This window comes from Pleurodeles waltl, chromosome 2_2, assembly GCF_031143425.1.
Source record: "Pleurodeles waltl isolate 20211129_DDA chromosome 2_2, aPleWal1.hap1.20221129, whole genome shotgun sequence".
NCBI lineage: Eukaryota > Metazoa > Chordata > Amphibia > Caudata > Salamandridae > Pleurodeles > Pleurodeles waltl.
In genome coordinates, this window is record NC_090439.1 from 1,185,438,320 (window position 1) to 1,185,510,408 (window position 72,089).

At 44.1% G+C, this 72,089-nt stretch overlaps 1 protein-coding gene across 1 annotated transcript; it reads left to right on the plus strand.

Annotated features, from left to right (window-relative positions):
* The first annotated feature begins 530 nt into the window (after nucleotides 1-530).
* LOC138283054 (phospholipase A2 inhibitor and Ly6/PLAUR domain-containing protein-like) lies at nucleotides 531-33,728 on the plus strand. The gene is made up of 5 exons (XM_069221196.1): nucleotides 531-666; nucleotides 13,542-13,658; nucleotides 14,213-14,368; nucleotides 28,355-28,504; nucleotides 32,739-33,728. The coding sequence occupies exons 1-5, from the start codon at nucleotides 615-617 to the stop codon at nucleotides 32,981-32,983; spliced, it is 720 nt and encodes a 239-aa protein (XP_069077297.1). The 5' UTR covers nucleotides 531-614; the 3' UTR covers nucleotides 32,984-33,728.
* Nucleotides 33,729-72,089: the final 38,361 nt, after the last annotated feature.

Below are 72,089 nucleotides of genomic sequence, written 5' to 3' on the forward strand. Positions count from 1 at the left end.
AATACCTCCTATTCTAGGCTTGGCCCTGGTAATGTGGAAAAAACAAGCAAAAGCATTCTTTAATACACCTAATTCATCATGTTTTGCTTTTTCTACAAGCATTTTCCCTGATAAATTTCCGCATCTTTGATAGACCAAAATATGGGAGAGGAAAACTGTCAGAGATGTGGCAATTATCCTATGAAGTAAATACCCCGGCTCTGGGTCAATATCCCAAGAAGGAAATACCTGGTATTCATAGTTATTGTTTTTGCACACATTTCCCTCTGTGATGTTGCTGTAATATAGCCCCTCACCTATAATTGTGCCTTCAGTACATTTTGGCATGCGCTAAATCTCCATTCTATCCTGCCATAAACATTATTTTAGTACATCCCTAAGTGCAATCAATCACTAAGCAGTCACAAAGGAAAAAGGTCAGCCACATCAAGTGTCCAGAGCTCAGGTATCATGTGCCCCACCTCTTCTGTGTCATGTGCCCCATCCCTTCCCTGCTCCACCCCTTCTGTGACAGCATAAAAGGTATGTCCTGAGCATGAGATGTACCAAAGACCCTAGGCAGGTGCTCCAGCTCAAAGACTCCATCACTACACTCCTACTGCTGTCTTACCACCATGAGGGCCATGCTTGCAGTTGTCGTCATACTCCAGGCACTGGTAACTGGAGGTAAGATTGTCATAACCTTCTATACCTTGAATTCTGACTAGTCTCACTCTCAAATAATTGCTATTTGTAAGGTGTCCCTCTATTTCCCTGTATTTGTCCTGCTGTAGCTCAGTTTTAAACATCCTTCAATTGTACTGGATGTCTTCCAAACTTAAAATTTAGCGCTGTCCGGCTACTCCCCTGTTGCACTCCAGGGTAGGTGATAACTTAACCTTGTCTCAATGTTTTGCGAACTTCAGAGGTTGCCCCTCATTAATACGGTTCCTCAAGCTTACACCCTGCTATGTTTTGAGCTGTAGTAACTGTATGCATGGACCATTCTCCTTGAAGCAATGCAGTCTTATGACCTCATAGAAACAGAGCATCTTTTTTTCATTAATGCAAATTTATCATAAACAATATCAGGATTGTGCTTTGAATATTGATCTCAAATATTGCACCACATTATACACACTTATATATGTTCATGGAAAAAGTAAGTCTATTTCATTTTTCATTTTCCTCTATGAGTAAAAGAAAAAAAGTCCAGATCCAACATTCCCTTGGTCTTCTTGAAGGAAGCATATGCTACCATTGTTCAATTTATATTCCATACTTCCAGATTTAGCAGAACATTTTTAAAGGATGTCTAGTTTCAACTGGTCCAGTGTTGTTTTTGTGGCTGGCCACAGTTTTCACCTTATCAAGGATCTTTTGCTATCTGCAGCCTGAAGTGACGAAGGTGTGAGCAGGCTTCCCCGGAAGAACATGGACACGTGTTTGAGTGTGAGCAAGCCCCAAGTGCAACTAGCCATTAGATAGGGCCTCTCTTCCTGTAGGGACAAGACACAGCTCAAAACAACTCTTTCCACTGTCCTCTGCCAGACAGCTAGGGCACTGTAACTTCTTCATCTGTCCCAGGTAGTTCCATGTTGGTTGGTAAGTTGTGTAACTAGTCAGTCTTTGCTGATGGTTTTGAACAGCGAAGAACTATAAATGTCAGGCTTTCCCTCACAGAACTTGCATCAGTATGACCCATTTATTTGGTGGTAAAACCTACTCTAATACCTCATTTACCCCAGTGGTGAGCTGGTGGAACTATTTTACTGTTTGAGCTCTTCAAGTACCAAGCCTCTTTGCAATGATGGCCCGATTACTGTCATGAATCATGAAACAAAATCTCTACAAATTGGTCTAATTTACACCTGGACATATTTGTTCTTAGGCTGCAATACATATGAGCCCTGTGTCCACACTCAACTTCAGAGTGCATGGAAAGGGCTTTCCAAAGCCAGACATAAGCCTGAGTCTCAGATAATTTTCATTCCTGGGCAAATTGTCTGCAATTAGTTGCAAAGCCAAACGTTGGCTGGACCAGGACCAGACATGAATGTGATGTATTACAGTTGAGCTTTGGCAGACTACCTTTAATGTATCAAAATGGTAGAATCTATTGGTAAAATCCTACTTTTCATTCATTTTTCCATATTGAATTACCTAAGAGCACTCCAACAGTTTACATAGAATGGAAGGATCACATTAAACTTTACTTGGCTCCTTGCCCTTTGAAGTACAGAATGTGCAACTGTTGCTGGGTCACAATATCTGACTCACAGATAGCTCTGAAGTTCTGTTCTGATCCTGCGTCTTCAGGGCTGGACAGGCTACTGGGTGCTTAAGTAGGCTGGCAGGGTGGGGCCCGGTTTGAGTGCGCGGGGGCACATTTTGTTGCTGTGGCCCTGCTGTCCAGGTTCCCACTTGCTGCACTTTATCATGAACAATGCAAAAACAAGAAGCTTTAAAGCATGCGTAAGCACACTGTGTTTTTACCATGTTTGTTTAGCCTGGACAGCCCGGGAGCCAGTCCACCTTTGTGTTTTCAAGTGCAGAGGCCCCCTTCGTTTCAGTATACAATGTGTTATAGAACATGCAACAAGTGAGGAACTGTAATTCCATCAATTGCATGTTATTACCATATTCTTCTGTCCTGAAAATGAAGTTATTCAAAATAGCTTACTCCGGCTTACCATATATGATTGTAGATAAGAGAGTTTGGGAAAAGTGTTTGTTGGGTTAATAAACCCAACAGGTGTATCCTTCTGACCTCAGACCAGACAGCTTTACTTGTAAGCTGATCCCTGTGGTTGGAAACAGGATGTCACCCTTGGAATTTAAGAATTGATTGTCATTAGGAATCCCAGATAAGGAAGATGAAGGCCCATTCATCCTTTGTGGACAGATCATCCTGCTTAGTTACTGGGGCAGAAGAAGCCCATCACAATGACAGATTAAGAGAGGTAAGTAAAATGCTAAAAGATCATGGTCTGACTGCAGAATAGGTGATGCATCAATCTACACTAGAAATACTGAGTCATCTAGGGCATTTCTTATCCATGATCGAAGCAAGCCCAAACCAGATTTATAAGGCGATTAAAATAAGCCCCTGTAACCGGGAATTAGGACAATTTGAGATCTTTCCTGGTGCTAATAGAATGTTATACAAAGGTTGTAAAGAACTTTTCAGAGCAAACTTTTTCTTTTAAACATTGTTGAAAAGCAACATCAAGTTCAGCTGGAGGCCTCAATGCTGAGATGAGTTTACTTGGATCACAGAAGATACCTGTACATTAAACACTGCACGTTATGATGCCATAGCTGGATATATTTTAACAACAGATGCAAGTTAAACCGAGATTGGAGACATACTACTCCAAAGGTGTAAAAATGGAAAGGAGGATACTATAGTATTCACCTCAGCAGCATTAGCTCAAGCAGAAGAAACCTATTCTATAATAAAAAATGCAAGCTAAGCCGTTTTAAAGGGGACCGATGTACTGACCAGTTTGTATTAAAAGTCTTTGATGAAGATGTTGACCACTGATTGGTTAATCAATATTAAACTAGGGCTTGCTTGGTGGGTAGTTCGATTTTCAGTATGTGTAAAGTGGAATGCTCAGCAGACTTTATGAAGGAGAATATTACCACAGTTCAGTACATGTATAGAAGCTATTATGACCAAAAAACACATTGAAATGAATGTGATTTAGTCAAAACTGATTTTGTAAGGGTGAAGTTTCCAGGGAATATAAGCAAGGGAAAAGAGAGGTTCTCCAAGCTTTAAAAGTAAATTCAGTGTTTATCAATTCTGCTAAATTGAGTGATGGCATTTAGAACGTTGGTCAAATATAAAGGTTGAATTGTTCTGGGTCTTGTGTAGAGGAAGTATCTTGACTGGCTAGGTGAGGAGGATATGGTTTCAGGAGACAGAGATTGTGGTGGTTCTGGCACCTCTGCTATATGCATTGGAAGAATGTGGTCTACCACAATCAGAGCTGCCTTGCCTAGGAGAGGGGACATACAGATTTTAATTACTGACGTTTAAAGCTAAACCCTGGTCTTTCACCACTCTCTGGCTCTGACATTCATTATGCCAATTCTTTGTATTGAAGCCTACGTCAGTATTTGCTTTAGACAGTATAGGTCCAATACTGGTGAAGGCTTCAACACAAAGAATTGGCATAATGAATTTAGAAGCCAACGAGCTATAAAGATGATAAATGTGCCATTTTTCTCAAGCGATGTAGTAAGTGCAGGTAAACACAGAGGACACCTGACTGGTTGGAGAAGCTCATCCTCTGTCTTCATCACTAGGCTCTTAATGGATTTCGAGGGAACAGGTCCTGTGCCCATCTTGTGAGACCAAAAGCAGTCAGTCCAAATATTACTTCAGTTTTGTCCACATGTACATTTCATTTATTGGTGCCCCTCCATTGTACATAAATCTAATGATTGATTGATTCCTGCATTGGAAGCTGGATTGTCATCTATGTGCACCAATATTGGGGAGTTATCTGCATATATAAATAATCTGACACCCATTTCAGAGAAGGCATTAGCCAACAATCATAATACAGATGTTGGCATGGAAAGTCCACTCCACTGATTGTACTGATATTTGGATCCCCGTTGCTGATTTTAGTTGTGATGGGCAAACATGAATCATGTTTGTGCACCATGACATGGACCTGTCTTGTGGATTGCAGTTTTGTTGAACTGGGAGGGGTGCCTAAAGTGCTATCCTCATAGTCATGGAATCAGGTGTTTAGCAGCACAAGTGTGGTGGTGCAGCACACCATGTAGTCATCAGTAGGAATGGACAAGTCCTTTTTAACATGTGTCACTGGAGTGAGGCGCAAATGCTCATCACTTATTTTTTATAGTTCCACTGCCGTATGCTTAAATCGCCCATGGCATACCTCAGGTTGGCGTGAAGTGGTGCACTGTGCATAATTAGTGTATCTGCGCTGGGTGTATGTGTGCCTGGGATGGGTATAATGCAAGGATAGTGCAGTATCGAGCAGTGAGTGCATGGCATATGCATGTGCTAGATGTACATATTCCTATGAGTGGTACAGTATCTTAAAGACGTAGTTCTGTACAGTGCATGAAGTATAAACGCATGTGATAGGTGGATGTGTACCTACATAAAGCATGGTGTGCTTTATGAATGCCTGTGCTGGATGGATGTGTGCCTCTGAATGGTACAATATATGGAGGGTACAGTACTGAGCAATGTATGTATGCGGTATACATGCCTTACATATATATTTGCCTGCAGTTGGTACAATACAGAGAAGGCCCTCCAGGTTCCAGGATGGGAGCCCCATGCCTGCATTGTGAAATGTGGAGAGGAGGTAGAGAAATCCCTCCTAGGCAGATTTGTGGTTTGCTGCATTTCTGTAAGCTGAGTGTGGCACATACAGGGAAGGGGAGGCCTCCACTGTATATTTCAAATGGAGCTCTTTGATTCAGTGAGAGGTCACAGGAAAGGGGTCTGAAGCATCTCAGGAAGGAGGGTCTGATAAGAAAATCATAATCAGTAGGTCTAATATTCTGATGCACAAACTGCAGACACTCTGGTGTGAACTCTAGTCACTCCTATGACTTGCACTCTGGGACTTTCAGCTTGGGAGGTTTCCCTGCCATGACAGGCTACGTTTCAAGAGCAATAGGGAGCAGAGGAGTGCGCATGCCCACAGAAGCCAAACCCCGGCCGAAAACTTCAAAGACTCAGGGCCTGATTTATACTTGTTTAGCGCTGCATTTGCATAATTTTTTAACACAAAAGCAGCACAAACTTACAAAATATAATTCAATTTTGTAAGTTTGCACCGCTTTTGCATCAACAAATGATGCAAATGCGGCACTAAAAAAGTGTAAATCAGGCCCTAAGACTCTAAGGCGGTCATTCCAACCGCGGTGGGCGGCGGCAGCCGTCCACCTGGCGGGAACCGCCGAATGACCGCACCGCGGTCAAAAGACCGCAGCGGCCATTCTGGCTTTCCCGCTGGGCCGGCGGGCGACCGCCAAAAGGCCGCCCGTCGGCCCAGCGGGAAAGACCCAGCAACGATGAAGCCGGCTCCGAATGGAGCCGGCGGAGTTGCTGGGGTGCGACGGGTGCAGTGGCACCCGTCGCGATTTTCAGTGTCTGCAAAGCAGACACTAAAAATCATTATGGGGCCCTGTTAGGGGGCCCCTGCACTGCCCATGCCTATGGCCCACGACACCCGTTCCTGCCATGCTATTCCTGGCGGTAAAAACCGCCAGGAACGGGATGGCGGGAAGGGGGTCGGAATCCCCATGGCGGCGCTGAAAGCAGCGCCGCCATGGAGGATTCCCTGGGCCAGGGGAAAACCGTCGGGAAACCGCCGGTTCCCCTTTTCTGACCGCGGCTTTACTGCTGCGGTCAGAATGGCCCAGGAAGCACCGCCAGCCTGTTGGCGGTGCTTCCGCGGTCCCCGGCCCTGGCGGTCATGGACCGCCAGCGTCGGAATGACCCCCTAAATCACAACTGATGCATGGAAATGGACCAGAATATGGAAAGGGTGAAATTATAAAACTACATGCCAGGCGGGGCCACCATGGTAAAGATTGGAGTTAGGAATAGTTGTATTCGTATGTATTTGATTTCTTTGATAGGGAACTAACAGTGGCAGTTTTAAAACAAGAAGGTACCATACCTTGGGACAAAGACAAATTAGGCAAATGTCATCTGTGCTCTTAAAGGTTTCTCATTCATGCAACTCTTGTTCTATTAAATGATATTTGCACCTCAGAGTGCTGTCAACCAAACATTCTATCATTCTGAGTCACACTTGTAAACCCACCATGCCATCTTCTCACCATATTTTCTCTCTGTTCTGAGTGATACCTGTGGGTGGTACATTGCAACTACACTATATTGAATCAGCTTTTCTAAGTCATATGCCTAAACACTTTTCATGAAATCTTGCCATGGTCATCAAATTCAAAACAAATACACCAAGGTATGAAACAGAGTCAGACTCACTGATACATAGAACAAGCCCTAAAACATCCTATTTCCCGCTGGCCTATCCAAGCCTTCACTCAAATGCAAAATACAGTGAGCTGTAAGGCCCAACCCACAGGCCTGATCATTGTAGAATAATCAGTTTGGAATCCTTTAAAACTGACCTGATCTTTTTTTTGCTTTTAGGTCAGGCTTAACAATAGCTTTGGCATCACGTATCCTCAAATAAAATAGATAATAATACCTAATCCTATATACACAAAAAAGGCTTTGGGTCAGACTTCTTTCTTCATTGCTTAGTTTAAATGCCAATTAAAAGTGTGCTCAACTTTAGATAGAATGTGACATGGACTATCCCTCATCAGCCACTGCCTTTCTTGGAGGTGCCAGCATTTTTTCTGTTTTATTATTACGATAGCCATTAGCAAATTCCCGTGATATTTAATCTGAAGGGCAGTACATATCTAAGTTATATTTCATTTGCTGGGAACAATTGATTCTTACATGTGGGGTCTGGGATGATCTTTCTATTGTTTTTTTCTGAATTTAAATTTTGCTTTCCACTTTTATATTTTGGATAAACAGTTACTAATAGAAGCATTTCTGAATGTTTGCTTATAATGTGTCACTCTGGTAAAACAGTGTGAATATTTTCCAGTAAATTATAGGAATAATTTTTACAGAGTATCTAAGCCTTGCTTGGTGCGTCAGCTGCTGGATATTTTGTTTCCATGTTGTAGGAGGCTGGCCTGGTTTGTAGTGGGTACTTATGGTTCTTGCATAACAGGTCCAGTTATCCCTTATTAGTGAAGTGTAGTCAGTGTCTAGAAGCCGGGCTCTCTAGAGAACGCTGTAACAGAGCATCCAAGGCTTATCTAGGAGACATGCAAAGTTCATGCAATACCACTGTAGTCACACAGAACTTACACACATGAAAGAAAACACTCAGTATTACAAAAATAAAGGTACTTTATTTTGGTGACTGTAGGAGGCTGGCCTGCTTTGTAGTGAGTACCAACAGTACTTACACCTTATACCAGGTCCAGTTATCCCTTATTAGTGAAATGTAGGCAGTGTCTAGAAGCCAGGCTCTCCAGGGGTAGTTTGGATGAGCAGCAAAGCTCATGCAACACCACTGTAGTCACACAGTACACACACACATGAAAGAAAATACTCAGTGTTACGAAACTGCCACAACTGCCACAAATACCTTCGAGACTATACTCCCTTAGGTGGTAAGTAATATACACAGTATATATACACTAGTAAGCAGAAATAGCTGTAAAAACAGATAGAACACAGTGCAAATAGTGAAAATCACATTACTTAGAAATGGGCCTGGGGGAACACTAACCATTTACTAAAATAGTGGGATGCGAAAGTCGGTTTTCCACCTAGGCAAGTGTAGTGTGCATAGGGGTGCTAGGAGTAGGTAAGTATTAGAACCCATGCCAGAGCTGAGGCGAGCAGGAATAAATCACAGTAACTTTCCTATAACACAGAGGAACATATGATAGAAGATATTGTAAGAACCAGAAGTGACTGCAAGACACCAATGATGGATTACTGGATCTGAAGACCTGTGGAATAAGGTGACCAAGTCCAAGAAGCACTGAAGAGTCCAGGGAGAACAGGAGCCCCTGCTAACCCGGAAGAAGGTCACACTGGCTGCAACGGTAGTCCCGCAGACACCTTTGCATAGGCTCCCTATGAGTGGTGAACGATATGCTGCAGCCCATAGGGATCCTCTGGAACCCCATGCCCTGGGTACCTGAATACCATATACTAGGGACCACTATGCCAAATTCGAAGGGTAAAATACTGGGTTACCAGAATGCAACAACCACATTTAGAGGAGAGAAAGCATAATCACTGGGCTCCTGGTTAGCAGGATCCCAGTGAACACAGTCAAGCACACTGACATCAGGCCAAAATTTGTGGTAACCAAGCTGGAAAGAGGCTACTTTCCTACCTATGTTTATTTATCTCTGTCTTTCTATCATTACCTGTGCCCCAATATGGCTGTCCCTAACTACCTCCCTTTGATGCAGGTTTGTGTTGTTGTTGCAAAGTGCTGCGCATATAATGGGTGCTGCATGTGTGATCCAATGGAAGCAGCTCTTGATTTTGATCCAAAGTCTATGTAAATAAAAAGGGCTATGTACCACAAATGTACACTTTGTTCAGGCAGGCGCAAATTTGGAGAAAAGTTTTATTTTCTCAAAAGCTTTTCAATTTTGTACGTCTGCTGTAATGGAGCCTTCCAGTGTATAACCACTTTTTTACAACTTATTGACTTATTTTCACTATGGTGCAAGAGTGTGTGTGGCACACGGCAGGCAAATGTGCTGCAGCACAAGGGATGGGGCAGAATCAGATCCTTAATAGAAATTACACTGGTTTGCCCTCTCCCTATGACACAACTATGGTAGATGCTCTTTGTTGAGCCAAATGTTAGTAATTCTAATCCTCGATCTTTACTTGTCTCTAAGTCTATCTGTCTTTATCTTTGTGTATTTGTCTCTGTATCTTTCTATCAGCCTCTGCCTACTCATTTCTCTGTGACTGGCTCTTTCATTCTCTTGTATTCTACATTCTGCCTTAGTTTTGACTCCAGTCTTCATCTCTTCCTCATGCCCCTTCTGGTGATGAGAGCGTGCAGGGGTGTGATTTACCATCTGTCATCTGATGGATCATTTTAACTTGACTGAGACGCCAAGGGAGTTCGCAATATTAAAACAATTCAATTTTTGAGAAATCCATTTGGCCACACAATAAGAATCAGGAATCGGTGATTGGAGTTGAGTAATTGTATCACCAATTAATAACCAGTCCAATATATATGCATGTCAGGAGAATATTAAAAAGATATGATTACAGCCGTCAAGCTGAAAAGTCGCAATATGTTCAGCCTCATTAGAATTAGATCCACAATAATCAAAGACACAACAATACAGAAATTGAAAGTTAGTAGTAGGAGATCTTTAAAGAAATTCGGATTCTCTCTTCTAAACATGAATACATTCTAAAGTCATGTAATCAAATTTATAAGTTTAGAATAAGGATGCTTTCTAGAGTGGACTCTCGTGGACATTACAAATGGAGGAGGTGTCAGCACAGGGAAGACTCAATAGAAGGGTTCCAGACTTGGAATAAGTGTTTAGCATGAATCTTGAAACTTGCAAGAATAAAGGAAGCAGAGGGGTATGCACCTCTCAAGGTCTAAGGGAATTTGTTCTAACTTCTGATGAAGTGAACTATTGGAAATGGCCCTCTGCACAGGGTCAACCCCAAAGTTTTTACCTTCCTCCTTCTGCTTTTGCTAGATATGTGCTTGTTGGTTTTAGGACTATGCACACTTTACCACTGCTAACCAGTGCTAAGGTGCTTGTGCTCACATCCCTAAACATGGTTTAATTGGCACATACCTGATTGGCATATTTAATTTACATACAACTCCGCTGTAGAGTGGTGCAATCTATACACAGGGCCTGTATATTAAATGCTGCTAGTGGGCCTGCAGCACTTATTGTGCCTCCCACTTAAGTAGCCCCTTAAAACTTCTCCCATGTTGCCTCTGTAGCCTGAAGGCAGTGTCTCACTGCTATGTTAACTTGACATTTAAAACTGCTTGCCAAGCCATAAACTCCACTTTTATTACACATACGTCATCCATAAGATAGGTCCTAGGAAGCCCATAGGGCAGGATGTTGTGTAATTAAAAGGCAGGACACATACATTAAATATTTCACGTCTTAGTGGTGAAAATCTCCTAAATGCATCTCATTCACTACTGTGAGGCCTCCCACCACCACACGATTACATTGGGGATTTCTTATAAAATTTTAATAAGTTGTCATTCTTATACCAGATGTGGTAAATATCTAATGTTTGGGTCTATGACCTATCATGATAATCACTCTCTAATGGTAAAGTAAAAGTTATCATTACAGGTTTGAAAATGCCACTTTTCGAAAGTTGGCATTTTCCTTCCCTTAGCCATCTGTGCCTGTAGCCTGCCATAGGACACATGACTCGGTGTAACTGACGTTTAGCATTTTGTGAGTTTACTGGAGCAGACAAACAATAGTGGGATTAGCAAAGTCTGAACAGGCCATTAGCTGACTTGATTTGGGCGGAGCTTACCACGCCCCACTTACACCTGAATAGGCTTGTCTCTGCCTCCATACAATAGGCTTACCAACTCTGTATTGTCAATGCAGCCAGCTAGGAGCCAGGGCAGGGAAGCCAGGAAACTCCTGGAACCTCAAAGATAACTTCTAGAAAAATCTCTCAACTTCTAGGAGCAGGGAACCGCGGTATACACATAGGGCTCTCAGACCCACTCTTTAGTTCACCATTGGACCTGCAGAAGGACCCTGAAAGGACTGCCTTCTACTGGGACCTCCTGTGTACTCTCCTAGACTGCTACTGCACCTAGAAGGACTATGTTGATGTCTGGAGCCTGCCTTTAATCTTCAAAGTACAGCCCTGCAGTGAAGCCCTGCATCTTCACCTGCACCCAGAGCTTCAGAAGTTACTCCAAGGGCTAGCTTAGCTGGCCTCCTCTTTTGAACCACTGGAACATAACAGGCCTCCATCATCTTGAAACCACACCTGGTCCAACCCCTGTTTGAGTCTTGAACCCCCAAAAGGTCTCCATCCACTTTTGGTCCCCAGGTTGTGGTGCTAAAGGTGCCCAGGTAGTCATTTCTAAGACTGACCTGCTATTTTGAACCTTAATCTTTCAAAATTACTAACTTCAGTTTTACTGATTGGATTTTGATGGTTTTGGTGTCAAGTTACTTATTACAATGTACTCTATTTTACTACAGTACTGTGTCATGTTTGTGTTGCTGTTTATGTACTGCATGAATATTAACACATTACCTCTAAGTTTCCCCTGACTGCTTTTTGTGCCAAGTTATGCACGGTTAAGCACAGGTTAAATCAGTGACTTTTTATGGTTCACCCTGCAAGGGGTTGTGGCTGTTGCTTGACTAGGGCTCCCACGCCATTCAACCAACAACCCAGGTTCTCACATGAACATTAACTAAACCAAACAGAACCCTCTCCAACAATCAAATCTCTTCCCACCCCACCAGGAAACAATCATCTCACTTCTCATAGTGCACAATTGAAACATCACCTGCGTTCCCCATCCAACAGAGCTTGGACAGTTACTGCAACCTTGAGCATCCCCAGTCCCTTGATGGCAATTAATAGGAGGCTTCATTTGCTCATTAGGTCTTCACATTTCCTGCCAAGATGTCTCTTCTTAGGCCTTATTATCTGTAAACTAATATAAACAACAATACTTGGTTCTCTAGCTAATTCAACCTTGAGAAAGCTCTTGCAAACGAAAGAACATGCTAACCAAGGAAAATATTTTTAAAAATTAAGCCTTTTACTTAGGCTAACTTTAACCAAATATTTAGGCCTATATTTAAGGAAAATGACACACAACTGCGCTAATACAGGTGTGCGTCATTCTTTTTGGCAGGAGCTAACGCCATTCCATAGTGCCATCTGTGAGCCAAATTTTACATATCACGCAGGAAGGCACTAAGGACTGGCTAGTGTAAAAAAAACAAATGACACTAGCCTGTGAGGAATGGCATTAGGGAAAATGGCGCTAGTGGATCAGAAATGACTTTAGGCTGGTTTGCGACAAAAATTCTGACTCTAATCAGCCTAGTGTAATTTTTTGAAGCACAAGCAGTCAAAACTCCTGTCCTTAGACAGGACTTCTCCCCACCACCCCAATGGCCACCACAGGGGACTATTGTCCCTTGGGCAAGCCCAATATACTCTGTTCCAGGCAGGGGGCCCAATGCAGGGGGCCCGAAGCGGCAATATTTTGACGCTAGGCGATCTGGTGTCAAAATATAAATATGGAGATAAGTTTGCACTGTTTTAGCATTAAACAAAATGCTGCTAAAATGGAGCAAAGCTTCCATAAATATGGGCATTTATGTGCATTTCAAGTATTTGATTATACATGCACACATATAACTTTCAAAATAAATGCAGAACATGAACAAAAGAAACATGTTACTTTGCAAATACAACCTAAAGTGTAAAAGTGATAATGAATACAGCAATTGGATTTAACATCAGTGCGCTCCTTTATAAAGCTTCAGTTTCTCAACAATTACATTTCCTTAATGCATTTAAATGTTCACACATGTTTATATTTACTGTGCGTTAAATAATATTTTGTCAAAAACAAATGCAAAATTACAGTGATGACATATGAAGGATGGAGTCTAAAATGTGTTGTCCCAGTTTTTACATTCTGTCACTCTGCTCCTCACCAAAGACTGCGAGTCCGCCACATTTAATCTCATCCATGGTTGCTGGTACATTTATTTTTTATTTATTTTTGCATTATACTTTGTATTGTAGAACATCAGAACTTTCTTATATTCTCTTTATGCCTAAAACATTTCAACTCAAGGTATGAAAGTCCCCCACTGTAAGCATCGTCACACCTGCATCACTCTTTTAAATGAAAAAACAAAATGATATGTTGGACTCCAGACTGAATTTCTTTTTCCTGCAGATTGTCTAACTTGTGAGCAGTGTTTCGCGATCCACGCCAGCACCTGCTCGGGTATCTTCACGCAGTGCCCTCCTGATGTCACTCACTGTTTTTCAGGCCTAGAGAACAACACGCTAGGTGAGTGCCGCGTGCCGTGAATCTGGTCATTTATGAATTGGCTGCAAGCTTCCTGTCTGACCTCCAGAAGGCCCCTCCCTTGTGTCCACATGGCCTTAACTTGTGATTGGTTAATATGAGCTGCTTGGTGTAATTTCCTTAACTTGCCAACCCATTTTCTCTTTCTTGGCTGGTTTCAAGTCATTATTTGCAAACAATCTATAGAAAAAAAACAACCATGGAAGGGCAAAGTTGTGAAAAAAGGAACAAAAGGAACAAGAAGTAAAAATCAATGGTAGAATACCATTGAGTAAGCAGTGTGGTGGGAGGGGCAAAGTGTGACACCCAATTCATAAAATGTTTAGAAGGAGTTTTTTCGCTACTTAAAGACGACATGTGATGACAAATATTGAAGTCATTTTTTCCCCAAACATAAACTCTTGCTCGGCCGCCCTAGTCACAGGCGCGACCTCACTGTACCTGTTTCACCAGACTTCTTCAATTACCACATCCACGTTGAAAAGCATCCGGACTTCTGTTTTTGTTGAATCAAAATATGCATTTTTTGCCAACAGGGAATGATATTATTCTAACTGCATTCAAGGGCTGCCTGAATCCTTCCCAAAACGTAGCCTGTGGCAGACAGTTCTCCTTCAGATCTTCTGAGGCATCTCTCTGGATGAGTCGATCGTGCTGTGACTCTGATAACTGTAACAGAGGGGATGTGCAGGGTACGTATAATCTGTGACTCCTACATCTATAGCTGAGTGAATATGCATGTATGTGTAGTAATGGAAATGAAGTGCAGGGAATATACAGCCTGTGATTCTGATGCCTGTAGCAGAGGGAGTGTGCAGGGTATGTGCAGTCTGTGACTCTGATATCTATAACAGAGGGGATGTGCAGGGTATGTACAGTCTGTGACTCTGATATCTGTAACAGAGGGGATGGTGCAGAGTATGTACAGTCTGTGACTCTGATATCTGTAGCAGAGGGAGTGTGCAGGGTATGTACAGTCTGCGACTCCTACATCTATAGCTGAGTGAATATGCACGTATGTGTAGTAATGGAAATGAAGTGCAGGGTATATACAGCCTGTGATTCTGATATCTGTCACAGAGGGGATGTGCAGGGTACGTACAGTCAGTGACTCTGATATCTGTAACAGAGGGCATGTGCAGGGAATATACAGCCTGTGATTCTGACACCTGTAACAGAGGGGATGTGCAGCGTATGTACAGTCTGTGACTCCTACATCTATAGCTGAGTGAATATGCATGTATGTGTAGTAATGGAAATGAAGTGCAGGGTATATACAGCCTGTGACTCTGATATCTGTAACAGAGGGGATGTGCAGGGTATATACAGCCTGTGATTCTGATACCTGTAACAGAGGGAATGTGCAGGATGCAACAGTCTGCACCCATAGCGGAGGAGATGTGCAGAGTGTGTGCTGTCTGGGACTCCAATATCTGTAACAGAGGAGATGTGTAGGGTGTTTGCAGTCTGTGATGCTCATATATTTAACAGAGGAGATATGCAGGATATGTGCAGTCTTTGACTCCAATATATGTAACAGAGGGGATGTGTAGGGTATGTGCAGTCTATAGTTCTGATATCTGTAACAGAGGGGATGTGCAGGGTACGTACAGTCTGTGACTCTGATATCTGTAACAGAGGAGATGGGTAGCATGCGTATAGTCCATCTGTAACAGAGGGCATGTGCAAGGTACATACAGTCTGTGACTGACATCTTTAGCAGAGAGAATGTGCAAACTAGGTACAGTAACGGGGGTATGTAAGGTACACACAGTCTGTAACTCCGAAATCGACAACAGAGGAGAGGTACTGGATCAGCAAATCTATTGAAGACTGCACAGCCTACAAAAATGCAGTCACCATGCACCACCAGAACATCAGAGCCGCCAAAAAACAGTTTCAAGGACGCCTCAACATTAGCACTCCCAACAGTAAAGAGCTCTTCGCTATCATCAAAGAGTGCACGAACCCCGGGGCAGACACCTCATCCATCCCTCCCTCCCAAGACCTCTGCAATGACCTTGCCACCTTCTTTCACTGTCAGATCCAGGACATCTACGAAGGCTTCAGGAACTAAAGCCCGCCAGCACCACTCTCGGCCACAGGCCTAGCACCTCACCAGAATCTCCTGGACCCCCATCACCATAGAGGACACTCAAAGGTTGACCAACTCCATCCCCTCGGGAGCACCCTCGGATCCATGCCATCATCATATCTTCAACCTGACCACTGCCATCATATCACTGGAGCTCTGCTGAACCATCAACCTATTCTTTGGGACCACCACATTCCCCTCAGATTGGAACCATGTTGAAATCAGCCCCCTATTCAAGAAACCCACCGCTGACCCTGGGAGCTGAAGAACTACAGCCCCATCTCTCTGCTCCCTTTTCAAGCCAAGGTATGAGAGAAAGCTGTACCGCGAGACACACCGTATTCTAGACACATACCAGTCCAAAACCAGAAGCAACCACAACACCTAAACCGCACTCTTAGCAGCCACCAACGACATATGCATCATACTGGACTGCAGAGGCATTGTCGCACTCATCCTCCTCAACCTCTCCACCGCATTTGACACCGTCTCCCAATCCACCCCCAGTGACAGACTGCACAATGTTGTTATCTGAGACAAGGCCCTGAACTGGATCATGTCCTTCCTCACCGGAAAAACACAGATGGTCAGACTGGCACTGTTCACATCAGAACCTAAAGACACTTTCTGTGGAAACATAATCTCCTATGCCGAAGACACCCAACTGATGTTCTCCCTGTTTGAGGACTGCTCAAGCTACAAGTAATTTCCACAATGGGATGAGAGCAGTCGCCACCTGGATGGAGGCCAGCTGCCTGAACTCAACTCGGAAAAGACAGAGATCCTCATGATCGGCTATACCCCTTCTGCTGGAATGACTCCTGGTGGCCCACCGCTCTGGGTAACGTCCCCACCCCAAATGACCATGCACGCAACCTGGGCAGCATCCTGTACTCCTCCCTTTTGATGACCCATCAAGCTTCCACACCCTCCGTCTCCTGTGGAAGATTTTCAAATGGATTCCCCCTGACACAAGGGAGACAGTCACCCGCGCACGCATCACCAGCAAACTGGACTACAGCAACTCACTCTATGTCGGCATCACCAAGAAAGTTCAATCAAGACTACAAATAGTCTAGAATACCGCAGCCAGACTCATTGTGGACTTCCCACAACACTGCCAAATCTCCTCCCACCTCAGAGACATACACTGGCTCACAGTCAACAAGCGCATCACATACAAACTCCTGAACCACACCTTCAATGCACTGCACAACATAGGACCTGCATACCTCAACCACCGCCTCAACTTCTAAGTACCCACCAGACATCTCCTTTCCTCCCAGCTCGCCCTTGCAGCCGTTGTACCGCAGGAGGAAGATCCTTCTCCTATTTAGCAACCCGGACATGGAACACACTACCCCTCAAGCTCTGGCAGACCGCTTCACTGAAGCAGTTCTGGAAGGAGCTTAAGACCTGGCTCTCTGACTGAGCAGCATGCCTACATTCAGTGCCTTGAGACCCTATGGGTGATTAGCCGTTCTTTACAAATCCATAACTGACTGATTGATACAGGATACTTTCAGTGTGTGACACCATCTGTAACAGAGGGCAAGTGAAGGTGTCGCGTAGGCTCTCATTATCTTAATGAGACTACTGGATTTTGAGCAGCAAGATCGTCCACAATGTGGGATACTGAGTCTGACCCACGGTGGATGACGCTTGTCACTCCAAATCTGGGTTTTGCTCCGGCTAACTAGCAGTGCCTCATCTCTCCCAAATGGCAGAGACAATTGGGCAGCCGAGCGCATGACATATCAGTACTTCTCAGGGAAGTCGTGGTCACTCAGGTCACAACCGGTTCTCTCATACACAATGCGGTCTCATATATAAATGACAATAAAGGCAGTTTTAAAGATTGGTTTAATAAAACAACTGCATTTGGGATAGCAAAGCGTGAGCTTCAATAACCAGAACTACACAACACAGTAATATTAAAATAGTGACTATGATAGTGAAACACAAGAATAAGGCTATCATGGTGCCACAATTTTATTCTCTCTCTAAGTTATATTTTGAGCACAGCATGTTAAGCTCTAAGCCTGCCTTTCAGGTTCCCCCGGGAGGACATCAACCCTCATACCTGAGCAAAGGCCTGTGATCTGCATCAGCATCTGCAATGGGGCATTCCACATACAGTTGTGGTCACTCTTGACGTGTACTAGGACTAGAAAGTGTTTTTATAACTACCACGCAGATGTTCTAAGAAAATGTCCCTACGTAAGGATGTGTATTTTCTACGAATGCTGGAGTCTAAACTTCTTCCACGTTTACTGGCAATGTACCAGACTGTAGCCTTGACTGAAGCACAGGGCGATCAAGAATGCATTATTTGAGAACACAGTGCTGAACTAAGCTAAACAGTGTGATAGAAGAAATTCGAACAAGACCGTAAAAACTGGTTATTGTAAAATAATAGTGCAAAGCTGAATGAAATACATCTAGGGCAAAGTGCACAGCGGCCTAGTATGTTAAACTAACGCGCATGGAGCTATACATAAAATGGCTACATAACACCCTCCCCTTGTCGGTAGAAAGTGTTTGAAGCCAAAGCTAAAATACCCTAACATAAAATAAGGTTAAAACCCTACTTAATTTTGACAAGTTAAGAGGACACACAAGCATATTACTTGAGAATTTAGCGAAATGAGCATGTGGTTCAGAGCAGAATTCAGACTGAAATGTCAATTTAGAACAGTTCAGAATCAACCACAATTCAAGGAAAGCAGGAGATCTTCCACTTTGGCAGATGACAGAACCGGTAAATCCGCGCCAAAAATGACTAAGGAGCAGGTGTGTTCCATAGCCCCAGTATCAATCAAGGTGGCATCCCGTGCAGTGCCCATTAACGAGTCGATGTTAACTTCCTCCAGGAAGGATAGCTCGTAATCAGCTTCTCTCAGCAAATGCAGCCGCAGTGCGCATGTCTGGTAATGAACCCTCAACGAGAACATCAACAAATCAGCCTCAATCACCAAGGGGCGTTGCTGTGAAAGACAAACTGCCAGTGCATGTTCAAAAGAGCACCAACGGCACCGAAACACGGGCTGCACTCCATCCAAAACCAGTCTGAATGACAAAGACCAGTCACAAACCATATGTTCCAGGAGTGTAGCTCCAAATTGCTGCATCATGCGTTCACGACACAGCTGCGCTGATGGGAGCGCCTTCATTTGTCCTTGTTGCGGCGGGACAGCCATTGCGGAAAAACAACAGCAATAGCAAAATGCCGGCTAATAACGCAAAAGGTATTGGAAATCCCCAAAAAATACTTCCAAAAATTGAGTGTATAGCTGAAGGTATCAAACCAAATATAGAGGAGAAGGTGTAAACAAAACCAATACCAACAGCTTTGAAAAAATTTGCTAATCCAGCCGTGCTGGACGCATTAAATATACGTCCCACAAGTTCACCAAAGTGTCTCGGAAGGTTTGTATTTAACAGGGACTGTATTTCTGCTGACGACCTTGCCACTTGAAGAGCGTAGGTCTCGCGTGCAGATGTAAGGGCCACATGCTTCTGAAACAATAAAGCCCTGAGTCTACTCAACTTGTCAAAATTCACCTTGGAAGTAGCAATATGAGGCCAGATGTCCGCTACCTCCCTTAATTTAGTAGGGGGAAACAACACATTCCCGCAGCATGTAATGACCTTAGAGACCGAAACAACGTAAACTATTCTGGCCCGCATGCCACAACAGTCTTCACTATTGAGAAGGACGTAGCTGCCGTTTGAAAGCACTTGGAATGTGCGTTTAATCAAGTGGACTGGAACTCCCTTCAGATAGCAAGCCAAGTTTGCAACCGAGGCATTACACGCCCCATGCAAGGACAGCTGCTTACAAATCATCGAATGGCTGACTGAAGTCTCTCATTCACTACAGCTAAGAAAGACCTCTTTTATGCCATTGAGGCATTTGTACGAGAAGGGAAGCTCCCACACCTCATGGATGTAATTATCTCCCAACTTTTCATATCTGCCTACCGGAACGTGTTTCAAACAAGCAGTGAATTGTAATCTTGAAATAGGCAGATTAATAACCCCGTGTATTAACCACTCTGCCGAAGGAATCTCGGCCACAGTAAAAGGCAGTCTTTCTATCTTTTCAATGTTAAGCATGACATAAGTCGCTTCTTTCTTAGCCATTAGTTGTTGTTGCTGCGTCAAATTAAAGGAAAAAAATATTTCCCTGGCACTGATGTGCTGCCACGGAACGTGACCCGCCTTCAATGTCTGAAGTGTCCAACCCAACTGCATAATGGACCTCGTATGACTCTGTCCATGGTATAAAGAAGACATATCAGATTGTATAATGTCTATAGCAGAAGAAACAATGTTGTTAATTGTATATATCCGGTCGGACAAGGTGTGAATCCCACTATCCACAACAGCTAATGCCTTTTTCAAATTTTCCTGGTCTATTTGCCTTAACCGGGCTGCAGCCTCTTGTTGGGAAAGTTTCCATATTTCATTGTAAACTTCATACAAGAAACTCTTCCTACGTGGTATCTTGGGGCCTGGCGGCAAGAAATCTTGTAAGTCAATGTTGTTAGACAAGAGATTGAGGTGCGCTTTAACCGCATCAAGTGAGGATGATTTTAGCCACTGTTGGCACAATTTTCCTACACTATGGGGGTCATTACAACCTTGGCGTTCTTTTAAAAAGACCGCTGAGGCTGCGGGAGCCAGAATACCGCCATTGCCGGCGGTATTCCAGGCTCCCTTTTATGACTTTTCCGCTGGGCCAGCGGACGGTAACAGTGTTACCGTTCGCTGGCCCAGCGGAAAAGTCACGTCAACATTGCTGCCAGCTCGTAATAGAGCCGGCGGCAATGCTGATGTGCAGCGGGTGCAGTAGCACCCATCGCACATTTCTCGACGGGGCTATGCCTGGAGGCCCCTGCACTGCCCATGCCAAGTGCATGGGCAGTGCAGGGGCCCCCAGGGGCACCCCAAGTCTCCTTACCGCCAGCCTTTCCATGGCGGTGTTTACCGCTACGGACAGGCTGGTGGTCGGGGACTTATAATACCCAGGGCAGCGGTGCTTGCGGTATAGCGGGGCCGGCGGTATGGCCGTGGCTATTGCGCCACGGTCATAATAGCTGGCGGAACACCGCCAGCCTGTTGGCGGTCTTACCGCCAACTTACCGCCGGCGGACAGGGTCGTAATGACCCCCTATATGTTGTAATTATGTCAGCATGTTCTTGTGATATATAGCGAGGGTCTGGCCTACTGGTCCGAAACCCCAGAGGAGGTGACAAAACGTTGATGACACCCGTTGGTATCTATGGGCCACAATAACCACCCACCTGGACATGTCAGTGAAGCATTAATCGTACCATTCTGGACCCACTCATTAAGCTTCTGTTTGGTTGCATTTGTGTATTTTTGGCAATTGCCAAATTTTGCAGGGGCGGGTATACTGGGCATGTTTAATTCTCTAATTGTTGCTAAGCCTAAACAACTTGTTTGTTGCACTGTTTCATTTAAAAAGATCATTTGAACAGGGATGGCACATGCTCTAAACAATGTTTCTGTACCCTTAGTCTGCCAATTTTTTGTTCCTCAATAACATGTATGTCCTGAGTTGGAGTTAATTTAAAATAATAAGACTCAGCATTTTTTGGATGATGCCCAGAAAAATACGCAAACTTTTCAGTATAAGTTTTTGAACTCCCTTGTGGTGGAGTTGGACAACGTTCCCATTGCGTGCAATTAAATATTGTTTTGGGACTACTCACTCTATGTATAAAGTGGTGCCCATAATAATTACAGCAAAACATATCACCATAATTTTCTTTAAACTGGTAAACATCTTCATTTTCATAGACAGTATAATATTGCAATTCTGTCATCATAGAATCAACTGTTTTCACTTCCCAATCATCAGACACAATGTCTGGTATTACTACATCATTCATAGATAATTTTAATACTTACGGTATTTGAATGATTTCCGTGGGACCAAATATATCAAACATCACTTTGTCCCAAACAATCCCATCAGGAATTGGCACTGCGGAAATGTTCACAAAGGATAAGTCTCTTCGAACCTTATGTGATAAAAAATGTGGTTTCAAAACCTCCTCCAACTGTTCAACCGCTGATCTCTCGGGAAGAAAATGACCATGTATCAACAAGAAAAAGGTAATAACAAAACCAATCCAAAGCAGAAAGGCTAGGACAGTCAAAGAAAGCCATACATAGTTCCATGGAAAAACAAAATATGTGTCTTTAAGCCAATGTATTAGCTTACGTGCACCTGACAGGTCAGCTGTCGAGGCAAACGAGTCCAATAGACCGTCGTTGAAGTCAGCAAAGTAACAAGAGGCAGTTTGTGCAAATGGAGTAGCCGTGGTCAATGGTGGAGTTGGTGTTTCCTGTGGTGGTACACTGTAAACAGCACCATCCGTCTGGCTAGTAGTCGTGGTGACTTGATCAAACGTTTCTAAATTGCTTGTTGTTAGTGGAACTAATGCAAGATCATCATCCACCCTCCCCAAGCTCAGAGAGGTGTCAGTGTTGGTATAAACAACTTGACGCAAAAGTTCTTCTCCAGTAGTGAGAGGGATTCGGGAACTACTGGATGCTCCTCTTGGTTGGCTGTGCAGAATCGGCCACATGTTGTAGTTTGACATTGTCAATTGAAACAAAACGATTTTCTTTGGCACCTGGCAACGGTGGTAGAATAACAGTTCTGGTACCGTGTATCCCCAGTACAGGGACTGGTGCCCGATAAGAAGGGCCAAATTCATTTTTACTGCGACCTTTTCACGTACAAGATCCCCAACCCTGGGAATCCAGCCGGTAGATGTTACAGCCATATCCTTAATTCCTGAAGAGGCAGCACTTTTAGAAGAGTTTTCCTCACGGAACTGTTGTAATTCCTGTAAAACAGTGACACGATCATTTATGTCAAAAGGTGTTTCTGCTGCCTCCACGCCAGGACCATCAAGACCCGGAACAAACATTTGAGTTCCGAACAGGCACTCATGTGAAGTACGACCCCCCAGGTACATTCTAGGCAGGTTATTTAGTGCTCTCTGAACTCCGTACAGGTGGGTTAGCCAACTATGACCCGTACCTAAGACTCTGGCTGTTAAGGATTGCTTTAAATTGTGGTTTAATCGCTCCACTACACTATTTCCCTCGGGATGGAATGGAGACGAGTACTGCAGTTGGACCCCCAATGAAGCCATGGTGTCCCTGAATGCCCTTGAGGTGAAAGCAGGGCCCTGGTCCGAATGGAACGCCGCAACTGCATATGTACCGATAAAGACTCACAAATCTTTAATAACAGTCTGAGCGTCAGCTGAGCGTTGTGGCCACACCCACACAAATCTGGAGCATGAATCAACAGCGACTAATATGTATTTGTATGCGCTATCAGGTGTTGGTGGACCACAATGGTCCAAGTACACACACTGTAATGGTCTATTGGAAATTAAGAGGGGTGTCTGCGGCGGGTGCTTGGCCGTAGAAACTTTAATTTGTTGACAGATGTCACAACAAAGGACATACTGCTTAGTCTCTTTGTAGAGACCGGGCCACCAATAACGGCCCTGTAAGAGTGAAATTGTAGCCGCCACACCAGCATGTGCAGATGCCACCCCCTCATGTGCTGCTTTAATCAATTGTGGTCTTATATCTTTGTTGGGGATGTAACGTATGCCTACGCCTGGAATTTTAACTTCGGCGTTCAGCATACCTCCCATATAGTATTAATATTTGTTAGGGAATCCTTTAGGATAAGGCATACCATCAACCGTAGCTTTTATGGCAGCCAAAGTGTCTGTGTCTGGTTTGGAACTTGAACGAGTCACTGCAGCTACAGTGGCTACTGCCACTGCCAACTTTGCAGCTTCATCTGCCAAAGTATCTCCAGCAACGTGTATTCCAAAGCGCTGGTGTCCAAGTGTATGCACAACATGGACTTTTGGTAGCATCTCTTTCAGGTCTGCTACCTTCCCCCACAGGAGTCTGTGTTTTATGGTGTTGCCTTTGGAATCTCTGAACTCATTCTGATGCCAGTAATGCAGATATTCATTAAAGGACTGGACACCGTAATATGAATCACAAACAATCAGTGTGGACTGCGCTGGATACGTATGTTCTAGTGCCATCAGCAGAGCTTTTAGCTCAGCCAATTGTGCTGTACAATCCCCTAAGGTCTGTGTATAGGTATGTAGGGGACAGAATTTCTCCCCCTCTATATAGCCGCTTGCGACTGCGCAAGCAGCAGAATATTGATGTTTAGTTCCAATCGCTGGTTGCGCTGAGCCATCGGTGTACATGACTCTATTGATCAATAGGTAAGTTATTCGCTGGAACTGGATATTCTAATTCATATTGTAGAAATTCTTGAGTTTGTAACTTTGGATCGAAAATGTAGTCTACATCAGTGGCTGTTAAAGACGCAGCCTATTGTATCAAATGTGGATGAAGTGCTTTTGCATTCGGAACGCTAGCTTTTGTAACAGCCTCTAGGGCTGGAATTGGAGAAACAACAATAACACGTGTACCTTGGGCAAGAGGTCTTTCTTTGAAAACAGCCATCTGCACAGCAGTGAGAATTTTCTCCGTCGGTGCAAAGCGTTGTTCAGCAGCTGAATACAAATGTGATTTGTATGTAATTGAGACTGTCTCACCTTCATTAAATGTTACATAGGTGAAACAGATGGCCCCAGCTATTACCCTGATGACCAAATGTGTTTTGTTGTCCCTTGTGTGTAAATGTTTTGCTGCGAGCATGTCTGTCTGCAATTTTCGAAGAGTGCGTGTATGTTCAACTATCCAGAATTTACTTGAAAAATCGGGACGTATTAAGTCATATAAAGGTTTTATGCATGTTGCATAATCAGGAATGTATGTTCTGCCAAAATTTAGAAAACACAACGACGATTGAAGTTTTTTAATCGTATTCGGTGGCGGTAATTGTGCACATTTTTCTCAAAATTGTGGCGCTAGGCTCTTCCCTTCACTCGACAGCTCATATCCCAGGAACAGGACGCTGAGGAAGGCAATTTTTGATTTATAAAGTTAAATTTGTAGCAAGGTTCGGCAAACCCTACAACAATGCGGGCTACCTGTCTTAAATGTTGTAGTAACTCGTCATCCGTGAGATATATATCATCCACATATGACAATGCTTCAGGGTCTATCTCATGTAAAATAGCAGTGACATGAGCCGCAAACAGTCCTGGGCTGTTCTTATACCCCTGAGGCAAATTACAGATTTTTTTTCGGAGAGCCTAATGCGCTAAAGCTTGTTAAGTCCCTGCTTTCAGGTGCTATATTCTGGCAGAAGAACCCATTTGAGATGTCTAAAGTTGTTTTGCATTTTTTCTGCACTATGTTGCTCATTAGTGCAGTGTTATGTGAGTTTTGTATAGCATATGTACGTGTATGTCCGTTCAAATGTCTGTAGTCTAAGACTATTCTGTATGAATGGCCTGGCTTAGCTACAGGGAATAAATGGTTATTCATTGGTGAGACACAGGGTTCAATCAGACCCTGGTATTCTAATTGTGTAAGTATTTCTCTCACCAGTGCCCTTGCTTCATGTTTTATGGGATACTGAGGTTGTGGCTGAGGTTCACTTTTAATAGGAATGACATGGTAGGGAGACTCCCCGTCCCACCCCACGTGATTTCTATATAACGCGGGTGCTTGTGCTACAGCCCATTCTATAGAATAGGACTCTGCAAGTTCCTCCGGAACAAGTGGTGAGATAGAAGGTTTAATGACCTCTTCTCCATATGGGCAGGTGCGGACGAATTCAGGTGGCCAATCTTGTTCAGCCAACAAGATATCATATACTTTAACTACACGGTCCCAAAAGATTGTGTGTATCGTGCGTTCAATGTCTCCTTCTAAAATGTAGTGTTACTTTGTACACCCTATCAGGCTCGGAGACACACATGTCCGCTGTTTCTACTTGTATAAAGTCATCAGTTGCTTTCACCTCCAGATGCTATAGAAGATTCCGGCGAACTATTGTGACCTCTGCCGCGCTGTCCAGAAGTGCTAGAGCCCAATTCTTGTTCTTCAAGAGGACCCTCTTCCTGTGTGGCATGTCGAACTGAGACAGCTGCCACCTTTTTCTTTTTAAATTGTTGTTTTTGTTGTACTGTTTTCTCTTCCTTTTTAACAGAAACCTCTGAAGAGCGTTTTGATTCCTGTCTCGGTTTCACGTACTCTGTTCTTCGCTCTGATCGCCCACCTCTCTCATTTCTTTTTTCCGAGGAGTCCTGAAAGGAACGTGATTGGCGTGTATCAGTATATTGATATCTATCAGGCGTTTTTATATTCTCTCTATTCCTGAGATTATATCTATTCTGTGGGGTCTCCATTCGCGGAGATTCTCCCCTTTCCTTTTTAGGTGTTTGTTGCTTTTTATCCCAGCGTTTCTTATTACCCTCGGTTGTTGTTTAGTATTATCGTTATTCATTTTACCCTGAAATTTAGGTTTTTGTGGTCTAGTCCCTAGGCTATCTCGACCGATACTTGAATATGTTTGCGCTATTATTTTAGGGAGGTTCCCTGGCTGGAATCTCCCTCTTGACGTGTACTAGGACTAGAAAGTGTTTTTATAACTAACATGCAGATGTTCTAAGAAAATGTCCCTACGTAAGGATGTGTATTTTCTACGAATGCTGGAGACTAAACTTCTACCACGTTTACTGGCAATGTACCAGACTGTAGCCTTGACTGAAGCACAGGGCGATCAAGAATGCATTTTTTGAGAACACAGTGCTGAACTAAGCTAAACAGTGTGATAGAAGAAATTAAAACAAGACCGTAAAAACTGGTTATTGTAAAATAACAGTGCAAAGCTGAATAAAATATATCTAGGGCAAAGTGCACAGTGGCCTAGTATGTTAAACTAACGTGCATGGAGCTATACATAAAATGGCTACACAACAAAGGGTTAGTGGACTTTGCTACTCTGACTTCTGTAGTAGAGGGAATATCAGAGTAGATATAGTAGCAGATAGGATGTGCAGGGTAAGAACAGTCTGTAAAGGTGAGTGAGGGTTTGTTCTGAAGGGTGCTGGACAGGGGAGTGATGGGGTGGTGTGATTGTGGTTGAGTGTGTGGTGTTTGCTATTAATGTTGTGTGTTTTGTGTGGTGCATGCAGAAGGTGTCAGATGGTAATAAAGGGAGCACAAGAAGGTACAAGAGCACAGGAGAAAGCCCTTTAGTGTGGTATGTTGAGACTCAGCTATAATACAGGGATGAACAGCTGGGACTGAGGTGCAGAGGTAAGCAGATGAGTAGCAACAGTGGGTGAGTCGTTGACAATAGGTTCTGGTGCTAGGTGCAGGAAGGGAACAGACTGAAACAGTTGGGCTTACCTTTGATGTGCCAGAGGTGCCCAGCTGCATGCTTCGGCTTCACTCTGCATTGCAACCACCATTAAGGAGTGATGAGTGTGTGTTTTGGGGTGGTGAGTACGCCCTAGATGATTGGGAGAAGTGGGAGAGGAGTTGGGTAAAGCAGAGGGTGGCAAATCCCAGTCAGTCTCACTCACATTTAATATTGAAACCACAGGGACCATGAGAAGGGGGGCTTCAAACAGCATTGGAGGTGGACCCAAAAGGCCTATGCCTGGCTGGAGGACCCTTCACAGGTAAGGACCCAGGGGCTAGCCCAGGTGCTAGCAGGCAGGGATCAGACAACATCTGCTCAATGGCTGGTTTGTGGCTGCTGTTAGGTAGAAGTGGGGGGGCTTCAGGCAGCGGAGACTACCCCAGGGGTGGGAGTTAGGCACAATGGGGAGCAAAGAAGGAGAAAGGAGGAGAGGGGGTAAGGGGACAAAGAAGGAAGAAAAATAAAGAAATGTCAATGAAAGAGGAATATTCGTTGGGCAAGTCTCCTGTGGGTTGTGTTCACAAAGGTAAATCATATTTTTACTAACTTTCCTACTTTTGGCTGCTCACCAGCTCTGAGTGTGAGTTACTATTAGTAAGTGCAGCTCCACAAAGGTCCAGCCACTGGTACTGTGAAACCCTCCCAGAGAAAACAATGGAGCTGGGGAATCAAGATAAAACCCATAGGTAAAAGAAGGTGTATTGAAACTATTAATTATCAAATAGTTAACAATGCAAATAAATATAAATCAAGGTTATTGTTACCTTACTTTTCAAGTTTAAAATAGGGCATTGACATATATCATGGTTAAATAATAAATATCCACTATCTGTATGTTTGTTAACATTAATTTATATATTTTAATATTTTAACCATTTTGATTTAATAGTTTAAAATGCAAATGAGCATTGCATCCTTTCTCATGGTTGATATTTTAGTATTTCTTGGAGAATACAATCTATCAGGTGTAGTGAGCTGCTCAGACCACACATAACTCTACAACACTCAATGGTAGCAAATGTGTTTATAGACAAAACTAAAATAAAAAAAGAGATGGGCCTCAAGAGACGGATCTAACATTTCTGTAATTTCAGATAAAGTGGGGTGTCTACTGCTATGTCTGTGATAATGTGGGGATTTAGCCATGACTTAGAATACCTTTCATGAACAGAATTAGGCTTCTCAATTCCTGTCCTGGGCTGTTTCAGTTCCTGTTGCAGACAACACTCCCAATGGATATACATGTGAGGATTGCTTCACTGACCAGTCTGCGAATGGATGCACATCAGCTAGAAGGATTCAGTGCACTGGGAAGGAGAACACTTGCAGCAGCTTCTATGGCATAAGCTCCAGGCCTGGTGAGCTATACAGACGTTTGTAATTATGAGTAATATGTCTCACTGAACCAAACTACTTGGTTTCCAACTATTTATTTCAAATGAAATGCTATTCATTCTAATTATTATTATTAATTATTTGCATCTCTGAAATATCTTCTGCTTGCATCATTCTCCCAAGTGCAAATCATGTCCCATTGGCAAAATGTAACCTGATATTTCATTAGACGCTCCTCATATGGTCCCTCTGGTCTTTAATTTTGGGTGGTCACCCAAGTGGTCTTCCACACTGGTGAGTATGCAAAAAAGTGGGCCCAGCTTCAATATTTTTATGTATGTTTAATGTATACGGACCACGCTCGTCAGGATGAGAGGGGACCCGGAGGACCGTAAGTATGTAGAATTTGTTTAAGAAAAACCTACACAAAAGGACGGACAGACTGTATAGGATCAATGGCAAACTAAACCATGGCTAAACTTTGTCATAACCATACAGTAGTGTTTGGGAAACTGAGGTGCACATTCTATAAGCGTTACTTTTGTAATGCCTAAACAACACTAAACTTTTTTGGGGGGATTCACAAACCAACAAAAATCAATATTTGCGTTGGTTTGTGTGTCAAAGTAACACAAAGAAGCAGAAAACGCTGCTTTGCAGTACTTTGTGTCAGGGAGACAGTAAATGGGTGGTACATGGGTGCACCTGTGCTCTCATTCATGTTTTTTGGCGCTAAACCCTGGTCTAAAAAATCAGTAGAAAGGGTTTAGCACCAAAAATAAACACAGCTGTAAATCAGATTTTAAAGAGAGAAATGCTTTCGTATCTCCATGCTTTTCTGACTTTGCATGCGTGCTGCATTTTCACTTGTCTAGGCATCTTATTTTGTACAGGAAGGATCCCCGTCCAGTACAAAACCTATGCTGGACACTCACACCCAAGCACCTTAGCGCTAAGGTGTGTGTGCGGCGGACGGCAGCTGAAATCAGCATCTGCACTATGGAGAGGGAAGGACAGTGCAATTTCCATGTGAATATGGCGCTCTCCTGCTCTCTCCTTGCCATTAAACTCAGCTCTTGTGACTGCTGCGCTGCGTTGGGTGACAGCTTTCAGAATCTAGGCCTGAGTCTAAGACACCTGCAATGTGTGTGCCTTATTAAATGCATTCTGATCCCATGAAGCTGCTGCAGTGTAGCAGAAGAGGGCCCTCATGCTCCTTTATTAGCTTGGTCTTCATTGCCTTGGTTGGTCCTTATCCATAGATCCAAATGAAAACTATGTGTATGGCTGATAAAACAATACTTTCCTTTGACAAAAGTGTATCTTTACATCACAACCTTCAGCTTTGTCCCTCTAACATTTGTGCTGCAGTTCTAAATCTAAGTAAGCCTCATGTTGTATTGTGAAAGCTCAGTTCTTAATGCCGGAAGTCCACCTATTGTAACAGTCACATCTTAATAACATTCCATGGCATGGCATACCATACCATGACATGGAGGCATGACACAGCACAACAGCACAATGAGGTGCGAGATATGTACAACAATGACATTTTATGGATAATTAAACCAGAGCCTTGAAAGTGTCTTTAATTTGATTAAGCACATGCACAGCCAAGTAAGCTCATTGCAAATCAAATCTAGCTTGTGCATTGTTCTTGCCACACTGTCCAGGACATACATTGTGCTAGATTAGGACCATGATTAAAGTGTGTTCAGTGCAACCGATGCTTGCAAAGAAACATTGTTGTCTACAACAACATCTCAAGCAGGGTTTGATCTCCACTTTGCTATCCAATGAAATGTGACAATGATTGTATGAGTAATCACAACAAGGGCTTCCATTTCAGATGAAGATCAATGTAAATATGGTGCGAAAGAAGGTTGTGGTGGCCCTCATAATATCAAGAATTGACTTTTGCAATCCCTTGCATTTGGGCTTGAACAAGAGGGCATTAGTTAAACTGCCATCTCTACAGAATGCTGCCATCTGACTACTTTGTAACATCCCTAACTTGAGTCCTGTCTCAGACAAGATCAAGGATCTGCACTGGTTGCCTGTCTCTGCTAGAATTAAGTTCAGAGCCTTGTGCACTACACACTGAGCCTTGTATGGCAGCGGACCTTGGTACCTAAAAAATGCCTTTAAGTGGCAAATACCACAACGTAATTTGAAATCTTCAGATAGTAAATTGGCAGTTGTAGCTCTGATCAGCAAAGTAAGATGGGGAGGGGCAAAGGTTTCCCGTCCCTCACGGGTAAACTTTCGAATTCATTGTCAATTGATAGTCGCTTGCAATCCAGCCTCATCCTTTTTAGGAAAGGGTTAAAGACTTGGCTTTTTATTGCTTCTTTTTAAATAGCTGTTATCCAATGTGGCCCTTAGGTCGCAACTTCAAAGACACTTCTGTAGTCGCGCGCTGTACAAAAAATATTTTCCTTTCCTCTCATAAAAGGGTGGTTCCTCTTCATGAAGCTAGCTGGCAAACTTTCAAATATAATAAAGATGATGACCCATGTAAAAGCTTTAAATAATATAACTCAGCAGATCCATGCATTTAACATTAAAGTGTAGTAAGACAAGGTAATGTTCATGATTTCATCAGTAGTGCTCCAAAAGCCAAGTGTATCATTCGCGGTAGAGTGTCAACTGGACGTGGAACTATTATTGACAGGGACTATCATAAGTAGAGCTCAGTAAAACATTTGAGCACATTTTAAAAAGGCAAAACTTGCCTGAATCAGAAATCACTCCACAGGTGATTTTCAGAGTGGGGTGCATTGACCAATACGTACATTGGGTCATGAGTAGCATTATAAAAAAGTATTGACATTCCACTGATTGGAAAGGTAAGTTCCCCTAACTACTCATAATGTATCTGTCAAATCCCATCATCTGCAGAGTGTGAGGTGACTGAAAGGTTGAATGCAATAGGCATAGCTGCCAAATCCTGTTTAGAACCAAGAGAGATGCACAGTTTTCAGGGTGAAATGATGTGAAATTCATTCTCAATTTAGGACTGTAGCTGAACTCTTCATCAGATGAAGAGGTGTTCAGCTCTGGCTTTGATATGACTTATTTTCTCTAAATAATCCAAAATGCCAGTTAATACCCAGCCTAAAAACAACACCCCTTAAGGACGATAAATCCATAAGAGTGCTTTCCAGATTATTTTTGGCTCACCTGCCTACTGGGAGAAGAGATGATAGGATAGCTAAGTAGACGCCACACACTATCATTCCCTCATTCCCTTCAATTCTTAACTTTCTGCTATGGCTCCTTAACCATCCTACACTACATCCCAAGGGAACACATCCCACAAGGACAATGAGCAGGAAGGTGATGATCCAGCTTTACCAGCAGTGGTGGCGCTCTTCAAGGCAGTGTGCACAACTGTGTCCAATAGTCACCATGGACAGTTCAGTAATTCACTGCTGGTGGCAGTTCCAGTAATGACACACCTGGCACTCTGGCATCTTGTCCCATCACATAAAGGCAGAGCAAGACAGAGTAACTCCTCTAGAATGGCAAAGCCCAGTCTGTACAATTTCATGGTGGAGCCACCAGCAGCATGGTGGTTGCTGGTGCTGCTGGAGCCTCTGGAAAAAAGAGAGATGGGTCATATCTATACTGAATTCACAGCATTGGTAGAGGATGATGGTTTAAGAGTCACACAAATGGATTATTTCCTATTAACACTCATGAACACACCACGGAGGTGTTGTGGTATTTTAAAATTAATGCTAGATTTTCTAAGGCCACCATCAAAGATTGCACAAAGATAAAGAATAAAAGTAAAACATTGGATTTTCTGTAATGAACCAGTTACAGGTCATGACTGCATTTGTGTTCAACATTCTTTGTAAAAGAATAAAAATTCAAGCAAGGAATCCAAAAACAGTTACAACAGTAAAAAATGATTTCTTAGATTATCTATATCAAATAATATGATGATTATTGTTAACAATAAAAGCTGCGTGTTTCACGCAAGGCAGGTCTATAATGTCTTTGTACCATGCACAGCTCCTAATTCCCACAAGAAGGAGATGTATGCACCTGCTATAACACACACATCTCAGCATTAAATCTCGGGCCCTGTAACCTTGGCCAAGTAGCCCACAACAATTACTACTGTGTGGCAGTGGCCAATCTGAGAAGTCAGGGACCGGGATGGGAATGATTTTTTTTTCCCCAAATGCAACAAACATTTGAGTAACAGCAATGTTAATACGAGTATTTTGTGTGTTTTTTCAACAGGTGAACGTGAAAAACGGTATAGCAGCAAAGGGTGCGCTACCTCAGATGTCTGCAAAATTGGAGTTTTCAACCTCGCCGGAACACAAGCCTTAGATCAGTGTTCCCCAACCCCCGGGCCGCGGACCGGTGCCGGTCCGCGGATCAATCGGCACCGGGCCACCCGAGGTCTTCTAATCTTGAAGGCATTTTTAAATACAATTAAATTAAAATTATTAAATCAAAACAAGCGGGCCACGGAAAAATGATCAAACATTTACCGGTCCCCGGCGACAAAAAGGTTGGGATTCACTGCCTTAGATTACCAGATCAAATGCTTACCTGCCCTTAAAGTTTGAGACCCATCTTCATGCCTTCCATGCATTCCTATTTCAACTTAGTAATTATTGGTAGAAATATTCTGAAAATTCTGTAGGTAGGTGGAAAGCAGTGTCTGGTCTTGTAAGAATGAAGCAGATGGACTCATGTCAGCCTCCCTGGGACACAGAAGACAAGTTGGCAACGTGCGTAGTTCTGATTAGGCTGCCATGCAGTTTATGGAGCACCAGCCTCTATATTCAACCATCTTAATTACCTGGGCTTCTCAGAGGTTTCACTACCTGATGCATTGAGTGATCCAAGCGCAGGCCCTGCAGTCACCTAACGGTGCTGGCTTATGGTTGGAGAAGGAGCTACCCCTGATGTGCTACTAATGCCTACTTCATCAGTGACCATGCACACCCATTCCTGCTTTGTTTTTGCTTCTTGGTTTTAAAGCTGAGTACCTCTTCAGACATAAAACCATGGAAAATATCTGTCACAATTGTGATAATTGTGTCAAAAGACAATAACAGAGGGTTATTGGGTTATATCTCCAATTTTAAATGTCGTGCCCTGAAATCCAGAAAATAGCATGTTTTGCGCTATAGCCACTGTCCATAATAGGAAGAAAATATAGACCTGCTTTATACTGCACATTGAAAAAATGAATAAAAATTATCTCACATTGAAGAATTACTATGCATGTGTGTGTTTTAAGACTAACTGGGGCTTGGGTGTGAAAGGAATGAAAGTAAATATACGGCAACATAGAACAGTGTACGACAAAGTGAGGATGGAGCTTCAAAGAAAGGTCTTCAGTGGAATGCATGCAGTGGGATGAAGACCTAGAGTTTTATATTACCAGTTACACCCTATTCAGGCTGAAGACCGGTGAAGTCCAATGGAGGACAGGTTGGACCAAAGAGAAGTAAATGGTGGACTTTAGGTTTCCCATGAATTTGACTCCATGAAAGTCTAAGCAATCATTCAGGTTTGTGACCCGTAAGTCTCAGTTCAGAAATCTGGGTCACTGTAAGCTGATTAACCAATAACATTTTGTTGATAGCCCTAAAATTAAGTGTTTCAGGCACATCTTAAAATCCCTTACTATAACTGAGGATAAAACAGAATTCAGTATGTGTAATGACAACTTACATATCTGAAAACCTCTGACAATGTTCTCAGTTTACCTATTTATATATTTCCCTTAAATTCCAAATATTCAAAAAGCACGAAGGAAAGAAGATAATACAGAAAACACAAAAATAAATGTGGCATCAGAATGCCTGTGACTGTAAGAGAGTTTGGGCTTTGTCATGTGTTTAAATTACAAGCGCCAATTAGTAGTTTTAACTTGCTCTTCCAACCTGCAATGGCAACCTGGAAGCAAAGATTTACATGTTCTTTCTCAGGGTGGAACACCAAGTGCTGCAGTCCCTGAGGGTACACCAACGTACAGACCCTGAGTACTGCAGATACTATAAACTAGGCACTCTGAAGTAAGGTAGCAAATTGGGTGTAGATCAATCAAACATACATGTTTAATGTCAGGGCACTGGCACTGAGCTCTGGTTAGCAGATCTCCGTGCTCTCTCAAAGTTAAAACAACAGCAGTATCTGACAAAAAACTTTAGGGGTAAGCATTCAAAAATAGGCATTTGTTGACAGTGACCCCTGTATGGAATGCCTCCAAGTTCTCTAGTTGGCCATTGACACTGGTGGTCATCAGGACCTATTGGACACCTCTTCACACACACAAAGCTCCAAAGACATCAAGATCCTGGCCTGCATACTCGCAGCACATCTTAAGCAGGTTATCTCTATGCTCATCCAATCCACACAAGTGGGTTTTAACCGGGGATGGACGTCCTACATGCAGCGACATATACTGTGCTGTGAGGGGCCCCTCTGCAGCACAGGGGCTGTGGGGGCCTTTGTTATGCCACTGACCATATCACCTCTGTATTTTGGCCCATGTACAGTGGCTTGTCAAGAACATGCCAGAGGCAGTACTTGCTTTATTACTTGACACCGAAAAAGCTTGTTGACAGCATTGAATGGTGGCATCTCTTGGCAACTCTCCCCAAATTTAGACTTGATGATGTTAACATCACCAAGGTCAGGTGCAATTCGAGGCATCACATGGGTGTTAACATTTACTGTAATTCTTTTTCATTGCCCTTGAGCCCTTATCCATAACTATACAACAATCTGTGGCCTTTGTGGGTTGTATTCGTTCCGGAAGGCCATAATCTGTGCTCCTCTTCACAGACGACATCCTGTTGACAATTAGTTACTGCCCCACCTCATCTCTACATTTGCAGTGATAACTGAAAATAAGGTCAACTGGGACAGGAGCGAAGCCCTGTCCACATCAAAGACCATAACAAAGGCACCTTACTGGACTATCAGTTCTTATGGAAGCTACCCCATCTGAAATACCTAGTGGTCTACATTAACGGGAGGCTGGAAACACATAATACTGGATAACTTGAACCCCTCATGGTGCGTGGCAAGGTGGACTATGCTAAGTAGTCACACCTCAGTCTATTGCTATAAACCATGATGTGTACCTTCAAAATGGCATTCTTTTTCTATTGACCCCAAAATTACTCTGACATTCCATAAACAAAGACATCAAATGCTTTATACAGGGTGCCACGAAAGTACGATTAGCAACGTCCACAGGGATTGCCGTGATCTAATCCTCCCTTCGATGGAACACTACATTCTTGCGCTACCCCTTGCACAACTCACACCAGACTCCTTCTTTTGGTCTTGATCAAAAGGAGACTCTCCCATAGTCATCCTTGATAGCATTCCCTCTATAAACATGCAGCCCTCATGATGGAACCCCTAATCCTATGCTCCAGGCAAAGGTCTACTCCTCGAAGCGTGGCCATGAGCTTCTCACAACCAATACTGACAGTACCCTCAAATCCTTTGTAGAACTGGGAGAGGAATTCTACCTTCCTCCAAATCAGAAGTGGAGGTACCAAGAACTCAGCCATTGCCTTTTTAGCAAACAAAGTACACCACCAAGGATGTCCCTCCTGTAGTCTCTTCACTCCTCTGCTGGTCATCCATGACTTGTTGGTCGCAGTGGGAGCCCCATTAGGCAGATCCGTTCAAATCCCTTTACCAATTCTCTAGCACATGATAATGCTTCATTACACTGCTGACAACCCTACACTGACCATTCACAAATGCTGACTTCTTCCTACAGCTTTAAAAATGGCAAAACTTTGCTCTGTCCATCACTGGTGCACACCACAAACCCACACATGCAGAATGTTTGAATTACATGTTTAAAACAGCCTCATATGGGAAAACGGCAGCAAATGAGAAGCTCACATGTAAGATGTTAGACAAACTTGAGTCTCACCTACAAATCTGGATCATATTACTTAATGATGATGGCTGACCATGTTTAGTCCTGTTGAATACTGTAGGAGGCTGGCCTGGTTTGCAGTGGGTACCTTGGGTACTTACACCTTAAACCAGGTCCAGATATCCCTTATTACTGAAATGTAGTCAGTGTCTGGGGTAGTGTGGATGAGTAGTCAAAGCCTAACTAGGAGACATGCAAAACTCATGCAATACCTCTGTAGTCACACATTGATAGCGATGAGTCCAGGATGAACCCCAGGTTGCGTGCGTGTCCAGTGGGTGTCAGTGCGGTTCCCAGTGTGGCAGGCCACCAGGAGTCGTCCCAGGCTGGGGGGTGGAGCCGAGGATGAGGCCCACAGTCTTGTCAGAGTTCAGTTTCAGGCAGCTGTTCTTCATCTATTCGACGATGGCCTTCATTCCTTTGTGGAGGTCGGTTTTGGCGGTGGCAGGGTCCTTAGTGAGGGAAAGAATGAGCTGGGTGTCATTGTGTATGAGAAGATGAGGAGGTCGTGTGATCGGGCAATGTTTCCGAGCGGAGCCATGTAAACGTTAAAGAGGGTCGGGCTGAGGGATGACCCATGGGGTACGCTTAGATGATCTTGGTGGCTTCAGAGTGGATTGGAGGGAGGCGGACTCTCTGGGTTCTGCCGGTGAGGAAGGAGATGATCCAGTCCAGGGCTCTGTTGCGGATCCCAATGTCATTGAGACATGTGCGTAAGGTGTGGTGGCAGACGGTGTCGAAGGTGGCCGAGAGGTCCAGGAGGATGAGGGGCGCAGTTTTGCCATCGTCAAGTAGGGTCCTGATGTCGTCGATGGCAGCGATTAGGGCGGTTTTGGTGCTGTGGTTGTTGCAGAATCTATATTGGGATGAGTCCAGAGTGTTGTTCTCCTCAAGGAAGTTCTTGAGGTCCTTTGGGTCCCCGTTGAGTTTCTTGAGGAGGGTGTTGATCTCAGCGTGTTTCCAGCTCTCTGGGAAGGTGGCAGTCTTGAAGGAGCTGTTGATGCTCTTCCAGAGTTGGGATGCGATGACGGAGCTTGCTTTGTTGAAGATGTGGTGAAGGCAGGGGTCGGCTGGTGAGCCGAAGTGGCTGGTGTTCATGATTTTGATGGTGTCATCGTTGATGTGGGTCCAGGAGAGCAGGAGGTTGGTGTGGTTGGGGGCGGTGAGTCTGTGGTGTCAGTGGTTGATGGAAGGTCTGGGTATTGAAGCTGTCATGGATGTCTGTGATCTTGCGGTAAAAGAAGGTGGCTATGGAGTCGCACAGGTCTTGCGATGGCGGGATGTCGTTGACGTTGGAACCGGGGTTGGAGAGTTCCTTCACAATGTTGAAAAGCTCCTTATAGCTGTGTGTGTTGTTGTTGATGTGTTCTTTGAAGTAGGTTCTTTTGGCGGTTCAGATGAGTTGGTCGTGTTTGCGGATGGAGTTCTTAATGAGATGGACAGGTTCTCCTTACCTGTCCATGGTAAGTGGAATGTTCCATGACTGCTGACATTTGTACAGATCTCTGTCTGTACTATAGGGTATGGTAATTGGTGAGGTCTGATATGGGTATTTGATAAGGAGTTCGCTGAAGGTACAGTAAACCACTTTGTTTGACCATTCGGATAGTGAAAGACTGACATGTCTCTAACTTCTGTTGTCTGTGTGGTGATAGTTATTCACACCTATGCTGAGTCATTAAAGTGAGCAGCACTACATTACTGTGTGATTGTTTGAATTTAACCAACCTATATGTAGGAAAGTGCAATGAACGGGATAACAAGTTTCTTCCTCTGTATCATCAACTACAAAATGTACTCTGATTAAAAAATACATGTGAGATGGGACTTTAAACAGTTTGTGCATTTGTGCATACATATTATGTGCAAGAGGTATGACAGTTAACAGTTATATATAGCAGAGAAAATGACCGTCACACATGATCTGTGGTTTAGTTATGTTTAATAAGGAGTGCACATTCATATGTGGTAATTGGATCTAATCAAATATTTATAAACAGTGAAGGGCTCAATCATGGTGGATGAAATCATCAGGGTAGCTGCAACAACATTTGGAGTCTAAAGTCCAGTGTTCTTATTCCATTGAAAATGGAGATTGGTTTGTAGAACAGTCAACAGTGTCAATTAGTGACAAATAAGGGGAACCAATCAGTAGAGATTCACTTCCTGGCAGTGGTAGAAGTATTGGCACCTGCTCCTCCTGGATGTTTAGGTGGATGTCCACGTTTGCAGGGGGATTTGTCAGCTACAAGGCAGGAGTACCTGAGGCACATCCATCCCCTGGCAGGGGATCCATTCCACTAGCTGCTACAGGTGTTGAAGGGGCAGATCATTGCTAGAGGAAGGGTCCAACTGTTGTGGACATAACCTACTCATTTGTGTTTCTCAGCACCCCACAATGGCAGAAAAATGGGCATTTGAGGTCTCCACTGCTGCATCACTTCCTGGAGGTTGTCCCTCTGCAGCTGCTTGATCTCCCCCATCATGGTGAGTACCTGGCCCATCACGCCTTGGGACTGTTGGTATGCTCTCAAGACTTGGCAGATGGTGTCCTGGCCAGTTGTTTCCCTAGAAGCCTTCATCCTCCCACGCGTCCTACCTCAATGTGCCTGTGCCCCTGATGCCTACTCCCACTGGAGTCAGGTCCATCTTTGTCTGGGTTTATGACTAGTGACTCAGGTAGCTGTACTGGGGGGCACACAATGGTTGACAGGAACACAGGATTGGGGGTGAATGGTTGCCTGAGATGTTGTAGCAACAGTGCTGGGAGGAGTAGATGTAGGCAGGGTGAGGCTCACAGTTGTTGACTGAACAGGTGTCCTAGATGGGCCAGATGGGCCAGAGTCATCCTCAATGTTCACACACCCAAGACTGATTTCCTCACTGCTGGTTTCAGCCAGAGGGGAAGTGGCTATCTCTGGTGTCCTTTCTGTTGTCACAATGGCAAACTTAACTGTAGGAGAAGTGGAACATGCTGTTACTGGAAATTAGACAACAAGTGACATCTAACTTTGACCGGTAGACATGCTATGTGCCATGCACGCAAAGTGTTTACTTGATCTTCTGATATGACATTGACACCTGCTTCCAAATCTGGGTTAGAGCTAAATGGGAAACAGATGTTTAATATATCATACACCTTGCTACAAGATGCTGGAGTATCTTGGTGGGTAGATGTTTTTGGAGGCTGGCCTGGTTTGTAGTGGATACCTAACGTACTTACACCTTATACCAGGTCCAGTTATCCCTTATTAGTGAAATGTAGTCAATGTCTAGAAGCCAAGCTCTCCAGGGGTAGTGTGGATGAGCAGCCAAGGCCTAACTAGGAGACATGCAAAGCTCATGCAATACCACTGTAGTCACACAGTACTCACACACATGAAAGGAAATACACAGTGTTGCAAAAATAAAGGTACTTTATTTTGGTGCCACAAATGCCAAAAATACCATGGAGACTATACTCCCTTAGGAGGTAATTAATGTACACAGTATACACACTAGAATGCAAAAAATAGCTGTAAAGGCAGATAGAAAACAGTGCAAATAATGAAAATCGCAATAGTTAGAAATGGACCTAGGGCGAACACAAACCATATACTTAAATAGTGGAATGCGAAAGTCGATTTCCCACCTAGGCAAGGGTAGTGTGTAGAGGGGCACTGGGCATGTTAGAAAACACCAAAGGTAAATAATAGAACCTTCACCGGAACCCAAGAAAGCAGGAGTAAATCACAGTAACTTTCCTAGAACACAAAGGAACACATGCACATTTTTTAAGAACAAGAAGAGACTGCAAGACGCCAATGATGGATTCCTGGACATGAAGGCCAGTGGAAGAAGGGTACCAAGTCCAAGAAGCACTGAAGAGTCCAGAGAGAACAGGAACCCTTGCTAAACTAGATGAAGGTGCAAAAGAAGAATCACTGGTGAAGATGTACAGTCAGTACTGCACCCAAGAAGATGGATGTGGTTTCCCAGTTGATACAGGTAATGTCCCACGCCGGATGAATGACTGCAGTCTGGTTTGCATTGATGGATTCCACCAACAAGCCTTGGCACATGAAAAGCTAGCAGTTAGCAGAAAAAGGAGCTGCCTGTGACCAGGAGGGGTCTGTGGGCCTCTACTGAAGAGGGAAAGACAGAGGGGGCTCTCAGCAACTCAGAGAGCCCTCAGAAGAACAGGCAGCGTTCAAAGGAGTCCCACAGAATGGGGACAAAGAAGGTGCAAAGGGGGCCATGCAGCAATACGACAATGGATCCCACGCTGCCGGAGAACCACGCAGGAGGCTGTGCATTGCAGGAAGGAATGTTGGGGGCCGGAGCTGCACGCGGACAAAGAACTTCGTGGAAGGATGACAGCAACCCTTGGCAACTGCAAAACACGTGATGCATGGGGGTACTGTCCTACATCGGGAGGCAAGCTCCTCCCTCCACCAAAGTTGGACAGCTGGACTTCAGGACCATAGAGACCACTTCAGTCCACCACCGTATTGCTGAATCCATGCACTTCCTCAGGAGAGGGGACCCAAGTCACCGGTCATCACTTCAGAGGGGTGCCTGCTGTAGTAGGGAAGTGACTCCTTCATTTCATGGGAGATTCCTTTGTTCTTCTTGTGCAGGCTGAAGACAGGCAGTCCTCAGAGGATGCACAACCTGGAAACAGTTGCAGTTGCTGGCAGGAGCTGAAGATACAATGTTGCAGAAGTCATCTTTGCTTCTTTGTTGCAGTTTGTAGAGTTCCTAGAGGGTCCAGATACAGTGAAGTAAAGGATGCAGAGGATTCCTGCTGGAGTCTTGCAATCCAAATCTGAGGAAACACCTAGAGGAGAGACCCTACATAGCCCTGAAAGAGGGATTGGTCAGCTACACAGGTAAGCAACTATAAGGGGAGGGCTCTGACGTCACCTACTAGCACTGGCCACTCATATGCACCCAGAGTGCCCTGCCAACTTGGATTCCAAGATGGCAAAATCCAGGACACTCTGGAGGAGTTGAGAGCACCACCCCTGGGGTGGTGATGGACAGAGGAGGGAGTGGTCACTCCCCTTTCCTTTGTCCAGTTTGACATCCGAGCAGGAACTGGGGATCAATGAACCAGTGTAGACTGGATTATGCAAGGAGGGCACCATCTGTGCCCTTCAAAACATTTCCGGAGGCTCTGGGAGGCTACTCCTCCCATGCCTGTAACTTCTATTTCCAAAGGGAGAGGGTGCAACATCCCTCTCCCAAAAGAAATCCTTTGTTCTGCCTTCCTGGGCTTGAGCTGCTAAAGCAACAGGAGGGTAGAAACCTGTCTGTGAGGTGGCAGCAGCTGGGGCTGCCTGGAAAACCTCAGACGGCTGTTATGGCAGTACTGGGGGTCCTCTAAGGAGCACTGAGAGTTCAAGGAATCATACAACCAATGCTTGTATGATTCCAACATGTTTGATACCAAACATGCCCATATTCAGAGTTACCATTGTGAAGCTGTATATAGGTAGTGACCTACGTATGGTGCACATGCAAAATGGCGTCCCCTCACTCATGAAGTTCGGGAAAATGGTCCTGGATGAGGGAGAGGCACCTCTGCTAGAGCAGGGGTGCTCTCACACATAGGTACTCTGCACCCAGCCTTTAGGGTTGGAAAACCTGGTATATGGGTAACTTATAAGTGACCTGGTGCAGTGTAAAAGGCTGCGAAAGGGTGCATGCACCATTTCACACAGGCTGCAATTGCAGTCCTGTAGAAGCCTTTGTGTGGGCCCCCTATGGGTGGCAAAAGTAATGCTGCAACCCATAGGGACCCCCTGGAACCCCTAGGCCCTGGGTACCTAAGTACCATATACTAGGGAGTTATTAGGGGTGACCAGTATGCCAATTTGGAATGAAATACTGGGTGTAGTGACAACATTTAGAGGAAAGAGAGCATAGGCACTGGGGTCCTTGTTAGCAGGATCCCAGTTACACATTCAAACACACTGACATCAGGCAGAAATTGGGCGTATCATGCCAAAAAGAGGGTACTTTCCTATAGATGTATGTCTATGGACTCATATCTTGTCTGCTAAATAGTTTTACATTTTAAAGTTATCTCCCAATTAGGTGTATGGCATCACTGACTCAACTAACAGAGCCCTGGACTAAATCATCTCCTTCCTCACCGGCAGAACCCAGAGAGTCCGCCTCCCTCCAATCCACTCTGAAGCCACCAAGATCATCTGATGCTTACCACAGGGGTCATCCCTCGGCCCGACCCTCTTTAACGTTTAAATGGCTCCGCTGTACAATGTACAATGGAAACAGAGCTGGCCAACAGTATGGGAGTAAGCATTATACTTGGGCCTCTATATGGGTGTACTCCAGGTACTTTCGGCTTTCTATATGTGTGTTCCCCCAAGGTGAGTACATTACATTCTTTGAATGGAGAGTGAAATACCAGTTTAGCAGGGAACACAGCTGTAGCTGTGGGTTGGAGGGTATTGCACTGCAGATGCCCATAGAACTGCTGTCATTGCCATACAGTGTACAATTGTGGAACATTCAGGTGTGTTGAATTGTTTGTTAGGTTGTACATGCAGGTCAATTTTATTTTGTGTACACTGTTCTGGTTTTCTTAATGGAGGAACAGTGTATGCTGTGAATTGTAGAGCTATTAGTCCCTGTACCACCCATGCCATACACAGACACTGGGGCCCCAGGTGAGGTCAGTTGACATGTGGAATAGCAGAGATGGATAATTAGACAGTTGGGCACAGGGGTGGTGAGTGGTTTGGCAGTTAAGATGTCAAAAGGTGATCAGTGATCATACAAGACACAAGTTTACATTGACATTATAGGTGTTGTGATTTACCCGGCTCCTCTCCCCCAGGTATCCCTGTCAAGCCCTCAGGATGCAGGATGCCCAAGACCTTTCCTTCACATGATTCAAACTGTGGGTGAGAAGGTGGGGGGGCACTCCCAGTGTTGCTGACCACCAGCTGGAGCCTGGTGGCCATGGAATTCACCTCTCCCATGAGGTGCTCCATCTCTTTCTTAGGTCCTCCTTTGTGAGTGGATAGTTGCTTGCTAGACCCTGTTGACTATTCTTTGCTACTTTTCTCCATTTCCCTGGCAATAGATGTTTACTGGACTTGTGCTTCAAATAGTTGTGGCTCTACTGTGAAGATTTCATCCACCATGACCCTCAATTAATCATCTGTGAAACGGGGATGTTTTTGTGGGGACATGGTAGTGGTGGACGAAACAGTAAGGATGTAACAAAATTGTGAAATTGAATTAGTGATGAAGTGTGGGTGTTGTGATGTGAGTAGTTGACCGACGCGGTCTTACCGTCAGACCGCCAAACTTGTAATGAGGCCCCTAGGCTTCTCTTCCTAAACTCTCAATGTGCCCATCTTTACTAGCAGCTTGTAGAGATTACTAATGCACTAGACTAACTCCACAGCTGTATGAATTTCACTGTTCATTGAGTTTTTATTGAATTCTTAACAGGGAATATATATATATATGTATATATATATATATTAGCCTTAAAAAAGCCCCAGACCTGAGCACTGAAGAAGGGGAAAACACGTGTTGGCTGTCTACCCCTCAGTCTGTTTTTGAAGTTGATGATGTGGACCAGAAACAAGATGACAATGAATAGTGAACAGAAAATAGAAAGGGAATGCATTTCATAATTGTGATACAAGTCTGTCCTAAGCATTATATCTGTATCTTCATTATAGGTGTTGAATGAATTAGCAAGCTTTTGCCTCACGAATCAAGTGACTGCATTCCTTTTTACACATTTATTTAACAAGGTATCAACTATGAATGAGATAAGGCACACAAATCAATTAACATATGCAACATATCTGGTAACAATTAAAACACATAGTAAGACAGAGGGGTATTTAGCACATCCGTTAAACCACGCCCAGGTGTGGTACTTTCTGTGTTTTGTAAATGCCTTTTATTCTAGGTTTGGCTTTTGGTAATATGGAAACCCCCATTTGTTTGTACATATATTTCACTTATTTGTTATTTAGGGCAATTCGTAAATATAAAATCAGTAAATGATATGTTTGAAACACTCATTTTCATAAATAGCATTTTCTTCCCATTCACAATCCTACATAGTGATTCTTCAATTGCAATTCTGAAATAGCCGCAAATAAAGAATTGCTAATTTCAAATGTTGAACAGATTTGATCTCACAGTCAGGAACCAGGAAGTGAGTTACCGGCCTCTCGTTGCTTGGTTTGCCTTTTCAAGATACACATCGATTTGAATCAGGATAGCATTCCTCTGTGTTGCTGCGGGACAGCCATTGCACATAAAAAATAGCAACAGCAAAATGCCAACAATTATAGCCAAAGTTATTGGAAATCCCACAAAAATACTGGAGAATACTGAGTGGGTGGCTGATGGTATGAAACCCAATATGGAGGAGGAGTTGTTAATGAAATCCGAACCAACAGCCTTAAAGAAATTCGCGATTCCAATAGTACTGGACGCACTAAATATTCGTCCCACAAGTTCAACAAAGTATCTTGGAAAGTTGGTACTTAAAAGGGACTGTATCTCTGCTGATGACCTTGCCACCTGAAGTGCGTAGGTCTCACGTGCAGATGTGAGAGCCACTTGTTTTTGAAATAATAAAATCTTGAGTCTACTCAACTTGTCAAAATTCACATTAGAAGTAGGAATATGGGACCAAATGTCAGCTACCTCTTTCATTCTAGTGGGAGGAAAAAGTATGTTCCCGCAGCATGTACCAATCTTAGTGATCGCAACAACATAAACTATTCCGGCTTGCATCCCACAACAGTCTTCACCATTGAGGAGAACATAGCTGCTGTTTGAAAGCACCTGGAATGTAGGTCTAATAAAGGGGACTGGAACTCCTTTCAGATAAACTTTTCAGAATATGTTTTCGAACTCCCTTGCAGTGGAGTCGGACAGTGTTCCCATTGTGTGTAATTAAAATCAGTCTTTGGGGTACTTGCTATGTGGATGATATGGTGCACATAATAATTATAGCAAAACATATCACCATAATTCTCTTTAGACTGGTAAACATCTTCGTTTTCAAATACAGTATAATACTGCAATTCAGTCATCATAGAATCAACTGTTTTCACATCCCAATCATCAGAAACAACTCCTGGTATTATTATATAGTTCATAGAAAGTTTAAACACATATGGTGTTTGAATTACCTCTGTGGAGCCGTATATATCAAATGTTACTTTATTCGAAACAATCCCATCAGGAATTTTTTATGGCAGAAATGTTCATAAAAGACAAGTAACACAAAAGGATGATGGACGGAGTGCTGACAATGCAAACACTCACCCCAGTCACAGATCTGGGTTTAATCCATTGTTCTTTTGCTCACCATGCCACCTCCGTTCGGACCCAACCATATGCAAATCAGTCTTGGCCCTGTTCCTCATGGGAACAGTCCAGCCTGAACTGCCAGGCCAGGTCCTCCCTAGACCGGAAACAAGCATCCTGGGACCGGTTTCAGGGTATCACCCTTCTTCAGCCAGGCTAGCTTGATTCCAGTGGCACAGTGAGCAAGGGACCCACGTCTGGGCATACCCTTCCCACTTAGGGCAATATTAGTAACACAAAAGGATGATGGACGGAGTGATGACAATGCAAACACTCACCCCCAGTCACAGATCTGGGTTTAATCCATCGTTCTTTTGCTCACCATGCCACCCCAGTTCAGACCCAGCCATATGCAAATCAGTCTTGACCCTGGGCCAGATGTAGCAAACCATTTGCTACTCGCAAACGGCGACAATCGCCGTTTGCGAGTCGCAAACGTGGGTTTGCTATGCAGAAATGCATATTGCGAGTCGTTACCGACTCGCAATATGCATTTCCAACTCGCAAATAGGAAGGGGTGTTCCCTTCCTATTTGCGAGTCGCAGTGGGATGCAATACCATTTGCGACCGCGTACGCGGTCGCAAATGGCATCGCAGTTACCATCCACTTCAAGTGGATGGTAACCCACTCGCAAATTGGAAGGGGTCCCCATGGGACCCCTTCCAGTTTGTGACTGGACCCAAAAATATTTTTTCAGGGCAGGGAGTGGTCCAACGGACCACTCCCTGCCCTGAAAAAATACCGAAACTAAAGGTTTCGGTTTTTTTTTAAAGTGCAGCTCGTTTTCCTGTAAGGAAAACGGGCTACACTTAAAAAAAAAAAAAAACTGCTTTATTTAAAAGCAGGTCACGAACATGGAGGTCTGCTGACGTCAGCAGGCCTCCATGTTAGCGAGTGCCTATACTCGCTATGGGGCCGCAATTTGCGACCCACCTCATGAATATTCATGAGGTGGGTCATTGCGACCCCATAGCGAGTTGCAGTCGGTGTCTGAGACACCGTACTGCATACGAATTTGCGAGTTGCAAATTGCGAGTCGCATGGACTCGCACTTTGCAACTCGCAAATTCGTCAGTTGCTACATCTGGCCCCCTGTTCGTCATGGGAACAGTCCAGCCCAAACTGCCAGGCCAGGTCCTTCCTGGACCGGAAACAAGCATCCTGGGACCGGTTTCAGGGTATCACCCTTCTTCAGTCAGGCTAGCTTGATTCCAGTGGCACAGTGAGCAAGGGACCCACGTCTGGGCATACCCTTCCCACTTAGGGCAACATTAGTAACACAAAAGGATGATGGACGGAGTGCTGACAATGCAAACACTCACCCCCAGTCACAGATCTGGGTTTAATCCATCGTCGCCCTAAGTGGGAAGGGTATGCCCAGACGTGGGTCCCGTGCTTCCCATGCCACTGGATTCAAGCTAGCCTGGCTGATGAGGGGTGAAACCCCGAAACCGGTCCCAGGATGCTTGTTTCCAGTACAGGGAAGACCTGGCCTAGCAGTTTGGGCTGGACTATTCCCATGGGGAACAGGGTCAAGACTGATTTGCATATGGCTGGGTCCAAACTGGAATGGCATGGGCAGCAAAAAAACGATGGATTTAGGCCCAGATCACTGTACTGGGGTGAATGTTTGACAGTGTTCAGAATTCCGTCCATCACTTGTTGTTTTTGCATTTGTCGCCCTAAGTGGGAAGGGTATGCCCAGACGTGGGTCCCGTGCTTCCTATGCCACTGGATTCAAGCTATCCTGGCTGATGAGGGGTGAAACCCCGAAACCGGTCCCAGGATGCTTGTTTCCAGTCCAGGGAAGACCTGGGTTAGCAGTTTGGGCTGGACTGTTCCCATGGGGGAACAGGGTCAAGACTGATTTGCATATGGCTGGGTCCAAACTGGAATGGCATAGGCAGCAAAAAAATGATGGATTTAAGCCCAGATCACTGTACTGGGGGGTGAATGTTTGACAGTGTTCAGCATTCCGTCCATCACTTGTTTTTTTTGCATTTGTCACCCTAAGTGGGAAGGGTATGCCCTAACGTGGCTCCCGTGCTTCCCATGCCACTGGATTCAAGCTAGCCTGGCTGATGAGGGGTGAAACCCTGAAACCGTTCCCAGGATGCTTGTTTCCAGGCCAGGGAAGACCTGGCCTAGCAGTTTGAGCTGGACTGTTCCCATGGGGAACAGGGTCAAGACTGATTTGCATATGGCTGGATCAAAACTGGAATGGCATGGGCAGCAAAAAAATGATGGATTTAGGCCCAGATCACTGTACTGGGGGTGAATGTTTGACAGTGTTCAGCATTCCGTCCATCACATGTTGTTTTTGCATTTGTCGCCCTAAGTGGGAAGGGTATGCCCAGACGTGGGTCCCGTGCTTCCCATGCCACTGGATTCAAGCTAGCCTGGCTGATGAGGGGTGAAACCCCGAAACCGGTCCCAGGATGCTTGTTTCCAGTCCAGGGAAGACCTGGCTTAGCAGTTTGGGCTGGACTGTTCCCATGGGGAACAGGGTCAAGACTGATTTGCATATGGCTGGGTCCAAACTGGAATGGCATGGGCAGCAAAAAAACGATGGATTTAGGCCCAGATCACTGTAGTGGGGGTGAATGTTTGACAGTGTTCAGCATTCCGTCCATCACTTGTTTTTTTTGCATTTGTCGCCCTAAGTGGGAAGGGTATGCCCAGACGTGGGTCCCGTGCTTCCCATGCCACTGGATTCAAGCTAGCCTGGCTGATGAGAGGTGAAACCCCGAAACCGGTCCCAGGATGCTTGTTTCCAGTCCAGGGAAGACTTGGCCTAGCAGTTCGGGCTGGACTGTTCCCATGGGGAATAGGGTCAAGACTGATTTGCATATGGCTGGGTCCAAACTGGAATGGCATGGGCAGCAAAAAAACAATGGATTTAGGCCCAGATCATTATACTGGGGGTGAATGTTTGACAGTGTTCAGCATTCCGTCCATCACTTGTTGTTTTTGCATAAAAGACAAGTCTCTGCGGAAAAATGTGGTTTTAGGACCTCATCCCCCAGTTCAACGGTGGATTTGTCAGGAAGAAAATGACCATGCATTAATAAAAAGAATGTTATAACAAACTCAATCCAAAGCAGGAAAGCCAGTACAGTCAAATAAAGCACAGATAGTTAGTTCCATGAAAGAATAAAGTAAGTCATTTTAAGCAAATTCATCAGCTTACATGTTTTTGACCGCTCTGGTGTCAAAGAGGCGAATGAGTCCGAAACATTGTCGTTGATGTCAGCAAAGTGACCTGAAGCAGTTTGTGCAAAGGTTGGAGCCATGTTTGTAGGTGGAGTGGGTGTTTCCCGCGGTGGCTCAGAATAAATCATGCCATCCGTCTGTGTTGAAGCTGTGTCAAATCCATCAGTTATTTCTGTATTATATGATGTGAGTGGAACCAATGTAAGATCATTTTTCACCCTCCCCAAGCTCAGATAAGTGTAATTGTTGCTGCTTACAACTTGTAGAGGAACGTTTTGACCAGTAGTGAGATGGATTCAGGAACTACTGGCTGTTACTTTGGGTCTGTTGTGAAGGATCGGCCACATGGTGTAGTTTGACATTGTCGATAGATACAAAGCGGTTTTCTTTAGCACCTGCCAACGGCGGTAGAATGACAGTTCTGGTACTGTGTATTCCCAAGACTGGGTCTGGTGCATGATAAGAAGGACCAAACTTTTTCACAGCAACCTTTTCAGGTACTAGGGGGCATATTTATACTCTGTTTGCGGCGAATGTGCGTTAAAATATTTGGCGCACAATCAGAGCAAACGTTGCCCCGTATTTAAACCCTGACGCCCGAGGCCGCGCACAAGAAAAATCCGCAGTGTGCGCCGTTTTCTGGAAGCGGCACCCCGCCCTGCGTTAATGATATGCAGGGTAGGCGTTCCCGTCCAAAAAACGACGCACACGGCCGCGCGTCGTATTTATGCTTCCGGGCAAAAAGGACTCCCGGCCGGTAGGCGGAGCAAAAAAATGACGCAAAACCCGATGTGCGTCAAAATTTAACGCCTGGGTCAGGGCAGGCGTTAAAATGGGGCAAACACACCTGTATTTAATCAGAACACACAGAAGAAACAACAGAGCAGCAGAGCAGCAGAGCAGCAACAGGGAGACATGGAGGTGATTTTACTTCAGCGTGCACGTAGACGCAGAGCCCTGCAGCAACAACAGCAGCCACAACAACAACAGCAGGGACCCCAAAGACAGCGCAGAAGGCAGGAGAGGATATTCCGCCCAAGAACAACCCTGCATGGCCTCAGGGAACACGACATCATACAGAGGTACCGGGTGAACTGGCAGGCCATTCAGCAGCTGCTGAGAAATATCGAACAGCAGTTGGCCCCCACTTTGGTGACACCCCGCACCATACCAACTGAAACAAAGCTGCTTGCCGTACTTCACCTGCTGGCAAGTGGCTCGTTTCAGACAACTGGTGCCCTGGTTGGTGGAATATCCCAACCATCATTCTCTGCATTCCTGCCAAAAGTACTGGATGCCATCATTCGCCTGACACCCCGCCACATCTGCTTCCCTAACACACTGCAGAAGCAGCAGGAAACTAAACAGGGGTTCTACGCCATCAGTGGCTTCCCACACGTCCTTGGTGCAATCGATTGCACACACGTACGCCTTGTGCCACCTGCTGCGACTGAACACCTCTACCGCAACAGGAAGCACACACATTCAATCAACGTGCAGACCATAGTCTATCACCAGGGATTGATCAGCAACATCGTGGCTAAATATCCTGGGAGTGTACATGACGCATTCATCTTCCGTCACAGCACCATCAACCAACACTTCCAGGATGGACGGTATGGCAATGGACTACTTGTTGGTAAGGACAAAAATCAAACTCATATACACACTGCACAGCAACCCCCTAGGACAAACGACACATACACCACATTAGCAACACCTAGCCAGGAACACACTGAGGTACTCACATCACTAGCCATGTGTCAGAAGTCACCATTGAACCTGTTGCACATTGGAATGTACTCCACAGCTTAATGTGAAGACATTAATGAGTATGGTTGCCTAAATGTCACCTTGCAAATTGGAAGTGTCACAATAACCTGTACATTAACACATTGCATAAGTCTTAAGGTATGGGGTGTCCAGGGTACTTTCATATGAACGTTTCAACTACACTTTCATGTTTTAACTCTGCATGGAACTATCATGTCACCCCCAGTGAAGACACACGGACACCTGTATCACAAGTCACAATGCAAGGGAGGGCACACTGTTATTAAAAAATAAATACAGACTGCTGACAAAAGGCTAGCTAACAAACACTTGCTCAGCCAAGGAAAAAACCCAATGCAAAACTTTTACCCTACAAGTATAGGTTGTCACATTAGTACACAAAAGAGTCACAGACAACACAAGACAACTACTGCAATCAAAGGTCTGTACAAGAGTGCTTTCTACATCCAATTGATCCCATTCTGTGTTTCTATTTCAGCTGATCAGGGGTATGGCATCCAGCCTTGGTTAATGACACCATTTGGGAACCCCACTACTGCTGCAGAGCGGGCATACAACGACGCCCATAAGAGGACACGCAGCATTGTTGAGCGGACCTTTGGGATCCTAAAGTCAAGGTTCCGCTGCCTTGACATCACTGTCGGTAGCCTACTCTATTCCCCAGAGATGGTCTGTAAGATCATACTCACTTGTGCCATATTGCACAACATTTGTGTAAAAAGGAACATTCCCCTCCTTGAACCAAACCCAGACATGCCTGAAGATGACGAAGAGGAGGATGATGGCCTGCAACAGGAGGGGGAACAACAAAACACAGCAGCAGGAGTGCGTAGGCGCCAACAGCTTGTGAATAATTTTTTTTCATAATTTCTTATATCAACACTTATTGCACAATTGTAAATAAACACAGATAAAACAAACACCACATCATGCTTTGGCCTATTCATTTCTGACCACCTTTAGTTCGAAATTGCTGAAGAAGAATGTTGTCTCATTGAGCAATAATGACATAACACTCATCACACAAAAAAGAAAACATCACAAATGTCTGCACAGAGGGTAGGATGTTACATGATACATTACCATCCGCCAAGGCCAACAGGAGTACAAATGTGCCAATTACACATGCCTGGTCCAGACACCTGAGACAGTCTCTCACTCAGACCAAAAATGTAGATCATTTGAAAGTCTCATTACCTGTGTTCAGTGACAGGGTGGGACCATCCATGTGTACGTGACCATGTCCTCAATGGCTTCTCTCAAGTTTTTGATATAAACAATACCCAATTGGAACAACATTAGCTGCCACTAACTCATGAGGAGACCTTGAAGTTACAGTGACAACATACACCCAGACAGGTGATAGTGGATCCACATTCGCACACACATACTGTATAAACATATGTCATCCAATCAACCAAATATTTGCAAGCTGCCCATCACAGTAGTGTCCCAGTTCGAACCTAGGAGGCAAAATGTAACATGCCACTAAACCAGGTAATGCATAAAGGGCCACATACATCAACAACCTATTTGTCATCAGCACATGAGGAACGCTGAGATTTTGCAAACATAGTCATTGCTAAATGGTATGTCAGATTGCTCCAAATCAACAATAGTGCAAACGTCAAATGGGCAAATGATATGAATTAATGGCTAACAGTGATTCATACCCTATGGCCTTACATTAGCCTGCTGCTGCAGGTTTTGCATAACACAATAAATGAAAGCCATGGATAAATCAGCAAATCTGGAAGGGCAATGCCTAGGGTGCTGGGGGCCTAAGTCCACCTCTACCGCCCCCCAAATATACAAGAATCATGTACTTGTGAACTAAACACATGCATAAGGCGCATGTGTGGCCTACATGTCAAAAGTCAAACACAAATCAGATACACAAAATCATAATAGGACATGGTTAGCCCCATAAAAAATGTAAGTGACTATTGCACTCCCTGTTTGGAATATAGAGAAATGCATTACCATGATAGTTGTGGGCACATTTTAGAGAAGGAATACATCATGGTATCCCATTCATCATTTCAAAATAGCCATCAGCAATTACCCAAAATATGTGTACAAATATGGTTAATACATTTTTAGAAGGTATCATAATTATTACAGTGTGAATGCCTTCTATACATCCAATAAGGGCATGTGTCATAGCTAACCACAAATGTGTATCACATAGCACCGTTTGGCCATGACAAATTTCCTTCCCTAACTTTAAAAAATGAAGACATCATTTAATAATGCGTCAAATTTCCACGCATACTGCATGGGCGTCATAATTTTTCCACGTATAGGAGTGCACAGAATGCAGAGTCAAAAAATATGATATGAAAAATAATAATTTAATAAGGTACATGACATGTCCACCATATTGTCCATGTTGCATCAAATTTCCACGCATACAGCATGGGCGTCATAATTTTTCCAAGTACAGGAGTGCACAGAATGCAGAGTCAAAAAATATGATATGAAAAATAATAATTTAATAAGGTACATGACATGTCCACCATATTGTCCATGTTGCGTCAAATTTCCACGCATACAGCATGGGCGTCATAATTTTTCCACGTACAGGAGTGCACAGGATGCAGAGTAAAAAAATATGATATGAAAAATAATAATTTAATAAGGTACATGACATGTCCACCATATTGTCCATGTTGCGTCAAATTTCCACGCATACAGCGTGGGCGTCATAATTGTTTCACGTATAGGAGTGCACAGGATGCAGAGTCAAAAATGATGATATAAAAATTATGATTTCATGGCAAAATATGAGAAACATATTTGAAAATTAATATTTGACTCTGCATCCTGTGCACTCCTGTACGTGAAAAAATTATGATGCCCATGCTGTATGCGTGGAAATGTGACACAACATGAACAATATGGGGGACATGTCATGTACCTCATTAATTTATTAATTTTCATATCATATTTTTTGACTCTGCATTCTGTGCACTTCTGTACGTGGAAAAATTATGACGCCCATGCAGTATGCGTGGAAATTTGACGCAACATGGACAATATGGTGGACATGTCATGTACCTTATTAATTTATTAATTCTACACTAGAACTGTAAACTCAGCCTCACAATAATGTAAGGTAACAATGAAGAAATAATTTTGACTCTGCATTATGTGCAATGTTATGCGTCAAAAAATATGATGCACAATGTGTATGCGTGAAAATATGACGCATAACGGGAAAATAAAAACGGCGGCCATTTTATGCAGGAAGTGATGTAATAGGATATCCTGTTTACAAAATCTGTACTGTGAGTTAACTTTCACTTTCACTTTGCAGTCTCAGATTTATCTAGACTGTGTGGTTGTGTGAAAAGTGTAGTCCTGTGTTTAAGTGCTTTTGTGTCCTGTGTACCTTGTATTTTGTCTTTTTGTGATCATAGTCTTGTTGTCTAATATTGTCTTAGTCTGTTTAGTGTACTTTTGTCCAATCCTGTTTTTGTTTGTATTGCCTGTGGGAGTCTGTTCTGGGTAGTTTAAGTTTGGGGTTAGTTGGGCTATTTTTCTTAAGTTTTATTTTTCCTTCACTACTCTACCTTTCCCCATTTCCCACTTTTACTTGTCTATCTCATTTTTCTCCTTTAAATTAGTAAAAATGTCAGGTAGGCCTCGGCTTGCCAGGATGGGCGAGGAGGAATTGGGGGGATTCATTTGGCTCGTTTGCCATTTCCTCCCACTCATGCTGGAGGCTGGGGGCCATGTGATACAGGGGTATCACGCGGAGGCACGGAAAGTCGGGTGGGGAAGGTGCGCCATCACCTGGTCCGGGTGTACGGGAGCATGAGGAATGAGCATCAACTGAAGCACCGCTGGGCTGATCTCATATCCAGGGAGCAGGACCTGCTGGACCACCTGGGAATCAGGATTGGTGGCCATGTTGGTGAGTACAAATCAATTACATGTGAATAAATGAAATCTGTGAGGGGACATGTGATGATTGTTACCCAATCTGCTAGATAAGTAGCTGACTGTGTATAATGCTAGGGAAACCTAATGTGTATTTGTTGCACAATGTGTAGGAAGACCAATGCTAGCAGTCAGATGGCTCATGTTTTCAACACATACCGGATGCCTGTAGCTGTATGTAATGTAGTGTTGCCTTTGTGTCAGACAAGCGACACGTTAATGCCTCTATCTTAAACCTACAGGTCATATTGGCCAGTGAGAAAGTCATGTAGAAACAACATACCTACATATGTTGACGCCATAGCTAGACAGAAAATTGTACACCCATGATGATGCTATAAATGTGTGGTGCCTTCACGTCACATGAAGTCAGCTATGTTGTCCACAAATATGCCACATGTGTGTCTGGTTGCTGTGTGTTGAAAATGTCCACCTAGCCTGTTTGATTGTGAGGGGTCATGCAGTCCTCAAGTAACCAGCTTTTGGATGTCTCTCTGGGATGCACATGATGAGATGTATGCAAGCCATTATTGTTGGGGCATACTAATGGAGGGGTATCTTTGACAACACCTGACTGTCCTGGCCACTGCATGTGTGTAGTAGGGTCTGTAACTGTAGCAGGAGACTCATCCAATGTTAATGTTGATTAAAAACTTCATCCATGCAGTATGAGCATGTGGGAAAGTGTATCATTACCATGTCATATTCACACAGTGTCATAGTAACTGCAATTATTTGTCAGAGCACCGAGTCTGAGTATATTCTTCCTTTCATGCTTTACAGGTGGACCAGCACCGTACACCGTGGGAGAGGTGGCACATTTTGAGGACCCCGATACCTACAGTGAGTGTGGCCTGAGTGCTATATTTATTGTTTGCTAGTGATGCATGATGGACTACTGTGTGTTCAACAGAATTTATGATTTAATGCGCTGGCCGTTCATTGGCATTGTTGCTTTAGTGGGATTTCAAATATCACTTCTGTTTCTGTAGACCAATACTTAGCCATCTCTCAGATTTAGGGGCTGTAGGTCATTCAAGTTGGGCCGCTATGGGGAATGGGATGAGTCATGTGGAATACACTGGTTAATGTAAGAGTTGCTCTGGGGCTTGGCTTGAACTGAGTCTGCATATCAGACTGACATTCTCCCAGATAGCTTTGGCAAATGGCTTTGATGAAATGTGCATCTTCCTAGTTGAGGATGCACTGTGTACACTGTAGGTTGGATCTTCCGGGGGCATGTACTTCCACTAGTTGAACTAGAAGTGTGTGTGACTAGAGTGCAATGGCCTAGGTGTTCAGTCGACTCATGATCATGGGTGTTCTTGCTCCTCTGTGTGTGTTGTAAAACATGCCTCACTGATAGTATGTGATGTTGGCCTAAGTCAGAGCATTTTGACATGTGTGGACCTTGGATATGACAATGTTTGGCTGACTCCAACGTGTTGCTAGCCCTTCATAGGTGTTGTGTGTGAAGGCACATACTTGTTGACCTTTCTATACACTCCTGGGTGTGCATTGAACATGGGATTGTTGGTTGTTCTTCCCACCCCACCCTCAAAGACTGCCATGTTAATGAGAAACAGGGTACCTAGGACTGTAGCAACCAGTATGTTACACGTACTTGTGACCTTTTGCAACTTTGTTTAGAACCTAGGGCCAGATGTAGCAAACAGTTTTCAAGTTGCAAACGGCATAAATTGCCCTTTGTGAGTCGCAAACGTCTGTTTGCTATGCAGAAATGTATTTTGTGATTCGGAACATACTCGCAAAAAGCATTTCCGACTCGCAAATAGGAAGGGGTGTTCCCTTCCTATTTGCGACTCGCAGTGGTATGCAATTCCATTTGCGACCGAGTACGTGGTCGCAAAGGGAGTCGCAGTTACCATCTACTTGAAGTGGATGGTAACCCACTCGCAAACTGGAAGGGGTCCCCATAGGAACCCTTCCCCTTTGTGAGTGGACCCAAAAATATTTTTTCCGAGCAGGCAGTGGTCCAAGGGACCACTACCTGCCCTGAAATAATCCAAAACTAAAGTTTTTTGTTTTTTTTCTAAGTGTAGCTCGTTTTCCTTTAAGGTAAACGGGCTACACTTGTGAAAAAAAAAAAACCTGCTTTATTTAAAAGCAGTCACGGACATAGAGGGCTGCTGTTCCCAGCAGGCCTCCATCCCCGTGAGCGCCCATAGTCGCTAAGGAGGCGCAAATTGGGACCCACCTCATTGATGTTAATGAGGTTGGTCTCTGCGACCCCATAGCGACTCGCAGACGGTGTCGGAGACACCGTTCTGCATTGCAAATAGCAAGTCGCAATTTTCCATGTTCCTACATCTGGCCCCTAGTCTACACATTTGGTTACGGCCCATGGGTTCAATATTAGCAAACAACAAATTACAAATGGCATTGAGTGAGGGTTGTGATAGTTAGCACATAGAGGGACAAATGTAGTGAAGTCAGTATGCGGAAGAGGTGCAGCCATAATGTCAGATGCATTAGGCATAATTTGGATGAGTAGTTTAGGGTGATGTCATCCATCATGTAGAGACATGAATATGCTAGGTGTGATAGGCCCTTATGTATGCAGGCTTCACATGTACTTCCTCTGAGTCTTTAAGTGAACTATGTTGTGACAACTGCTGCAACAAATACATTACTAGTAATGTACAAATAACCCATTGTGCTATTCCACCCAATGCAATTCCAAAGGTAAATTTTTGCCATTTCTCTTCACAGCTGCAAACATGAGTGCCGCAGATAGACACCAATTTGAGAGGCGTGCCATGCGATACAGGCACATCCTGCAGGTGCAGTCTGGGTACCGGAGGATGGCCCGCAAATATCAATCGAATCGGGCCTCCGGGCATGGTGGGCCTCACCACAGAGTCGGCCTACATTGCCCACAACAGCCACCAACACCACATCCACCAGGTCTCCCCAAGTGGCCCCAGCAACGTCGGGAACAGTAGACCCTGGCTCATCCTCAAGACCTGGACCCAGCCATGTTCTCCAACCAGGACAGTCCAGTGGGCAGTCAACTGCTGGCACAAGCTTCACCTCGGCCGGCACACAAACTGCATCAGCCCCTCCTGTGGACCCAGCCGCATTCCTGGCTTTGAGCCATAAATTGGACAAGGTGTTCAATAAGGTGGACAAGATGAGCCAGGATGTGGCCTATATAAAAAAAAGGGTTCGCTCCATCAGGCGGACCCTACGGAGGGCGAACCTCTAGGACATTTGCTGTGTTGAACTTTCACCCCTCCCCTCTCTCCTCTTTCCTATTTTCTAATGATAGTTGGGTTTTGGGGATTAGTATTAGGTTAGTATAGGTAATTAGCTTAGTTAGTGTTAGGGAAGAGGGTGGGGGGTCCTTATTCTTTCTATCTTTATTTTTTGTGTTGGGCAATGTTGGGATTCCTGTTAGTTTAAAAAAAATAAAAAAAAAAAAAAAAAACATTTACAAAAAAATATATGTTTGTTTAGGATAGTATAGTATGTGTGTAGGTTAGTAAGTGTTGTCCTGCATGTATCCTGTCTCATAATGGTGGGTGGGGGGTTGATGTTTAGATCATTTTGTTACATGTGTAGAGTAAGTTTAGCTCAGGTTAGTTAGGGACAGTTGTGGGTTAGTAGTAGTCAGGTTAGATTAGTGTAGGTATTACTTTTCCCTTAGTTGCCTCTTGTGTTAATACATAGTAATAAATATATAGTTAACCCTTTACATGATGTGTTAGGTGCTACTTTATCATGGCCTTGACATCAGTGTAGGTGAATGTTTTTGTATGACATTAGTGTCCTATGCTCTCCATCCCCCGGAAATGGAGGTTTAACATGCCAGCTACCCGTGTGATAACTTGGTAAGTATCCACCATTTGGGAGACCCACCATTGGTAGTTTGCATTGATCACCAAGGTTTTGTGTTGGTGAGTATGTATTCTACTTCACAAAGTGTGCTTCCAGACTTGTTATTGTGGGTAATTTAATAGGTCGGACTGCAGTGTGAAGTTCAGGGAGATCTTTGTAGATGAGGAGTTGTTAACACTCTTGTCTTGTTGCCTTCATTGCAGACCTACATCATGTGTGTACTAATTCAGCATGACTTTCCTTCATGGAAGTATACTCAGAAAGGGTGATTGATGCAGTGTTATTTGTTAATGTTTCCTTACATTTTGCAGCATAATTTCATGTTTTAGTATTGCATGGTGCCTACATTTCTCAGCCACCATTAGTTGACTAGAATTGCTATAGATGGTGCATCATTCTGTCCAACACAGCATGATTGTGTGTGGTTAGTCCCTTCATCAGTTATTCTCCTCAGTATGGTAAGGCTATGATGCAATCCTGGCCACTGCACAGATGTTTCAGACTACATGATGGCAGGACAGTTGTATTGACAATCTACATGGTTGCCACACAGGCACTTTGGAGTTATGTACTGCACAGTTGAAGTGTGAAATAACACAGAGACAGAATAGGTGTGCAAGTGCTATTTATTTATAGGTGCTGTAGTGCAAAATGTCCATTGTCCATGTTTGCTGGGTCCGTTCTGGTGCATTCTTACATGGTGATCCTACAGAAGGGGTGTGGATGATGCTCATGACATGCTGGGCAGACAGTGCAGAGGGACAGGAATTGGCAAATAGTAGGAGAGAGACATTCACTGGCAATGGTGACAAGTCATACAGTGGATTGCAGAACAGTCATTGAGTGTAGTTGTAGTGAGACTGGCATTTGACAAAACGTAGGACCTTGGTCAAAGTAGGCCATGGTGCAGGGACTACTGCTTCCGGGTACTCTTCCGTGAGAATGTGATCTGTTCCATGTCTTCTTCTTCTGATGTGTGTGTTGCCTGGTTTGTCCTTGTTGTTGTTGGTTGTGAAGGGGCAACACACACCTCAGTGTTAGAAGACGTGGAGGTAGACATCCCGGGTGCTGCTCCCTGTGAAGTTATTAAGGGCAGTACTGCAGCAAGGAGGGCCTGCTGGTTTTTGAGAATGGCAGCCACATCACGATGGTAGGCAGCCAGGTCGGCCCTGAGGGGTTCAATGTTGCATTCGTGCGCACGTTGACTGGATTGCAGTTGTAGATGTTGTGTCAACTGGATGACAGCTGTGCTGATTTCCTTCTGTGTTTTGGCAAGTTCCTGCAAGAGAGATGTTAGGGCTTGCATAGCAGCTGCCTGATCTGCAGAAGACATCATGCACGAACGCACCCCCTCAAGGCTGGCTGCCATGTTTTGCATCCCCACCCGCACCTCCTTGGCCAGCTCCCGCTGTACCCCAACTATGGTTCTTTCAAAGCTGGTGCCAGTGTCGTCAGAGTCCTCAGCTGTGTTGGAGCTGGCAGGTCTTACAATTGGGGTGGCGGGTGGTTCTACTGTGATGGCTGCTTCTTCTGTGCTCCTCCTTGTGACTGAAGGTGGGGTTTGGAGGCTTTCAAGGACCTTTTGGATGGTCTCCTGTGGAATGTTTATGGGCTCGTCATCCATGTCATCAGGGAAATCAGTGACAGGCATATCGGCAGGAGATCCATGTTCCTCTGCAATGAAACAGGGTACAATTAGTGTGTCTGTGTTGTGACAATTTTGCAATAAGATGCAAGCCTTTGGATGCCTTAACTTTGTGCTCTGTTTTTGTCTTGGTATCTGCTGTCCTTCATATGGGCATTGTTATAGGCCTATGGCCCACCTGTGTGTCACATGTATGATATAGAGTTATCAGACTTGTCTGCCTAATTGCCTTTAGGAGTTGCTTTGTACCAATTTAGGAATAGCCATCTTTTTGTCCTACTCGTCCCTCCGTGTATATCTATTCTTATGGAGAGACATTTTGTTGCGTGGGCTCTCATTATCCTACATGAGATTACTGGCTTTCTAGGCTGCAGGATAGCTAATGGTGTGGGGGACTGAGTCTGACCCACTTGTAAATAACTCTGTCACCCTGATTCTTTCTTTTTGCTCTGGCTAACTAGCAGTGCCTCATGTCTCCCACAGCAAAGAAATGATTAGACAGCCGAGCGCATGACATCTTTGGAACTTCTCAGGGAAGTGGTGGTCACTCAGATCCAAACCAATTCTTTCTTTTCCAGTATGATCTCATACACAAATGACAAAGACAGTATTTGTTTTATGTGATGATTTCATTTAACAACTGACTTGTAGATATTTAGGTGTGAGCCACAATAACCCAAACAATACAACATGGTGGAATTGAAATAGTCAGCAGGAGAGTAAAACATTTGAACAAAGCTACCATGGTGCCTAACTGTTTCTACTATCCCTCTGCTTGTTCTATTTAGAGCACAGCATGTTAAGCTTCGAGCTTGCCTGTCTGAATCACTGGGGAGACATCATCCCTCATATCAGAGCAATGGCCTGTGATCTGGTTCAGCATCTGCAGCAAGGCAGGCAGCGTCTAGTTGTGGTTCTCTGTTCGGAAACTCCCTCTTGCGTGTCTTGGGACAAGGAAGTGATTTTATAAGTAACATGTCATCGTGATGACAAAGTCTCCCTACGCAGGAATGCCAAATCTTAACCCCTACCACGTCTATCGGCAATGTACCAGACTGTATCCTTGACTGGGGCACAGAGTGAATATGTTCTGGCGAACTCCAGTGCTGAAGTAGGCAAAACAGTCTGATATGACTAAAAAACAACACCGTAGAACTGGCTATTTGCAAAATTAACTGATACGAAGCCTAATAAAAAGCATTCAGTGCAAAGTGCTCAGAGGCTCTTAGATGTAAGCAAATGAGTAAAAGTACATTCAGGGCAAGGTGCACAAAGGCCTAAAGCCTGAAGCTAATGCGCAAGGATACGTAAAACTTACCACACTACACTTTGACTGGCTGTGGGTGTTGTGAATGCCCTGGCAGCACACTTGCCTCTCAGGACCTGCCCCAAACACTTTTTATTCACATTGACCGAAATGTACATGTCATGTGGCATATCCTATGCATGGCAATGTTAGGATGTGGTATGGATGTAAACATTGTTGATGTTTCGAGATGATGTTGGGTAATGTGTGTTTAATTGGATTGCCCTGTTTATCGTATCAAAGTACTATTTGGTTGTCAGACTGTGCAGGTGTGTTTCAGTGCCCAGTTGCATGTGTCCCCTCCTCAATGTTGTTGTCTGAGCAGTATGACATTAGTGATGTTGCCTTGTTAGCCAGGCACGTGAGGGACCCTGACGTATGCAGCATGTGTGTGTCCTTAGTGCTGTGTGGCTCCTATTGCTGTTTACTTTGGCTTATGTATGTGTCAAGTATGGGCATTGGCATTTGAGTGTACTGGTGCCTTTGTCTTATTCCTATAAATAGTTGCAGATGTCATCCTCACCCCCTAATTTAGGTATGTATGTTCCATGGGGAGGTTCCTGCCATTTGCTACTATAGCTGCACAGAGATCAGAGGTGTTATTGTCAACTGTTGTCGCAGTAACATTGCAGTTGTTGTTTTGGCTACTGGATTACTGATAGGGACCTAGTTGATGTAGGATACATTTTGACAGACGAGTGCCTGGATGTGAGTTTGACGTAGTGGCCTTCCCACCTGTCGCTGCTTTCCCTTGGCTCTATTGTTGTAATTACAGTATGGCCCCATGGGACTGTTGTTGGTGCTGTATTTTGTCGTGCCCCAGCTTCAGTCTGTGCTGGCCATGCCCCCCTGCCGTGCCCCTTTACCCATGCCACTTCATATATATGCTGACTTACATGCATTGTGTAGTAGGTATTCCCCCCTCCGGTAGCATGTATCATTTTTGCATTTTAATTCCCCATGCGACTTACCCTGCATGTGCGTTGTGTCGTGATAGCCTGCGCTGTCCTGTCCTTGAATCCCTGTGACGATCTCCTCAGAGATGACGGCTGCGACCATCTCCTCCATGTGGTCCAGGGCCTCCTGGTGTGCTGGACTCCCCCCTCCAGTCTGCAGTGCTGCCTTCCTGTTCCTGGCCATTTTTTCTTTTGTCCTACGTTTGCAGTCATGCCAGCGTTTCTTACACTCGGTGACTGTTCTGAGTTCTTCAGCCACACTGTTGATCTTGTCCACTTTTTTTTGCCATATGGCCTCTCTCCTATTGATTGGCAATTTAGAGGTGATGAACAATTGGTGCTGGTGTTCCGTCACCTCTTTAACCAGGATTTCCTGCTCCTCTGCACTGAAGCGACACTTTCTTTTTTTTCTGAAAATGTACTGGTTCCGGTATGGGTCCTCCTGGCTGGTTCCTGGTCTGCTGTCATCTTCCTGGGGTCTGTTGTGGCATCTGGGATCCATTTTGGCTCTCCTCTGCTGAAAGGGCAGTGTTCGCGGGTAAATTTGACGCTATAGCGTAAAAAAAAACAGCGCTTTCCGGGTTGCGCTGTCGTAAATCGACCCACAGTGATGTGCGTCTTGTAAACGTTGGTTTTCTTTACGACTTGACGCCGCTGTGTGCATCATGAAATAATGACTCTCACCTGTTGGTTGCACCGCTGTGCGTCAAAGTATAAATTTGACGCCCGCGCGGCGCATCGAAATGTCGTTAGCCGGCGTTAAAATTTAGGGCGCAAAGCTGCGCGGGCGCAGCTTTGCGTCAAAAAGTATAAATATGGCCCTAGATTCCCAACTTTAGGAATCCAGCCTGTGGGCGTTACAGGCTGTTAATTCCTTTGGAGGCAGCACTGGCAGAAGAGTTGTTGTCACAGAACTGTTGTAATTCCTCCAAGACAGTGACACGTTCATTTATTTCAAAGGGTATTTCTGACACCTCCACACCAGGACGATCAAGATCTGGAACACACAATCGAGTTCCAGACCAGCAGTCATATGAAGTATGACCCCCCAGGAACCTTCTAGGCTGATTGTTAAGTGCTCTCTGGACTCCATACAGGTGGTTAAGCCAAATACGGCCCGTACCTAAGACTCTGGCTGTTAAGGATGTCTTTAAATCACGGTTTAATCGCTCCAGGACATCATTTCCCTCAGGATGAAATGGAGATGTGGACTAGAGTTGAACCCCCAATGAAGCCATGGCGTCTCTGAATTCCCTTGAGGCAAAAGCAGGGCCCTGGTCCGATTGGAAAGCAGCAACTGCATATGTACCGATAAAGACTCACAAATCTTTAATAACAGTCCAAGCGTCAGCCGAGCATTGTCGCCACACCCATAAAAATCTGGAGCAGGAGTCGACAGCTACTAAGATGTATTTGTATGTACTGTCCGGTGTTAGGGGACCTCAGTGGTCCAAGTACACACATTGTAATGGTTTGTTTGAAATAAGGAGGGGTTTCTTGGGTGGACGCTTAGCAGTGTTAACTTTCATTTGTTGACAGATGTCACAACAAAGGTCATTCTGCTTGGCCTCTTTGTATAGGCCTGACCACCAAAAATGGGCTTGTAATAATGATATTGTAGCCGCCACACCAGCATGCGCAGATGCTGCCCCCTCATGGGCTGCTTTAATCAACTCTGGTCTTATGTCTTTGTTGGGAATTTCTCGAACCCCTAAGCCTGGTATCTTATCATCAGCGTTTAGACTGCCTCCCATTCAGTAGGAATTTTTAGCAGGAAATACTTTTGGATAGGGCTTACCACCAGCCGTAGCTTTCACGGCAGCCCATATGTCTTTGCTGGTTTCGCACCTAAGTGGGTTACTGCCGCAACAGTGGCTGTAGCTACTGCTGACTTTGCAGCTTCATCAGCCAGTGTATTCCCAGCAACGTGTATTCCAATGCGCTGGTATCCAAGTGTATGTACAACATGGGCAATAGGTAGCGTTACCTTCAGATACGGTACTCTCCCCCACAGAAGTCTTCGCTTAATGGTATTGCCTTTAGAATCTTGGAACCCATTTTTGCGCCAGTAATGCAGGTATTCATTAAAGGACTGGACACAATAATATGAATCACAATCATTGTTAACTGTGCAGGATCCGTATGTTCCAGTGCCATGCCCAGAGCTTTTAGCTCTGCTAGCTGTGCTGTGCAATCCCCTAGGGTCTGCGTGAATGTATGTTGTGGACAAAATGTATTTTTCTCCATGTAGCCACTTATGACTGCGCAAACAGTGGAGTACTTTTTTTTTGTTCCGATTGCAGGTTGCGCTGACTCATAGGTGTGCATGACTCTTTGATACTGATCAATAGGCAGTGTGTTTGCAGGAACTGGGTATTCTAGTTCATATTGCAAAAATTCTTGAGTTTGTCATTTTGGGTCACAAATGTAGTCTACATCAGTGGCTGTCAAAGACGTGGCCCATTGTATCCAACATGGATGTAATGCTTTAGCGTTAGGTGACATCCTCAAGGGCTGGAATTGGAGAGATGACAATAATGCATTTGCCCTGGGCTAGAGGTCTTTCTTTAATGACAGCCATTTATACAGCAGTGAGATTTATCTCAGTGGGAGCAAAGCGTTGTTCTGCTGCTGAGTACAAATGTGATTTGTATGCAATCGGGACGATCTCACCCTCATTGAACGTTACATAGGTGAAGCCAATGGCACCAGCAATTACTCTGATGACCAAGTGTGTTTTGCTGTCCCTTGTGTGTAAGTGTTGTGCTGCAAGCATGTCTGTTGGCAGGTCTCTAAGAATGCATGTGTGTTTGACTGTCCAAAATTTACTTGAAAAGTCAGGACGTATTAAGTCATATTAAGGTTTTATGCGTGATGCATAGTCAGGAATGTAAGTTCTGCCAACATTTAGGAAACCCAATAGAGATTGGAGTTTTTTAATGGTATTTGGGGGTTGTAATTGTGCGCATTTTCCCAAGAATTGTGGTGCTAGGCTCTTTCCTTCACTTGAAAGCTCATATCCCAGGAACAGGATGCTAAGGAAGGCTATTTTTTTTTTATTGAATTTGTAGCCAAATTCATCAAATCACACAACAATACGGGCTACCCTTCTTAAATGCTGTAGCAATTCATCATCCGTGAGATAGATATCATCTACATAGGACAATGCTTCAGGGTCAATGTCGTGCAAGATCTAAGTCACACGATTCTTCGAACAGTCCTGGACTGTTCTTGTACCCATGGGGTAAACAACAGACTTTTTTCTGGCAGGCTAGTGTACTGAAACTTGTTAAGTCTCTACTCTCAGGTGCTATATTTTGGCAGAAGAAACCATTGGAAATGTCCAGGGTTGTTTTGTATTTTTGTGCACTATGTTGTTCATCAGTGCTGTGCTATGTGAGTTTTGTATAGTATATGTGCATTTATGACTGTTTAAATGTCTAAAGTCTAAGACTATTCTGTATGAATGGTCCGGTTTAGCTACTGGAAATAAAGGATTATTCATTGGGGAGACACAGGGTTCAATTACGCCCTGGTACTCCAGTTGTGTGAGGATTTCCCTCACAGGTGTTTTAGCATCGTGTTTTATTGGGTATTGGGGTTGAGGTTAGGGTTGATTTTTAATAGGAATTACATGGTAGGGGGAATCTTTGTCCCATCCCACATGGTTACAATATAACACAGGTGCCTGCGCCAATGCCCAATCAATGGCGTAGGATTCTGTGAGCTCTTGAGGAACAAGAGGCGAGAAAGAAGGTTTAATAACATCTTCCCCATATGGGCAGGTACGTACAAATTCAGGTGGTCAGTCTTGTTCGGTCAACAAGATATCATATATATTTACCACGCAATCCCAAATGTCTATTGTGCATTCAATGTCTCCTTTTAACTGTAACGTTGCTTTGTACGCTCTATCAGGCGTTGAGACACGCATGTCTGCAGTTTCTCCTTGTAGAAAGTTATCAGTTGTTTTCACCTCCAGATGCTCTAGAAGACTCCAGCATACTATTGTGATCTCTGCCGCACTGCTTAATAGCGCTAGTGCCCACTTCTTGTTCTTCAAGAGAGCCCTCTTTTTGAGTGGCATGTCGGACTGCAACTGCTGCCACTTTTTTCTTTTTAAATTAGAGGTTTTTTGGGGAGGTTTCTCTTCCTTTTTAACAGAAACCTCTGATGAGCGTTGTGATTCCTGTCTCGGTTTCACGTACTCTGGACTTTGCTCTGACCGCCCACCTCTCTCACTGTGTTGTTTAGAATAAGTCCTGAAAGGAACGAGATTGGCGTGTATCAGTATATTGATATCTGTCAGGAGTTTTTATATTATCTCTATTTCTGAGATTATATCTAGTCTGCAGGTTCTCAGTACATGGAGATTCTCCCCTTTCTCTTTGAGGAATTTGTTGTTGTTTATCCCAGCCTTTCTTATTACCCTCAGAAGCTTGCTTGGTAAAATCTTCATAAGATTTACCCTGAAATTATGGTTTTGTTGGTCCGGCCCCCAGACTATCTTGACCAATACTAGAGTAGGTCTCTGCGATAATCTTTGGCAACTCCTGTTCCTGATCCTGTTGAGGAACATCACGGAGCCGCATGTGCACCGCTAATGTAACCGCTTCCCCTTTAATGTCACTTAAGATGATTGAGGTCACTGTGGCAAAGTTGCCCATTACTTGCATCCCCAAATTTAGGGCCGGGGCAGCCCCGTATTCATCTTGAATCTGTTTTAACACTTCTGGTAAATTGGCAAATGTTGGTGTACCGTGTGCAGTAGTATAGAGTGCAGCAAATACTGTGCCCCATGTATTACAGTTATCTATTGTGGGAACCATCCCAAAAAGGCAATCACCTTGTTAGTATTCTATGCTTATCCTGAGGTTCCATATGGGGAAATACTGCTTCCAGTGCATTTATTTTTTTAGCTAACCAGAACTGAATTTCTTTTCGTTTGGTGGGTACTTTACCCATGATCGAATGTACAGTCGCAGGGTTAATGCCTGGCATTACTGCATGTGGTTGTGCTGGAGCAGCACGTGCTGGATTTGTGTTTAATGTTTGCATTACAAACTGCACTAAATGTCTATATGTTCCCGTCAGCTCAGTATGTAAGCAACAGACTGTGTCGTAGTTTGGACTCTTGCTCTGAGCAAGACTGCTGGTTTAAGGATAACAGTACTTTTGTTTGCAGGCGACTGAGTCTTTCCTACAACAAGTCGCAACTGTTGTCCCAAACCTTACCGGCTCACTAGCAGCACCTCACCAGAAACACAATGGTAAAAGGTGATTTAGGGCAGTCGCTTATGCATGGACTCATAGTAAGATCTCTCAGGGTATGTCGTGGTTGAACGGAGATTACCCTTTTCTCACAGATATATTATGTCTCATATAAACACAGGCAATGACACAGATGCAGTAAAGTTATAATAGCTTTTATTTAACATAACTGCAATTTGTGATAAGTTGCATGGACTGCAATGATTAGGATAATGAATATAGCAAGTAACAGTATTGTGAAGAAGAGAGTCATTGTTATGAAGACCCCCACCATTTTGCAATATATGAAAGAAATATATATGTATATATAAGATGGAATATGCCCTAATACCCTAATGAGAAAAGGCCTAACCTCCTACCTAAAGGAGAGCTGGGTTTGCTAAACCTAATCTGCCAAAGTTGTGTCCATGAGAGGAGCCCCCCACCCTCGTTACCTTGGAATGAGGTCTCTATCTCAGACTCCGTAGGGACACGAAGACTGGGTCAGCGTCAAGACGACTGCAGCATCGGTAACAGCGATGGTGGCGATGCCCTCTGGTCGGAATCCCTCTGATTATCTGTCTAAAGTGTAATGTATTTATACAGATCTACAAGGTCCCCTGACGTAGGTGTATTCCAAAACAATAGATAACAGGCATGCTTGGGACGGCAATTAATATAAACAATCCCTTGAAAGTGTAGAGAGGGAAAATCCCTAAGTGTGAACACCTACTGTTGTTTGTCTTTCATGCTTGATCTTGACGCCTTGGCGCAGTGACACTGCGCATAAAACTCATAACAAGTGGCCTAACTATAAAGAAGGCAGCCATCTTAGAGAAAATAAATAATTAAATGGGCTAAGACAGAGCAAGTTAAGTAGGTTAAAAGTCACTAGGTGACGGGGGCACGAGTTTACAAGCCTACGGCTAAGCTAACTCCTGCTATCCTGTTAAAACAAAATAGGATTCACTACACCCTCCCCATTGCCGTAACAGGTATGATGAAGGTACAGGAACCCAAACGCTAAACAAGCTGCTCCTGAACTAAAAGCCAAAGGCAAAAAACAAGCTAATAAAAGAAGTTAATAATAAAAAATTGCTGTGTGTGAAAACACGTTAAAACAAAAACTGCCTAAAAACACATACAGAGATTCTAATATCAACTATGACAAGTACAGCAAACATCTATTACAATTGCATAATTTGGAATCTGGAATGGTAAGCAAATTCATCAAATTATGTGTTATACGCAGGATCTTGAAGAATGTCATCGAAGTCACCAGTCAAGGATCTAAAAAATGAGTCAACATCGTCCGAAGTGAAGTCTAGCGCTGGGCGGAAAACGGATCCACAGAGCAGAAGTGAGCCATATTCACTGGTGCATCAATACTTGCTGCAGTGTCCTCATCCATGTTAGATCTTATAACGGAAGGCTCATAGGTGGCCTCGCGGAGCAACCTCAGTCTCAAGGGGCATGACCGTGTATGAACCCTCATCGGGGACATCAGCAGTTCGTGGTCCACAGGAGATGTCGGTGCAACAGCAAGACAGACCATAGGCAAATGTTCAAAGAGACACCATATGCAGCGGAAGACCTGTTGGACACACCAGAGAAGTGGCCGGAATGACAACGACCAGTCAAGCTCCAGTTCCACCAGCAAAGGTTTACCGAAGATCCGAACCATGCGCTCACGGCACAGTGGAGTTGGCGGGAGCGGCTCCATTGCTCTGTGTTGCTGGAAAGAAACAACCACTGCGAATCAGAAGAAATAGCAGTAGTAGTCCGCCAATTAAAGCCAAAATAATTGGAAAGCCACCAAACACACTTGAAAAGAGAGAATGGATGGCTGATGGGATGACTCCAAAGACAGTCTGGAAGATGGACACAAAACCAGACCCGACAGCCTTAAAGAAATGAACAATCCCACTGGTGCTTGAAGCATTGAATATCCTGGATACCAGTTCTCCAAAGTGTTTGGGGAGATTGGTATTTAAAAGGGATTGTATCTCTGCTGATGATCTCGCAATCTGGAGAGCATACGTCTCTTTTGCGGATGTCAAGGTGACCTGTTGTTGAAACAATAGCGCCTTTAGTCTACTCAACTTGTCATAGTTCACATTAATAGTATCTATGTGGGGCCACATGTCAGATACTTTCATCTCTCGTGTAGGGGGAAACAAAATATGTCCACAACACGTAACGACCTTCGTGACTGAGATTGCGTAGGCAATTCCAGGTCGCAAGCCGCAACAGCTTTGATCGTTCAGTACCACATAACTGCCATTGGAAAGCACATGAAATACTGGACAAATCAAGGGGACGGGAGTACCCTTCAGAAAACATGCCAAATTCACGACCCCCGCATTGCAAAGACCGTGAAGAGACACCTGTTTGCATATCATTGAATGACGAACAGCAGTCTCACATTCACTTCCGCTAAGAAAGACCTCCTGTTCACCGTTCAGACATTTATAGTCAAAGGGCAACTCCCACTCTTCCTTAATAAAGCTATCTCCTAGCTGCTCATATCGTCCCACGGCAAGATGTTTCAGGCAGCTCGAGAAACAAAACTTTGAAATCGGCAAATTAATAATGCCATGCAAGAGCCAGATAGTTGAAGGACTCTGCTACTGTGAAGGGCAACTTATCTAACTTTTCTACTTGAAGCAGGGTGAAACTAGCCTCCCTTTTAGCCATTGTCTCTTGTTCCCTGGAAAAATTAAAAGCATTGAATAGTTCACTCCCATTAATGTACTTCCATGGAATGTGGCCACTTTTCAGTGTCTGTAATGTCCAACCCAGCTGCATGATGGAACGTAGCTGCATTTGCCCATGATATAACCGGGACAAGTCTGTCTGAGTGATATCAATAGCAGACGACACTATATTCGATAGTGAATAAATCCTGTTGGACAGCATGTTCATGCCATTGTCGACAACAGCTAATGTCTTTTCCAAATTCTCCTCATCTAGTTGCCTTAAACGTGCAGCAGCCTCAATCTGGGAAAGTTTCCAAATTTCATTGTACATAGCATATAAAAAACGTTTTGAGTGTTGTTTTCTAGGACCTAACAGGAAATCCTGTAAGTCTATACTATCAGAAAGAGTGTTCAGGTGTTTCTTAACCGCTGTTAACTTGTTTGTCTGCACCCATTGCTGGCACAGCTTACCCACACTGTATGTTTTAATTATACCTGTATGTTGACCTGATAGAAAGCGAGGGTCAGGCCTGTGAATGGAAAAAACCCCTGAAGAGTTCAAGAAACGCTTTTGACTCTCATCAGTGTCGGTGGGCCATACTAACCACCCGCCGGGGTGGGAAAGTGAAGAATTATAGGTACCAGCCTTAACCATCGCATCTAGCCTGTCTTCTGAGACATTAAGAAAGTGTTGCCAATCTCTAAATTTTGTCGGAGTAGGGATACTGGGCGTGTTCAGATCTTACATTTTTGCTAACCCCAGACAGGATGTCTGCTCAATAGTGTCATTTAAGAAAATCATTTGTACAGGAATCAGGCATGCCAGAAACAAAGCCTCTTTGCCCTGTATCTGCCAATCTTGTGTCCCCCATACACTTTTCAAATCAATAGTGTTTTTCCAATATTCGTAACCCTAAAGTGAGAGCCGGGAAACAAAGGGATCTGAATAAATTAGTTTCGTATCTGTTAGCAAAAGTTTTCTAATTTGTGCCAGAGGTATTTTAAAATAATATGACTCTGCTTTTTTTGTATCATGCCCGGAAAAGTATGTAAATTTATCGTTGTAATACTTTGGACTCCCCACCTGTGGTGTTGAACAGTGTTCCCATTGTGTGTAATTCAAGAGAGGCCTATATCTAGTGGCACAGTGTAGGTAGTGATGTCCCCAATTGTTATAGCAGAACATTTCCCCATAATTCATTGTATAATCATATACATCATCACTTCCAAAAGTGGATTAGTCCTTCATTTCAGCTAGCATGGAATCAACTGTTTGGACATCCCAATCGTCAGAGACAACATTAGGTGTAATAACATCAGACATTGAAATTTTGAACACGTATGGTATTTGAATTATCTCTGTAGGCCCGTATATATCGAATGGAACTTTGTCCCACACAATCCCATCAGTAATTGGTATAGCTGTAATATTTACAGGGGACAAATCACGTCGGACCTTATGTGAAGAATGATGTGGTGTTAAAATTTCATCAACAGGCTCCACAGAGGAGCGATCAGGAATATAGTGACCATTAATCAGTAAAAAGAAAACAAAACCAATCCATAAAAATAATGCAATGAATGTCAAACACAACCATAGATAGTTCCATGGGAAGATCAAATAGTTCTGTTT

What these genes read in the sequence shown, in the direction of transcription:
- LOC138283054 (XM_069221196.1), top strand. Translation starts at nt 615, where the DNA reads ATGAGGGCCATGCTTGCAGTTGTCGTCATACTCCAGGCACTGGTAACT. An exon ending in CCAGGCACTGGTAACTGGAG is followed by an intron (nt 667 to 13,541) that starts GTAAGATTGTCA and finishes TTTTTCCTGCAG; the next exon opens with ATTGTCTAACTTGTGAGCAG. An exon ending in CCTAGAGAACAACACGCTAG is followed by an intron (nt 13,659 to 14,212) that starts GTGAGTGCCGCG and finishes TTTTGCCAACAG; the next exon opens with GGAATGATATTATTCTAACT.